Source organism: Fringilla coelebs (genome assembly GCF_963513975.1).
Source record: "Fringilla coelebs genome assembly, chromosome: 1".
NCBI lineage: Eukaryota > Metazoa > Chordata > Aves > Passeriformes > Fringillidae > Fringilla > Fringilla coelebs.
The window spans coordinates 38880926-38952272 of NC_140028.1; the positions used below are offsets into that span (position 1 = coordinate 38880926).

The 71347-nt window shown below is 39.5% G+C and overlaps 2 protein-coding genes across 4 annotated transcripts; one reads left to right on the forward strand and one right to left on the reverse strand.

Moving 5' to 3' along the window:
• Positions 1-2599: 2599 nt before the first annotated feature.
• Positions 2600-40749, forward strand: NSMAF (neutral sphingomyelinase activation associated factor). 3 transcript variants are annotated; one of them, XM_084213879.1, is made up of 31 exons: positions 2600-2761; positions 12420-12509; positions 12611-12689; positions 12781-12848; positions 12934-12970; positions 15662-15712; positions 18158-18229; positions 18593-18640; positions 18766-18818; positions 19330-19459; positions 21261-21332; positions 22157-22265; positions 24309-24485; positions 25452-25531; positions 26906-26996; positions 27089-27152; positions 27274-27325; positions 28270-28390; positions 28656-28787; positions 30579-30621; positions 31060-31223; positions 32529-32637; positions 33985-34043; positions 34504-34571; positions 36147-36214; positions 36447-36570; positions 37167-37250; positions 38245-38395; positions 38763-38865; positions 39769-39878; positions 40379-40749. In XM_084213879.1, exons 1-31 carry the CDS (start codon positions 2709-2711, stop codon positions 40471-40473), a joined length of 2757 nt encoding a protein of 918 aa, XP_084070005.1. In that variant the 5' UTR covers positions 2600-2708; the 3' UTR covers positions 40474-40749. The 3 variants fall into 3 exon arrangements, with proteins under 3 accessions (XP_084070005.1, XP_084070006.1, XP_084070007.1); XM_084213880.1 differs by lacking the exons at positions 2600-2761; positions 12420-12509; positions 12611-12689; positions 12781-12848; positions 12934-12970 and adding an exon at positions 16939-17027; XM_084213881.1 differs by lacking the exons at positions 2600-2761; positions 12420-12509; positions 12611-12689; ... (14 more) ...; positions 28270-28390; positions 30579-30621 and having other exon boundaries at positions 28666-28787.
• Positions 40750-44607: 3858 nt separating this feature from the next.
• SDCBP (syndecan binding protein) lies at positions 44608-59982 on the reverse strand. Its single transcript, XM_084220996.1, has 9 exons — positions 59845-59982; positions 55405-55486; positions 52463-52541; positions 49810-49919; positions 49337-49495; positions 48173-48348; positions 46799-46970; positions 46185-46276; positions 44608-45330 (listed from the first exon to the last, which is right to left on the reverse strand). Exons 2-9 carry the CDS (start codon positions 55453-55455, stop codon positions 45276-45278), a joined length of 894 nt encoding a protein of 297 aa, XP_084077122.1. The 5' UTR covers positions 55456-55486; positions 59845-59982; the 3' UTR covers positions 44608-45275.
• Positions 59983-71347: the final 11365 nt, after the last annotated feature.

Here is a 71347-nt window from a genome sequence, read left to right on the forward strand (position 1 = left end):
TGTCAAGGAATAATCTAGAATAAATTTGATGATTAAGAAGTTACCATAAGGTTGTCAGGAACAGTTGCTCTCACACTGCTCTAATGCCCTTTTTTATGATCAATTTCACTGATTTGGTAGAGAAAGAGAAACAATAAGAATCATAGGTCTCGAGTTTAGTATCATTTAGAGGCTGTCCCATGACAGTTTCCTTAAAACAAAAAGCAAAAGGAACATAAGTTTCATGAAAGCACCAAGCAATTGGCATGCTGCTTACAAAAATCAAACTTGGAGAGAACCTGCAATGAGAACCCAGAAGGATCTGTTGTAATTTCAGTTCTTTTCAGTATTTCCATTTGTGATTTGCAAGATGCAGCAGAATATAGATATATTGAAAAACCTTGTTCTCACCACTGTGAGAGCTAGAAGACAGCATCAAATTTCAAAACTATTTTCTTAACTAGGATAAATGTCTAAAGTTAGCAAGATTAAATCCTCACAGCAAAATATTATACCTGAGAAGAGCTTACATATATAGGAGAAAAAATGGAGAACTAGATGGCATTATGTTAGAATCAGTTCTGAGCAGAAATTTCTGTCGCAATAAGACAAGCAAGTTCTTACTGGGATGTATTTATGAATGTTCCTGTCATCTGTCATGTGTAACACATGGAGCATAATTACTGCACTCTAGTTGGTGTTGATACGTTACATCCTAAGATAAAGGCAAAAGTCATACTGGAATGTGACTTTTTGGCAGAATAAAGCTGGAAGAATAAATCATTTATGAGTGTGGTCTATAAGAAAAGGGAAAAAAGGTGTTTAGTCTATGAGAGGATGATATACATATCCTCACATATAAACAATTATATGAATAGGTATACATTTATACACAAATATTTATTAAAACATATGTGAGGCACAGAAATACCTTTCACCTTCAAGTACTGCATTCAGCTCTGGGGTCCTCAACACAGGAAGGATATCAACCTTCTGGAACTAGTCCAGAGGAGGCCACCAAGATTATTGTAGGAATGTAGCACCTCTGCTCTGAAGAAAGGCTGAGAGAATTGGGATTCTTCAGCCTGGAAAAGAGAATGCTTCAGGGCGACCTAATTGTGTCCTTCCAGTACCTGAAAGAAGCCTACAAGAAAGAGACTATTTACAAGAGCATGTAGTGACAAGGACAAGGGGTAATGGTGTCAAACTACTAAAAGAGAAAAAGTTTAGGTTATATATGAGGAAGAAATTATTTACTGTGAGGGTGGCGAGGCACTAGAACAGGTTTCTCAGAGAAGTGGTGGATACTACATCCCTGGAAGTGTTTGAGGCCAGACTGGATGGGGCCCTGAGCCATCTGGTCTAGTGGAAGGTGTCCAAGCCCATGGCAGCGGGGGTGGAACTAGATGATTTTTAAGGTCCCCTTCAACCCAAGCCCCTCCATGATTCTGGGATTCCATTATTTCCATTGGAAATCTGACAAGGAATGCAGCAAAGAAAAATCAGGTTGGCTATTGGACAAATATACATCCACAGGTGCTGTTGGAAGTTTGTACAGGTTACACACAAATGTCGCAGATTTTCTTCAAACAGGTGATTTTACAAATTGATTAGAGAAATAGTTCATGCAGATGACAGAGGTGGTTTTCAAACTGTGATCTGTTGCCTCCTTATGTTCTGTGAAGTACTCCTGAAGAGACCCCTGAAAGACAATTAGCCAAAGTAAATCTGCTTTCTGTAATTACAACAGTTCTCCTATCTATGTCCAGAAGTTGAAAATATTTGAGTAACACTGATCAACATTTACCTGAATCCATCTGAGTACAGAGAGTACATCAGACAATCTCTTGAGGTCTAGAAGCCTCAAATAATTCTTTCAGTTTCTATATCCTCTCCATGAATCCATTTTTCTAACTTATTCAAAAAGCAAGATTTTTCTGCTGCACAAGAGATTGCGTCTGTAAACGCATAATAAATTGTTCAGCTACAGTGGCAGTTTTATCAATCGAAGGGGTTTTACACGGACTAAGAGATTTTACTTAACTCCTCTTTCCAAAGAAGTCTTTCTAGGCAATGATAGGACTGGAATAAACGGCGTGAAGCTGAGTCAGGGGAGGTTTAGGTAGAGTATGAGGAAAAGGTTTTTCAGCCGGGGGTGGCTGGGCGCTGGAACAGGCTCCCCACGGCAGCGGGCACAGCCCCGATCCTGACAGGGCTCAGGAAGCGTTCGGACAATGCCCGGTGTGACTCGTGGGGATGTCCCGGGCAGGGCAGGCAGTTGGATCCCTTCCAGCTCCGCACATACTGCGATTCCAGGCTTTGAACACACCTCCTGCCCGCACAGCTTCTGTCGCACCATTACGGGCACAATGATCTCACTGCAGTGGCACTACATTTAAAACTTTTATTTTAGTCCACGTAACGAAGCTGTTTCACAATGTAATACAGCGTGAGCTTCCCTCCGTGTGCGCCGCGGAGGCCCCGAAGGGCCGCATAGGCACCGCAGCCCGGGCGAGAGCGCAGAACCCTCGGCGCCGACTGACTGCGTTTTCCCGGCCTTCTCCCTGTGCCGCCTTCCCCCGCCTCTCCGGCGGTACAAACGGGGCGGGCCGGGCTCGCCAGCCCGGCTGCGGCCGCGGCCGAGCCGCTCTCCCCGCCTCCCTGAGGCGCGGCCTGGCCCGGCCCGGCCTGCTGTGGCGGCGGCACCGGCGGCTCGGCCGGGCGGCTCCATGGCTTTCATCCGCAGGCGGCGGCTGGAGCGGGAGCTGTACTCCAAGGAGAGGTGAGCGGCACTGCCCCACCGGCCCCGGCCGCCCCCGCTCGGCCCCGGCCCCTCGGAGGGCCCGGCGGAGCTGCGGGCGGCGGGGCCTCCGGAGAGGCCGCGGCGCAGCGCCGGGACGAGAGCCCGGGCGCCGTGCTGCTCTCGTTGTTGTCACTGTTGAGATCAGGTGGCTGATGGTTCCCCTGAGTTAAGGCTGCCAAGGGTGTAGAAAGGACCTGGAAAAACAGAAATGCTGCTTGCCTTGCATAAATTGCATGAGAAATAGCGTGTTGTAAATTTTTGTTTATTAGTTTATTAGTTGTACTTGTGGCATGGAGCTATGCGTCACTGTAGTTTGTTGTATTTTTTCCTATTTTTTTCCCTGAACACTGTAGTCAGTGTATTGTCAGCTCTTGAATTACAGACTCTGTGTTGTCTCTTTAAAGCGTTAAGTTAAATTTGTGCGCTTCTCTTTGCTGACTGTAATCTTTGTTTTGTTTCTGATCGTACAACAAAGGCTTATCACATATGCTTGAGTGTATCCCGAATTTACTCTCTTATTTTTAGGTACTGTCCCACTTCCCTTTGCCTGGCTTTGCTGTATCTGTCTTGTCAAAAAGTTTCAAAATCTTTTGCAAGCCTAACATTTCCACATGAGGAATCTCTGTGAGAGCAGTAGGTCGGCATGGATCACACAGCAGAAGGACACCACCTTCTCTGGGGGGATCAGGGATCCCCAGGTGTCTCCTGCTGCAGCAACCAGGGAAACAGCAGGCTGGTCCCGTGTGAGCCCTGTGCAAATTCCTGCTGCAGATGTCTGCTGGTTACACAGCACTGTTTATTGTTGATGAGAAAACCACATGATGAAGAGCTGGACTCACTCTGTCCATATAACTTCTGATTCATAACTGTACAACCCATGAAGCTACCACATCATCTGAAGTGGGTTTTTCTTTTTTGCCTTTTTTTTTTCTAAGTACAGATGTGTTCCGGATCACGTTTTTTCTTCTTGTATATCTTGTTGCTTTGGGGAGGCTGCTGTGGTTTCAGATGTGTGTAAGGGAGTGCAGGCAGAAAGGACAAACTTCCGGTATTGAAGGAAAAGATAAATATTTTTAATTGTAACGAAAGCATCTTAATTGTAGGAAGATCAAGTAGAATGACTGTGTTAGCTGTATTATGGATTTAATGTAAGTAGCCTTTTTTCTTTTTTTTGGAAAGCTGAAAAAAAAGGCCAAAAATCAGACTTGTCCCAAAGAACCTAAATAGGGTCTAAACCTCTTCTGAAAAGCCCTGAGAACAAACTCAACATGTCAATGTCAGCATTACTGAGCTACAATTGTTGATGAGAACTTTTTTCTTTGCTTCTACTTGAAAGCATATCAGGATCTTATTATTTGAGCTTGTAATTTGAGCACTTTATGAAAGGTCAGTCTTATTCTCATTTCCACTGGCAGGGTTTTCTGTATCTGCAAACCCATTTCTCTGTTCTTCCCCTTACCTAACAATTGATATTAGTATAAAACCTAAGTAAATTTATATGTTTTGTACCCTATATCAGGTCCCTCCCTCTCCCTCTTTTCCTGTGATTTTCTCAATTAGGAAATCTTAAAAGCATTTAAGTGATTTGAAATATTTTGAGCTTAGAATGATCAGGTCAGAAACACTGTATTTTGTTGCATGTTGTCCTTATAGTTCTATCTTAAAACAGAAAAAAACAGCTTGCTGTGACTTAATTGAAGGGACAGGTTCTGAGATTTTTTTTTACCTAGCCGCTGGGTAGCTGTTAGAGACACCAACTTCTGCTTGAAAGCTTTGCTTGATCTTTGTGTCTTTGGGGAAGATATTTCCTAGGGAAATGAACAGGACTTCTTAAAGTTTTGTGGCAACTTCATTTGAAGTGTGTTTTGCTTTGGGGTTTTTTGGGGTTTTTTTGGTTTTTTGTTACTTGTACGTTCCTTTCTACATAACTTTAATCTGTAAAAGTTCCAGTTAAGAGTAATGTGAAACTTGGTAAGTAGGAAGTTAATCTTCTTATGCAGTTACTTTGGAGGGAAGGACGATCAAATTAGTTTTAAGTGATCTGAAAAAAAAATTTCTTCTTAACTAACTGGTCTACTTTATTATCTAGTTACATAAACCTTCTTTTCTGACTATATGCCATTTTCTAGAAGAAAACAAGAAAATGCTGAAATGTCCTGTGTCCAGGACAGTTTATTTAATCCCCAAAATATTCATCCTTCATGAAGAGCAATCCTTTTTTTCAAGCAATTTTAGTTACAAAACATCAAATTAGATGATGTGGTGTTTGGCCCAGGTCGTTGCTTTCTTTATAAATTAATTTCTCACTTCTGCTGGCAGTATGCCCAAATGCAGACAAGTGTAAACAGTTGATACAGGGTCTCTCTATGCAGTGCTGATGGTTTGTCTTGCACCCTGCTTGGCTTCCCCTGCTTGGCTTCCTATGTGAGGGGCTCATCTCTTTGCTGGAAACATCACTCACGTGAAGCAACCTACTGGCAGCGTGTAGGTGCTGCAGATGGATCTTTGGTGTGATGGTTGCTTGGGTATTGGATTTTTATTTTTTTTAATATCTATATATATACATATATTTTTATATATATGTTTGTTTTTTTTAGTCAGTAGCCTTATCTTACTCTCTTGAGACAAAGTATGCATAATGAAGGCTTTTATCCAAAGATCTGCAAATGAGTCCTGCAGCTGGCCTACAGATAATTTGTTCTTGTTGGGAGGAGGTTTAATTTTAGAGTTGGTTTTGCATAGCTGTGTGCTGCTGCTAGATTGGGCTGCCCTGCTTTTTGGTCCCTGACAATTTCCTTCTGTTATCAGGACTGTACTTCCAGTTTCAGGTCAAGTGATTGTGCAAGGTGTGTTGGATCAGCCACTTGAAACCCTTGTGTCCAAGTAGATTTTCTAGCATGTGCTTTTCTGATGAAAGGACAAAGATAGTAAGGCTTCAACCACAGATTATGAATTTAAAGCAGGATCAGTGGGTACCTTTCCTGTGTGTTATAAACAGGATTTTGCCAAGGCACTGGTCCCTACATGGTCATTCCTGTGTCCAGTTTGAATAAGTCCAGTGCTTCGGTTGGTAGATGAAATTGGTATATAAAATAAACTGTGGACTTGTTTTGTTTTCTTTTTTTATCCCCCCAGGTGTTGTTGAATGTCTGAGTCTTTTTCAGACTGAAGTATAGACGGACATGCACATCAGGCAGAGGAACAGTAAAATTCTCAAGTAGACCAAGCCTGATGCAGCACACTTTTGTTTGGAGGATATTTTGTAGCATCTTGGCAGGAGTTACAAACCCCAGGTTGTAGTTTGTAAGGGATGATTGGCTTCTTGGCTGCATACTCAGAACAATGCTAGGAATGTTTGGGTGCCTGTGGGTTCCCAAACCTTGTGTATTGGGAATGACATCATACAAGCTGAAGTTTTGCAAGTGTTTTCTTGCTACTTAGTGCCGAGTTTTCGCATGCGTCTTGGGTGTGTTCTTGACTCATATTCCTCAGACCTTTTCCGAGTGGCAATTATATGGCAGCTCTTTGAAAAAGGAAGTGAGTTCTGTTTTTCTTGGCAAGGTGGTTACCTTTTTCTTTTTTCTACCTGGAGCTGCTTCTCAAAGGAATACTAATTCCCTTCATAAGAAAATACCTTCCAACTGACTGGCATATGAATTTTTCAGTTATTCTTAATATAATCTTTCTGGGACTATACAAAGACAGGAATTTGAGATAGGTCTTCAAGCTAAATTATGTTGGCATGCTTTAATTTACCTCTCCCCTGAAGTGTAGGTGCTTGCCTTTTAAGTTCAAACAGCTCCTTATAGACTGTTAAAAGATTAACTCTTTACCAGATTCTGTGTACTTTTAACACTGTGTTGGGATGAAGGTGTTCCAGCACAAAAGCTCTTAAAGCCTCCATTAAAGTTATCTGGGGGGCTGTAGAGACGTGTGTGTCTACACTGTACTGGTCATCCCTTGCTGTAGCTCCCACCCCCCCAACATATACTCTTGGGTAGACGCACACAACTATGGCTGAGAATCTTTTCCCTTTTTGGATCTGGGAGAGTCCTTGTGTTAAGTTGGTGGTGTTGGTTTTTCCAGCTGTGTGAGTTGTTATAATAAAAGGATATTCCCTTATCTAGCATGTTCTTTCTTCCCTCTTCAAGATGCTGCTGCTGTTGATTTTTGGAAGCAGAACTTACACTGTTACACCTCAGGTTTAATGCAAGTGTCTTTCTACCCACTCTAAAGCTCAAGGCTTTGCCATAGTGGCAGTGGTGGCTACCGATTTATTTTACCCTGGAAAGTGAAACTGCCTCTTTCCTGGCATCTCTTGATAGCAGAGCAGCTGTGTGGGTTTGCTGCACTCGAAAGGGTAAAGTCTTCTTCCTGACCACCTTGTTCTTGTGCCTGACCCATTCTCATGGTACTGTTTCTGGTATCCCATGTACCCTTCCCTGTACAAAACTATCCTGGGAAAACTCCACAGCTCTGAATAGAAGCTTGCATTATGTCCTGTTTGCTAATGTGATAACTTTTTAAGTCAAAATTGGCTGGTTTCCACAACTGGAAGTAGTTTTTAAAGCATTACAAGTGTGTGGAACCAGCAAAGTTATTGAAGATGCTGTTTGGTTTTTTTTCCTTCAATTTCCATTTTTCAAATATTACACATAGTAAGAAAATACAGTCATCTTGGAAGTTCTCCTAGGGTCTGTTTGCTGTTGGTGAGACATTGGGGATAAAGGGTGGACTGTTAAGAGGCTATAGTATAAGGCATTGAACATCTTGCAGACTCTCAACCCTTACAGCTACTTCCGTGGGGTTTGAACTTTTTTGAAAATCTTGTCTAATTTGTCTCTATGTCATTTTCAGAATAATATGTTGGGTTTGGCTTTTTTTTTTTTTTTGGATAGCCTAGTATGTTGATTTCATTGTCAAAGAAAAAAAATGGTCAATGATCCCGGAAGACATGCCTGTGGCTTCCTGACTTAATCAGTGTGTTGCAAACCATTGAATAGCATAGTGGCCACAACATTTGTGGGCATAAACCCATCTTTATTAGGGTGTAAGCATAAAAACATCCTGTAATGAGCTTTAAGGTGTGAGTTTTATTGCTGGATTTCAAAGGATTTTGTGTCAACAGATATTTGAGCTGCTTTCCAAGCTATAGCATCACCTTTCTCTAAGTAGATTTCTAATTAATTAATGATTTATACTTTGGAAGTTTTGATTAACAATTGGACTATTAATTTTGAAATTGATCAAAACTACCACTTGCTGGTAATAAGAAAAATGTCTCAAACTTGATCATTTTCTGTTTGTGATATTTGTTTATTACTGTATTACAGGAATACAAAGTTTTAGAGCACCAGGCAAAGGAGTTTAATAGAAACTGAAGGGATCTCCTACAAATATGTAAGAACCAGAACTGGGCTTTTATTGTTTATTGGTTTATTTGGTTGGATTTTTTTAGATGCTGGTTCTTGCAGATCATTTAAAAGTGGAAAAAAAAAATCAAATCCCTTTTTCATTTTAGATACCAAAGCATTTTTGTGCCTTATCCATTTAAAACTTTTGATTTGCCTGACTAACTGCTTAGAATGAGGGGTTTTAGGTCTTGGAATCAGACTTGAAGGCAAGGGAGGGTAGACTGGGGACAGAGTTACTTATTGTTACTTGTGCTGGCATTGATTTTTTTGTTCCAGGTCGCTATTCCAGGTCAGTGTGATAAAGTCATAGGCTTACAGTGTGTGCTGTTAATTACACAGCACTGGGAACACTACAGCTGCTCAGTGGCTGAAAACCAAAATATAGTTTTCAACTCTTACAGGTTTAACCAGTTTCTTATACAGAGTATCTCATGCATTCTCTGCCTACTGTTACTTGTTGATTTTAATTTTTTTATGTCTTCCTGTCACGTGCAGAATTAAGTTACTATTTTAAATGTATGCTAAATTTAAATTGTACACATACAAATTCTTGTTGTAGGACCACATAGCAGTTGATAGTAAATAAATTTGGTGTGCCAGTTGTCTTGATATCTCAAGTGTCTTTGGAATACTTCCTTTAGCTCTTTGGAAAGCAGTCAACCCAAGCCCAACTGCTTAGTTGCATGTTGAAGATCCCCATTGCTGTAATTTTATAGCTATTATGATTTATGTCCTATTTTTTTCAGGCCTTCACAACACTGTCTATTTATGCAACATGCCAGAGACTGAGCTGTACCGTGCTATCTGTAGATACTTGTTAAACCTCCTGGCAAGCCTGAAGTATCATTATGTGCAGTGATGGTTCTCAAGAGGGACCCTGTTGATACAGTAACTATCAGTGGCTCTGTTTATTTATGTGAAAGATACTTCTGTGAAGATAAAAATCTCTGACCGTACCTTAGTAACATGTGATGAAACTTGACTTTTCTTTGACAGCTCTATGGATAATTTACACAGGAAAATTTAATTTAAATACTTGAGCAGTAAAGACTAAGATGAGTTGAGAAATTCTAGAAGGTTATTCCAGCGATCATGCATCATAATCTTCAGAGTTCATTATTAGCAGTAACTTGAACTGGGCTAGATTTGTTAGCCAGTAGTGAGATGCAAGTCTGAAAATTTACTTTCACTTATGGAATCGTATGAATTTTAAGAGGGGCCATTTTTGTGACATTTGTGGAGTTTTGATATCTGGGCTCTGTCTGCCTGCAGAAGTGACTTGTTGCAGCCTGAAAATATAGGAATATGCAGTTACAGTAAGTGGGTTTGCGAATAGCAGTAAGCATAGAGATGCTAGGAAGAGGCTTCAGAACTACATGGAAGGCTCTGCGGATAGTGGGAGGGGAAGATAAATATGCAAAATGCGCTTAGCCTATATGATGGACAGTGTGTGAGGAAAAATGCCTTAACAGGTTCCAGCACAGCCTTACAACCCATTTTCCAGACAGCAAAGCTGAGGTCAGTGAGCAGGAGATCATTGCATAGGAGATTGCTGGTCTCCAGCTAGAAGCACTACAGCAGTGCTGTCTCTGTAAGACTGGAGAATGAGTACTGATGTGGAAGAGACGCAGAGAGAATAGCAGAAGGATAAACTGGATGCTGCTAGCAAACATGGTATTTAAAAAGGAGTAAACCTACAGTTTTCCCACAGTACCTATTTTGCCTATATAAAGAGTTTATCTTGAGTTTTTGTGCATATCTTTACTTTACTTTTCCACCCCCCCTTCCCCCCACGACACCATCTGGTTCAGCAGCTGTAAGTGTTGTGCTGGGGAAAGAATACCTTAAATTCTTGCCTGCAGCTTCTGGTTTTGGGAAGGTGAATTGATATATATAGTGAAAAGTATACAAAGACACAATAGTTTCATAGAGGTAGTTATAATGAAAAATAACTCTCTTGTTTTATGTATTTTGGCTGATGTTGAGCATATTATAGTTACTGTGAATAACAGCCATTGTTTTGATATAAAAACATGGCTTGTCTTGAATACATGAGGGATGCCTGCATTTACCAAAAACTTAAAAATCTAGTAAATACCAGTGCTGTCAACAGGTGAATTTGGAAAGAATATAAAAATGTGAGGAGTTTGTTAAAAGAATAGGTGGAGACAAAGGAGAGAGCCCAAGTGTGAAGAATTTCAGAAATTAATTGTGTTGAACATGGATTATAGTTTTCTTGGAAAAATTGTGGGGCCATAAATGCCATTTCTCTGAAGCTCATGTTCTCTATGTCAATAGTGGCTGTTTCCTGATGAAAGAGAATAGATTTTTTTTCAAAAAAACCTGTGTGCTACCTTTGTTCTTGACTTTTATATTTTTATTACTTTTGTATTAATAATAATTATTATTATTATATGTATAGTATCCATAGTACGCTTATACATACTAGAAAGACAAGCATTTTAGTGGTGAATTGCTCTTTATACATCCTAACATAGCTTTATCAAAAAGCTTTAAAAATGTGATAGAACTTGCAAGTTCTGAGTTTGCAAAATCGGAAATTCTGAGTTTATCCTGGTTGATTTCAACTGGATGATATGTTGAAAAATGGAGTATAATAGGATAGGAAACATAGTAGCTTCCCCACAGTTACTGAGTATAATTCCATATGGCACAGAATAACCCTTAGTCCGTTGGGGTCAGCTGTCCTGGCTGTGTCCCCTCCCAACTCCTTGTGCACCTCCAGCCTCCTCACTCGCAGGGTGGGGTGAAGCAGAAAAGGCCTTGACTCTGTTTAAGCACACTCAGTGCTTAAATCTTTAAATTATCAACATTTTTAAGCACAAATCTGAAGCAAAGCCCCATAGTACATACTGCAAAGAAAAAACCAAGCCAAAACCAGCACAATGGGATCATAAAAAAACTGTTTTCAAGAGAGGAAAGTAAAGATAAGGCCATTTAAAAAAGCAGCAGAGCAGTAAGACAAGGTATCTTGGAAACACAAACAGTTTTGAGTATATAGAGCCACTGTTACTTGTAGTTGCAGTAAAACCTGTATTGTTATGTTCTGTTTAAGATAACAACCACGACACAATCTTTAAGTGCACAAGATATATTTTCAATAATGTTATTTTTTCCATTGTGAAATATGCTTTTTTAACGAACAGGCTGTTTGAATCACTCAGTTTGTGAACTCCTGACATATTTACTGCTGTTTGAATACTGCTCTGGGGACACTTGGTGTTTATTGGTGTTTTCACAGGCATTTCTAGTGAAGCACATCATGAGCGAAGTACAAAAAGCTCAAAATGTGGGTGTAAATAAATGCTAAGTACTTGTGCAGATCAGATCAGTGCTGCACACAAACAAGTTGTACTTCCAACTGAAGTTGTTTTTGCTTCTCCTGCTGTGCCAGTATCCACTGGCATTCTCTACAGCTGAAGCACTCAGTGACTGAGTGTTCACCCTGTTAGAAAGTTGTTGAGTTTTGATCACTTGTAGCAGTTTTACTTAAGTTGGTAGAGAAAGCATTTTCATGTCCCCCCTAATCTGGCCTATTTGCATTTACTTGCAGGACTGGCATTACTATGATCCTGCAATTAAATACTTTTGAAGACTTCAGTTTCCTATTTTTGTTTTGTTGTTGTTGTTGAAGTTTGTTGTTAATCACATTAGTTCATCAACAGGCTTCCTGGGGGCTGAACAGAGATGTGGAGGAAGTACAAAATATGGTTGGTGAGGAAGGTAATGCTTCCTCAGAGGGCATCCATTGAGTGACTCACTCATGTTGTAAAATCTGGGCCAGTGTTTTCACTTAACATTTTAGACCAGTTTAATTTGGCTTCACTTCAAAACGATCTAATTCCTTCCATTCTAAGTGATTAGTTCCTGCCCTTCCATTTTGTGTTATTGCATATTTTGCCTGGCATATATTGAACAGGGCTAAAGCAGAAAGCCTGGTTATATTAGAATAGTTTCTATCTGAGACATCAGAATCAAATATCTAACCTTATATGTGTTGGAAGAGCATCAGTTGATCATCTTCACATGTACACAAGTTTTCCATATAGGTTGTTATTTTAAAAAGTTAATTCATTATTGGGGTGTGGGGTGCAACAAAGAGATCAGTGAAAACTTTCCAAACACCTGAAATGTTTTATTAAGAGTACTAACTGTTATGGTATTTTCTCTTAGAATAAAAGATTTTTATTTTTAATTTTTAGGTTTTCACTGCTTCTTCTGAACCTGGAAGAATATTACTTTGAACAGCACACAGCTAATCATATTATAAATAAAGATTGCAAAGATGAAAGGTAGAAAACTCTTACATACCTTCATTTCCTGGAGTAATTCTAGGTTCATGTATCTTGAACGCATGCACAACTTTTTTTTTTGTTGTTGTTGTTCCTTTTAGAAAATTTAGAGGCTCCCTAAAAATCTGTTCTAAGTCAATTATTTTTGAACCAGATGACAATATCCAGCCTATTATCAAGGTAAGCAGTGCAAACTTTAATTTCTTGGTAACTAAAGATTGTGTTTAAAAAGGTTTTAAGAAAGACCATGTATTTTTATAACTTGCTGCAGATATCATTGCGGGATTGCAGTAGTATAAAAGCCCCAGAAGATAATGAAGCAAATAACCCTTTCACAAGGTAGGTAAATCTAGGATACTGTATGTATTTAACTGCCTTTAAAGCCCAAACTCCCATAATTTCAAATATCTTATTTACATTTTAGGAATACATCTGGAGGGATTTCTGTTGTATGTAGCCAGGTAAGACATGCATATAATAGATTTTTGATGTATAAATGGGTTAGGTTACATAAATGAGCAAGCTTACATTCCTTAATGGCTTTTTTCCTCAAAGCTGTAATCCAAGAGTGGGAAGTTAACTGAAAACAAAACTAATTAGTGTCAAAAACTTAGCATTAATGTGAAACTGTTGATGCTGGAAATTGCAAACTGTTAATGACTTCATTAAGTCATTAATTCAATAAACTGAACGTTTTTGCCCTATGCATTTTATAATGGAGCTTAGGGAAACCTTAGAATTGAATGAAAAAGGAGAATAGACTGTAATAAAACTTGTTATTGATCATCTTTAGTTTGTTTTTGTTGCTCTGGTTTCATCTATTTTCTGCAGCATATTGGGGTAATGGCAAAGCCATCTCAGTCCCTGCGCTTCAGCTTAGTAAAAACTCTGGACTGTGCTGTGTGTCCACCAAGTAGTTTTCAGAAGGTGTCCTGCAATATTGTCTTAAAGTTTCAGTCAAGAGTTGTGGTTGTGGATGTATTCATTCTTAGAGTTAACCAAGGGGATGCACTTTAAATTTTGGTAAATTGCAGTTGATAGGTGTTCCAAAGCTGTTAAAAAAAAAAAAAAAAGTTCATGTGTTCCTTTCAGGATAGAACAGAGTTGAGGCTGGAAATACAATTTTCAATATTCTTGTTTATTTCTAAAATCTGTCTTTACCAACACCCAAAATGGTTAGCCTTGCTAAGTTATGTGCTGTTGCAGTCAAAAACAAACTCAAGCATTTAATACTGTCTATGCCAGAGAAGTTTGTGGTTTATGTTGTAACCAGTATATTTAATTTCATTTTGAAACTGCTTCTGTGAAAAATAATGTGTAATCTATTTTTTGAGTCGGCAGGTTTTCTATGTACTGAGTGATTTTTAAAAACATATTTCTAACTCCTCCAGGCAATGCTTCCACTATACATCATTACTCTGTGTTTTGAAGAACAAGGGATTATAGGAAACATCTTGTAGGAAAGAGGAATTAAGTTTTAAGATGGCAAGTGTGGCTAGCACCCCCCAATCCTCCATTTGTAGCTTGCCAGTCATCTTCCTATCTCTGAGGAAACGTTCTGAAATACTTGGATGGCAACATAAATGCTGGTATTTTGTATAAAAGGCATATGGACTTCCAAGTGTCAAGTAGTCACTAGTTGTAATTATGACAGGAAACCACAACTAAGGAATATTTGGAACATCTTAAACATCTTTGCCTTTTAGAATCAAAAAAGTTGTTAGTGCATAGCTGGATAAGCAGCTTTTCCTTATGTAACAGACAACTTAGAACTAATGGCTTTAAAATATAGTAAATGGGAATAATAACTTGATATTATTTCAGGATTTTTTCTTGAGATAAGAAATCTCAAGGGGGAAATCCTCCAAAGATAGGAAATTAATACAGTATGCTTAGGTTTTTGCTCAGCTTACAAGTAAAGAAAACTAAACCATTATGTCTACTTCTTATGTAATGTAGAGTACTCAGTATAGTTATCCTGCAGAAGAGCAATGCATGTGAAGCAGATTTCTCATTCTGATTTTCCTGTGGCCTGATTCAGGTCTGTACATGATGATGTCAGATGAAAGACACTAATTACCATTGTTTTTTAATGTAGCACTTAGAGAGGCATGCTGAGCTTATGGGCTTCCAAGCCTGCCACTTGCTTTGTTCTAGCTGGATATTTCTTGGAGCAGTCATGGGCTGAAGGTTGGTTCTGTTGTCAGCTGGTGGGAATGGGGAAGGCTGTATGTAGCATCCAGAAGGATTCAGTAGTGTAGAACTGCAGGTGTGCTACTTTTTGTTTATCCTTTCCTGATGAAGGAAACTGAGGCACTGGGAAAGGACCTATGATCATCCAAGTTTCTTGGGCCAGGAGTAGAACACAGTAGGTTATGCAGTTGTCACCCCAGGACAGCAGTCCATTGTATTTTGTTTAGTTCAGAACCAGTCCTGAGCTTGGGCCTGAGATTTAGCAAATTTGAGCCTTCTCTGCAGACAGCAAAACCATAACTTATTTCTGGCTTGTTGCCTTTTAGATGGTGCATAGTAAGGCGCAGTGTACTAATTAGTGTGCTACCAGTCAGGTCTTTTTATAGGAGTCGTGAGAATGTTCTGAAGAAGGAGAGTAGTTTTATGTGGGTTTTGGAGAGGAAAGACATTCTCAGAGATAAGGCTAACACCAGAGAAATAAAACTGTTGGAAAGCAGTTTTGGATGAGGGAGGAAATCTGGTGTTCATTGTGGTTGGAGCTGGAGGCAAAACGTTTAGGAGCAGAAGAAAGGCATTCATTTGAGAAAGTTTGCACAGTGTGTGTTGCGTGTTGCCAGTCTGGAGTAATTCCTGTTTGGGCAGAACCTTGAGCCACTAAAAGAGGGAAAGGATCTGCCCCTCTGAATGTAGCTCCTTCATGATCATATGATTAGGATAAAAGCCGCTAATCAACTGTATAAGTAAGCCTCTGAACAAAATTGGACTCTTGCCCTCCTTGCAGTTAGCTGGTGTAAAAGCTCATTGTTTTTCTGCAGTTTATCTGGGGTAGTTAAAGCAGGATATTACAACTCAGTGTTTTGCTTGCTTAAACCGTGTTCTTAGCTTTGTATTTACCAGTAGTTCTGATTAATTATATTATTTTTTAAGGTGTGAATCTGTAATGTCTATTATTCTTTCAGGTTTTTCTCATTAAAGAAAGAAATGTTATTGCACCCTATAAAACAGTAAGAGTAAGTATATATTTTTTCACTGCTCTTAGCAAACTGGAGTTTTGTAAGGATTTATGTTCTTATTTCTGAAAGAGTAAGATAATTATCATTTGAGAAATATGACAGTGAAGCTTTTAAAAAAAGTATTTTTAAAAAAATATTGAAAAAGCATGTCTGAATTCTTCTGTGATGGCTTTCTGATGCTTCTTGAAGGACATGCTGCAGACTTGACACTTGCTATGTATCTTGATGTACAGCTCTATGGGCTCAAAAGTCAGAGCTGTCAGCTGACTGCTCGTGTACAGTGGACACTGCATCCTGGCTAAGTGGCTTCTCCTCAGTTCTGCTCAGACTGAGATTGCTGAGATTCTGCTCAGATGAGAGATTACTAATTGATATTTCCCAGCTGAGTGTTCTCATTTGAAAGTAGTGGTGGATAAGGCTGCTCACAGCAGAAATTGGAGCTTGCTCCTGGCTTTATGCTGATGGGGTCAGTCTGCTCCAATTCTGAGCCTGGAGGCTTCAAAGCATACAAGTAAGAGTTCTTTGCTTAAATTGTGAGATTAGTTAAGACACAAATGAAAAACTTTTATTTTTCAGAGTTAATTCACTTTTTGCCCAAGAGTTGAAAAAGATAGAATTATATGTCTCAATATTGTTTTTGTTTAAGTAGGAAACCTCAAGAATGATGGATTCTATAAATCTGTATTACTATAGTGAATAGTAAAGAGACAAGAGAGGATCTCTGTTCTCTCAACAAGTGCTTTCGGTTGGTTTTGTGATTAGATCTGCCTCTGAACTAGGACTTAAAAGGTTTTTTTCTTTGTTTTTTTTATTCTGATAATTCTTCATGTGTTGAACCTATTTTGTCTTCTAGTCCTTCTATGATCTGTTTTGCAGACATGTGCAGGATTTATTAAGTATCAGACAAATACCTTATCTCATTTCCAACACAGTGGAAAAGGAAAGAATCAGAAGGGTTGTTTGGAAAGCTCTTCACTTCATTTTCTTCTAAGTTATGATTCATCCACAGCTAAAACATTTCTGACAGTTAACCATCACAATTTACTTAGCTGAAGTGCAGCGTTTTCTCTGCATTTTAAAACAAGAAATCTAGTTCACCTTCAATCTTTTCTGATTTTTTTCTGTTGCTGCTGAATATCTTCTGTTGAATTGTTGCCAGTTCCATATGTCACTGAAATTGAGTCATACTTTTTATCTTCCATGTCTTTCTTTGATTGTTTCAGATCAATTACAAAATATTGAGCTCTTGTCTTTGAATATGGCTGAAGAGTTACAGAGACAACTGCTCACAAAAACTGTCACATTGTTGGCTGTAAGCAATACTTGTAGACCATTCACTAGGATTTCTGAGAGCTGTGTTTTTTTCCTGTTGAAGGAAAACGATGCTCTGGGTGAAACGTTACAAGGCTTTTATCTAAATTGCTACTGAATTTAATGTCTCCCTATAATCCAGTTCCATTTGCTTTTCAAAGCATGCTTTCCTCTTGCATTTTTGTCAGTTCAGCTCAGATCACTTACATTACAGTGAAGATCATCTAGATTTTCATGTCTTCCTTCCTTCAGTTTAAGATTAATCCAGTTGCATCTACTGACCAATGTCTTGCTTTAGTCTTACTGATCACTTTGTTGCTTTTTTGTTTGAAGTCTAGCATGAGAAGTCAAAAAACACTACAGAAACATGTCGATATAGTTTTATACTACATTCAGGGGTCATGAAAGTATTCAACAACCTTTGCTAAATATGAGTTGTGAGTAAAGCTATTGCCAGTTGATCCATACACATACTTTTAATATACTTAAGTAAAACCAGAAATGTCTACTATAAGATGACGCTTAAGAAAGCTGTGAAAACTTCGTAGGAGAAAAATGAGTGTGCCACATAAGCTGGTTGATGTGTTAGTGAGGCTTTTGTGAATGACTAGTCAAAATAGACTGTGATTGGATTTGGGATCTTTTCAGCTCAAAACTACTTATGTAGATGAGAGTGACTAACTTTTTTAGCCTAGTCTTTAAAGATTTGATGGACTGGTGTCTTTCATCTATAAGAAATACAGTAGCTGTTTAAAATGTAACATGTCATTTGCTAGTTCTATATTTACATGTGTTTAAAATAGATATTAAAATAGGTAGAACAGGTACTACTTTTTCATTTATTGATGTTTGCACTGCATTAACTTATTCACTTCAGAGCTATTGTGCTGTATTGTATTAAACAACACTGCACAGAGAGCTTTCCCCAGGGAAGATATATTTGTAAAGAAAAAAGATCAACATCTGCTTTTGCAATCTTTGACATATAACAAAACCTTTAATAGCATAGTTTTACTGGGTTTTAGAGTCTTATTATTTAGGGGTCTTTAGTTTTGCTTACCTTAATTTTATTTTTTTTTCCACTGATTTCTATTTGAAATTAATTCATAGTAAATGTACATTCTATTTTAGGGTAGAACAGAACACTTATTCCAACTGGATGTTGCTTGGAAAGTAGGAGATGTTGTGCAAACTCTACATCAGGTATGTGGCTATTTGATATCTCTGCATAGTTCATCACAGCATCTTTTGATTTTAAGTGTAGAGCTTTATTTGTATTCAAGGTGAAAACCTTGGAGTATCTATTTTTAAAATGTGGGCTTGAACAGAGCATCTAGTTCTGACAACTGTTGTAAGTGACCCATATTACCTTTCAGGATGCAGTTACAACTAAGCGAAGTAGTAACATGGCAGTAGAAGTGAATAAATATTTCCTACTTTAAAAAGAAATTGTAATAGTTCTTTTAGTATGCCATCACCAAGATTGCTAAAGCCCCTCCTGTTTCTGTTGACTTCTGAGCTGTGTGGGACATCTCTGTGCTGTTTCACTTAAAGCTCATTGTTTAGCTTTACAGGGCTTCTTGTCTAGATAAGATGGGAGATCAAGCTGCCATGGTGAGTGTCTGATTATTTCTAATATCCCTGCTTAATAATGAAATTGTGATATCACTGTTTAATAACTAAGTTCTCATTGCATTTGAATCAGATACCATATTAATTTTTCTTTCCTTCCACATTAGATAACTGCTATATTACAATCACGCTTGGCTAGGACTTCATTTGATAAATACAGGTACTTTTCTAATCATTTTCTTCTGGGAAATCATTTTCATCTTGTTGGTTGTTTAGTCTACTGCACTAATAGTTAGATGGCTGGTTGAGTTGGTGTAAGTTCTCTAATTCAGAGAGTTAGCTTCTTAGTATTCTGAAGCATCTGGAATGTAGAGTGGGCAATTCTGTGTTGAGAAGATGAATGTGTTACTTTGTCTCCAAAATGTTTCATTTCCCTGAGAATTTGTTGCAATTCCGTGTCAGTATATGCCAAATAAAACTATAGTTCTAGAAAAGTCAGCTGACTTAACTGCCCTGAGACTGGAGCAGAATTTAGCAGTGTTCCTTTCTGGAATGCCTTTTAAAGTGGTAGTCCCAAAAAAGAACTTTATTCCTGTGTAAAATAGGCTTAGTGAAGTCCCCATTCTGATGTCCCAAGGCTATAAGCTAACTAAAACCTTTCTAAGTAATTTAAGGTTGCCTCTACCAAAGTAAGAACTGGAGGTAAACTTACTCCTTTTCTTCACTTGTAGATTTCAAAGCATTTCTGAAACGCTGCATATGGAATGTAAAGCAGAAATGGTGACGCCACTGGTGACTAATCCAGGGCATGTGTGCGTTAGTGATGCTAACTTGTACTTCCAGCCTCTTAATGGATATCCTGTAAGTGCCTCATAGATGGTCTTGCTTACAATGTGAGCACGCTGCCCTGCTAGTGGACAGTTTTAATTCTCTGCACTTTTTTTCTGAAATGCACATAGAGCACATTTCCAAGGCGACTATTTTCAGTTATATTTAGAAGGTCATTAGATTTCCTTTGATCTCTGCTGCATTGAGTGTATCTCTCTCTGTGAGGCTTCATTCTGTGCTAACTTGCTTAAAGTTTACCTCCTACTGACAAAGCACAAAATATCCTTTGCTCATTCTCTATTAATATTTCAAGATCACTATTTGTTTCATTTCATTTAAGATAAATTTCTCAATCTTAGTCTGATACTGTTCCAACTTAGTGAGAGCTTTATATACATGTAGTTTACTTTGGGAGCTCTTAGCTAGGTTTTCTATTAAACTGACCATTTCTTTCTCTGGAGGAAAACTGAGTGTGTGTTGCTGATGGACTATTGCTTTGGAACTTTCTCATAGAAACAGTAGTGATCATCTCAGCAGGCCACTGACTTAGCTATGATTCTGTGAAATACCTTTAGTATGGACATGGCAGTAGCAAAACCACTAGAAAACTTTAATTCTCAGATTAATTTTTTTTTTCCAATATGCTTGTCAGCATGTGAGATTACATCAGCAGCCCTGGTGCTGTTCCAGCTGGGTATGACTGGTCCTGCAGGCTGGTGGAGCATAGTCTGGCCAGGGATGAAGTACCAAGCTAGACCCATCCTCTAATCCCACTGCTGAACTGCCAGTTCCCTCCCCAGGGCTGAGGACTGGAGCATTCCTCTAGTGCTCTCATCTGCTGGTACCCTGTGAGGCAAGAAAGGAATCTGCCTGATTTGAGTGCCCTAAGGACAAGGAAAAGACAAGCAGAAGATTCAGTGGTGTCTGGGGACTCAGACACAGGGGAAATAAAGGGAAAGTTCTGAGTGCTCTGAAAAGAACATTGAATTAGAGAGATCATGCCTGTGACGAGGAAGGAATATTTGGAGCTAGTGCAGAGAATGAAAAAGGGGATTGGAGAAAGCATATTTGACAAAGGAGGAGGAATTTGGGGGGCAGACTTTATAGCGAGGCTTTTTGCTATAGGCCAAGGGTAATAGTTTTAAACTAGAACAAGTTGGATTCAAACTAAATAGAGGGAAAAAAGGTCTTTACAATGGGGGTGGTAAATCACTGACACAGGTTGTCCAGAGAGGGGGTGGATGCCCCATCCCTGGAAATATTCAAGGTTAGGTGGGACCACACTCATAGTAACCTGGTCTAGTTAAAGATGTCCCTGCTCACTGCAGAGGGGTTGGACTAGATAACCTTCAAAGGTCCCTTCCTACCTGAATTACTCTATGATTCGGAGGTGCTGGAAGTAAGTCCAAGCAAGGAAAGGGAGTTTCAGGGGGATAACAGTGCCATTCTGGTTCCACCCACCAGGTGGCACCCTTGGCACAGTTCGCCTAGCAGCCCGAGGGTTCCTTTTGATCGAGTTCGTCGTGTTCTGCTTCTCTGGTGCATGAGCGCTGCTACTGGTGACAGACCCGGGGATAATGCACTACTGCTTACTTATTCCTAAACTGCTCTGCTGCTCAGGCAAAAACCAACAGCAAAGACAAGCTTCTTCTTTCTAACATAACTGCTTAGCATCACTATTCCACTACTAAAATAACATGGATGGATATTATTTTCATATTGTTAATATCTGTACTCAAGGAAAACTTCAGATTTTCTGAGGAGGGTAAGGTAGAAGAACATAAACCTACTAGAATGTTTCCATCTTTTCTTCCCCCTCCCTCATCCCCCACAGAAACCAGTAGTACAAATAACACTGCAAAATGTGCGTCGCATCTATAAAAGAAGACATGGGTTGATGCCACTGGTAAGCTCAAGATTTTTTTTTTTTTTTTTTTTATTTGTCATGCTGTATATATGGTTTCTTAAAGAGATCACCTGAAACAGTCTGTATCATTAGGTAAAAACCATGCGTTCCTAAATTCTCTATTAAATAGTGAACAGTACTCAATGATCCTTTCTGGTTTTTTAAGTGTTTCCTTTTCCTGTGCTGTCAAAAAGATGAAAACAGAGTGAATTCTGACAAGGATGAAAAACTTGTTTCATAAGCAGTCAGCATAGGAGAAGAGAGTCCCGTTAGGGAGCAATTAATTCAATTTATCTCAAGCACCTATCACAGGACAATGAATTTTTCTCTCTTGGTGTATTTTCTCTGGATTGATTAATGGATGAAGTTTTGTCACTGCTTCATATTGAGACTAATGTGGAGTGATGATTCCTGCTGTACATGACTGAGGAATATCAAGAGCTCTGCAGTGAAACCTCAGTTGTGTTCTTTCAGTGTTAGCGCCGAAATGTCAATCTTGTGGATTTTTTTTGTCTCAAAACACATTTAAACCAAATATACTTTTTTTTTTTTGCCTAAGTGAATGGAGTTAATGCAAAGAATTAAGTGTCTATTACCTAGGCCTAATCAATCCAGACAGAGACAACCTATTGGTTCACTCTGAACTGAATGCTCCTGTGACTAGAAATAGAAAATTCAGTATGTTAGATTTTGTGGGCAAAGCTGCTACCGAGTTTAGAGTCATAAGACTTTTTAGTAAGTGGAACATTCTGTTAAAAACCACGAGTACTACAGGTTGTTAATGATTGCTCTCATTTGTTTCCCCCCCACCTTTAATATTTCAGGGACTTGAAGTATTTTGCACAGAAAACGATCTATGTTCTGACATCTACTTGAAATTCTACAACTGTCAGGATCGAGATGAGGTCTATCGCCTTATTGCAAAATATATAGGTTTGGAGTATTTATTTATTAATGTAGTGTGTAGTACCTTGGGAAGGGAAATTTGCCTGGATTTTGCTCTGTTGATGTGTGGGAAGAATGAGAAAAAATAAACAGATATATAGGCTGTAATAATTTTTAATAGAAAGGAGCAAAGATCAGAATGAATGTTGTGAAATGGCACCAGTTTGGTTGTGTTTGAAGAGCTGAGTGTGAAAGCTGAGGAGGCATTGTTGAGGCAAAACAATTTTTTTTAATTTGCAATTTGATACATACTGTCATTTAACAGCCCCCTTTCCCCCCTTAAAAAAACCCAAAAAAACCCCAAAAATCAAACAAATGAAGCAAACAAAGCCACATAACACTATCTTCAAAGTAAGGGATAAATAACTAAATTGTGTTTTGCTGAAAAAATATAGACTAGCTTGTGTGTGGATCCCCCAAGTCCTCAGTTAAGACCCTATTGAAAAACTTCCTGTAATAGGTGGATTTCCAATGCACACATAAGTACCTGAACTTTCCTCAGTCTTAGGAGTGGTTGATGAAAATTGCCATTCTGAAACAGTTGAATTCTCATTTCTATTAAATCTTGTATGCATTACTTCCTAGAAAGGGATGGTTATCTTTTTGCAGATTGTAAACAGAAACTTCCTAAAATGTGTGGGTCCTGGAAAAAAAAAAAAGGGAGGAAAAGGCTGAGTTTTTCTGTAATTTGAAACATTGCAATTCATACTTACTGCCAATATTGAAAATGCTTATGTAAATTTTGTGCTATTTTATTATTGTGCCAGGACTCTGGTTCTGTTTCAATGAATTCACCTAAATATTAGTTGACATTTCCCTCCTGCTTCACAAAATAAAAAGGAAGGGCCACAAAGGAATGATAACTTTCTTATAGTATTTTATATTTTTCTTTGGAAAGGAAATAGATTCTGACATCATTTTCTCTGTTGTTAAAATACTGCATGCTGTTACCCTGCTTCAGACTTTTTCTGGATAATTTTCTAAGGTGAAATTTCAAGGTGTAGATGAGAATGCTGATGATGTTGGAACTTAGAAATAAAAAATGTTGGGCCCTTTCCCTAAAAGTGTTTGTAGCACCTCGGTATCTCTCTGGCAGCAGAAGAGCCTCTCTTTGAACGTGCTAATGCTTTTTACTTGTAGAATTTCAAGTCCAAAAGTGAAGGAAAGATTGAACTATGTCTTTCCAGTGAAGGAAAGATGGGAAAATGTCTTTCTATCCTATGCTGAAATAGAGGCTAAAATAGAGGCTTGTCATAATCTAATCCAAGTTTTTTTCTTTCCATCATGCCATGGTTGCAGTCCTTCAATTCTGCAATTTCAGGTACTTGCCCAGGTGCTGTATACAGAATCAATGGAAGAAAGTTTAAAAATAAATAAATAACCTATTTTTTCAGCAGCATACCTTGACATTACAGCTAATAAGCAGGGTAGTGCAGTTTGAATGTACTGAGCTCCTGCCTATATTTCAAAGAGAACTCCAGGTGCATAATTCCTAGTTTTTTGAGCATGGGCCAATTTTCTTTCCCTCTACTTTGTTTTAGTGGATGTGAAATTAAATCCTGTTCATGTACATACATGACTTCTTTCCACAAATTACTGATAGTGGGCGTCCTTGGTTACAGTAGGAAAATAGATTTGATTTTTTTCTTGACTCAAGCAGAACTGCTTCTAGAAATTGAAATCGTAAAGGTTAACAGATTGCTGAGAGATGTTCATGGTCTGCAAGTATTTTTCCATTCCTATGTAAATATTCATCCATTCTTACTGTGTTTGGTTTCAGCACTCCTTCTTTATGGGTTTTTTTTTTTGACCAATGCAATTGAGACCCATGTGCAGAGATATTAAAAAATGTGTGAAGTATGGTAGCTATGGCGACATGAAGTTGCCAGTTAATTCTGACTTGTTCTATTAAGAAACTGTGCCTTTAATTGTTTTACAGTATCTTGCATAATGTTAATCGCAGTATAACTTAGGGGCTAAACTCCAAACCTCCCAACTCTTAATGTTTTGTTTTATTTTATTTTATTTCAGAAAATCATATTGCAGAGCACACAGCTGAAAGTTACGTGTTGCAGTGGCAGCGAGGACATATATCAAATTACCAGTATCTTCTCCATCTCAACAACCTGGCTGATAGAAGCTGCAACGATCTCTCCCAGTATCCTGTATTTCCTTGGATCATAGCAGACTACTCTAGTTCAGTGTTAGGTATGTGTATATGAAAAAGCGTGTTAGTGTATCATGACCAACCTGAAATGTGTGGGGAGGTTTTTACACTACATAAACTTCATGTTTTATCAAAATGAACCTAGCATTAGTGGTCTTGGGTGTTTTCTTGTGGTCTTACCCCGCCCCTTTAGCTTAGAGAACAAAATACATCACCTTTTTCTTTTAAGTATTGCACTCCTCAGATAGAGAATATGTACCAAACATCTGCTTGGTTGCTTTGCAGATCAGCAGTACTGAGCATTCAAAGATGTTGTGATTCTTATAAATGGAAAAAAAGCAGTAAAATTACTTTTTTTTTTTTTTTTAAACTAGTTAGATGCACTGAAATGTGTAGAATCCAGGTGTTCTTTTATGATTCTTAGCATTGCAAATTGAATGCAAGAGGCTGACAAGGCTTGTGCCTGAATAGGCTCCTTGATTAAGGGTCGTAGTGCAGTTTGTGTTGGGATTTTGTCCTTTTGAGGATTGTGTCCCCCTGCAAGAAGCAGAGTAGGGGAATCTTGTGGTATTCATCAACACCTGCTCAAACACTTCAATCTGATTATATGGTGGGACTTAACTGTAGCCTGACAGAGTGGTTAATGAGTAGGGAGAAGATGATACCAGCTGCTTTTGCGCCTTTGGTAGCAATACCTTGATTAGATGATACTACTTGTAGTAACTGCCCCATAGATTAACTATTAGTTCTTAAGAAAAAGCTATGAGATTATACATACTTGGAAGGAAGATGAGTAGCTATTCACAGTAAGTCTTTATGGGATTGCAGTTAGTAGGGAGGGAGAAAATTACTGGAGGGGTTCTATGTTGGCTTTTGTTTGCTTTGTTGCTGCTTGGATAGGTAAGGGGGTTTTTGGGTTTGGTTTTTAAATATTGATTAGAGTACATTAAAGTCTAGTAGAATCCTTGGAGTCTTTAAGTAGGCATTTGGTTTGTTTTTTTTTTAAGATCTGACAAAGCCTGAAACATTTCGTGACCTTAGTAAACCAGTTGGTGCCCTGAATAAGGAAAGGCTGGATAGACTTGTGGTATGTATATCTTGGTATTTATATGCTGAACATTTTGTGCCTTGTACATACTGGTAATAAAAGGAGTTTTGTCCAGCAAGCTTTGGGAATTATGTCTTGGGAATTATTCTATCAAAAGTTAGCTATAAACTTTATCAGAAGCAAACACACCTATGACCATTCCATATTTATTTTCTGGCTTAATTTCATCAGAACTGGTTTTGTAAGTGCTAATTTAAAATTATTTGAATCCATTTCCTCTGTCTTACTAACTTTTCATACCTGTATACTTTTGAAAGTTTTGCCTTACTTTTAAAATAATATCCCAAAATCCAATTAATGTATATATGGTGGCATTGAGATGCTATAAACATACATGAATTTATGAAACTTCAAAATCCGTGGATTTAAGTGTGTAATGTAAAATACATGTTTGAAAGAAATAAGAATAAGTAGTAGAAATCTTAAGTATTTCCATTTAAGAAAAATACTGAATTTGAGGGAGAGTACTTTAAAGGGAGGAAATTTGGATCCATGGAGGTCAGAGCACTAACTTGAAAATTCTATATACTTATAATAATGCACCAAGTTTTTCTATTTCTCAAGGTAGGCTGGCTTTTGTTTCATAAGCTGTCAAACACATACTTAGAGACTTAGAAGGTCCTCAGTTACTTGGTTTTTAATTATGTGTTTAAAATTATTGTCTTCTATGGAAAGTTAATTATTTCAAAATAATATACAGAACATTAGAAAAAATACTGCCAGAATTAACTCCATTATATTAATAAAAAAAATTAAAATATTTCAAAATCATACAGCTTCCTAAGATTGTGGAAGACAAGAGAATATGAACAATATTGTGTTTACATTAACAGTAAATAAAGTCTTGCTTCTAAGATCTGACTTCCCTCAAACTGTTATTGGCTTCATGCTTACTGCAGTACAAGTAATTCTGTTTGTATTATGATACATTTTAGGGTAATGCATAGAAGCTTCAGACAGGAAGGAATGTCTCAGTTTGATGGAAGTCACTATGTTCTTCCATACTGTTATGAATCCTCATGTGAAAGACAAAAAAGAAGCATTTGTTCGAACTTCTTTGAATTTGAGTCACTGCAGTTATGTGCTAAAGTGAGAGAGGAAAAAAACCACTGAAAACCTGATAGTTCTGGATGATCAGTTATGACAGTCATTTTGCCATATTGATTTACTTCTCTGATTAAAGCTGCATGGATATTAGAACTTAAGAGTTTATTTTATCATTAGAAGAAAAATTGAGGGAGGATGGTCCTAATCTGTGTCTTTAAAAAGAAACAGTGTGTATGTGTTCAGTATTGAGGCAAAGCAGCAGTGCTGATTTGAAACAGACGTTTCTTTCTTCTTCCTATGCTGCAGACACGTTACCGGGAAATGCCAGAGCCCAAGTTCATGTATGGAAGCCATTATTCTTCTCCGGGTTATGTTTTGTTTTATCTCGTTAGAGTTGGTAAGACACCTTTTATAAGCTCTCTGAGCAGACGCTTACCTCCAAAGCAGACAAGGTTTGGAGCAAGCTGATGCTGTTTTTCCTCTCCTTAGCTCCAGAATACATGCTCTGTCTGCAGAATGGAAAGTTTGATCACGCTGACAGAATGTTCAACAGGTTTGTTTACATTTTGTCTATAATTAGGCTGGTTTTGTTTTCAAATATGCATCGATGGGGAGTGCAAAGCCTCAATTTTTTTTTTTTTTTAACAAATGTGTGATTGATCTGTCTTATCTAGCATTGCAGAAACCTGGAAAAACTGTTTGGATGGTGCAACAGATTTCAAAGAGGTAAATAAATGGCTGGAATATTATTCAAATCTTCTCATCTGTGCTTAGCTTTCTCATCTACTGTTGATTTGAGAGTGTTTGGTTGGAGTGTGTTAGGTTGGTTTTTGTTCCTGTTTCTGCTTTTCAGTTGTGTGTGATAGGTTTTTGGGTTTTTTGGTTTTTTTGTGAGACTGGTGGCTGCATTTTATGAATCCTTTATTAACTGTATATTAATCCCATATCAACTCCATGTTTACTCATCTGTGCCTGCTTTCTGGCTTTTAGTTTAACAGAAGTATCATTGTGAATGTTAGTAGAAATACATGGGAATTAACCAGAGTGTGGAATAAGGCTGAAAAGACAATTTTATATATTGTTTGCTGGAGTCTTGTAAGGATTGGCTTTATTGCAATGCTTCATCCGGAGAGTTAAACTGTAGAAGTAGTATCTTGGGTTTTTGAGCCCTGAAAAACCCTGACTTCTAGAATGTGTTGAGAAGAACAAACTGTCACATAGTAAGTACTCCTTTATCAAAGAAACATTATTTAATACAGTGATGCCTTTAAAAATAGTCTAGAGTTAATGGTTAGATATGGTGGTATTTAAATAATTGATTTTACCTCTGAAATTTGTCATAGTTTTATTCTAGATTTTAGTCTTGACTCTTACTTGATGTCTTAAAAATGAGAATGTAGCTATGCAGTGAGAGTTCTGAAGATACTCGTAGGTGCTATGGATTCATGTGTCACACATTACGTGTTAAAACATGTGCCACTCTGAATTTAGCAGTTTAGCTCAGAGAACTGTCTTGTAGGGAAAACCTGGAAAGCCTGCCCAACTTTAGGGCTTGACATATGAACTTTAATAACTTTCTTTCCACTGATTGATATGTTTAAGTGATGAAAGCAAAGCTAATATCAAAACTCGTTTTTTTTTTTTTGTTTGTTTGTTTTTTAAAATTCCAGTTGATTCCAGAATTTTATGAAAATGATTCTAGTTTTCTAGTAAATAGTTTGAAGTTGGACTTGGGAAAAAGGCAAGGTGGAAAGATGGTTGAAGATGTAGAGCTTCCACCTTGGGCATCAGGTAATAATAGTCAAACTTCTTGTATTATTAATTAATTCAAGATTGCTGGAATCAAAATTCCACAAAAATGTCTATTCCGGTTTCTTCTAAATGAGCTCTTTCTTTAAAGCACTGACATAATTAATAGGTGCTTTTAATTTTTATACGAAAATTAGCATTTAGTGTGGAGTGTTTTGTTGGCTTTTTAAGAATGAGGAGGAAGAAAGATGCATACCAATACTGAAAGGGATATATTTTCTCCTTTCATTAACCTTTATCTTGTCAGGTCCTGATGACTTTCTTCAGAAGTGCCAAGAGGCTTTAGAAAGTCCATATGTATCAGAACATCTTCATGAGTGGATTGACATCATATTTGGCTACAAGCAGAAAGGAAGTGAAGCAGTTGCAGCTCACAATGGTAAATACCCATTTATAGAACTAGCAAAAATAGGGGATGCCTCAATTAGGCAGGAATGGTAAATCACAACGTATCTGTAATGCTTATTTTGTTTTGTGTTCATAATTGTGCTTTGAATGCTTGATCCTTATTGGAAATAGTGATTATCTGGCAGTATTGCCTTTGTGGTGATTTGTATCTTTGAAGATGTGCTTCAGAGGGAGGACAAGATGATTCTGTAGCATTGCTGGGAATTGCTTGCACATCATGGTGTGGCAATATAGTATGGAATTACTGTTTCCCAATTAAAAATGGAAGCCTGCAGGGTCTCCAGATAAACAGGTATTTAGCCTTCCTCCACGGTTATTTAGCCTTCCTCCACTGTAATTTCAGTGAGAGAATTTCAATACAATTTCCCCCTCCTCCTGAGAGAATTGGCAAGGGGAAGAATGGGCTATTTGGCTCCAGGTCTTTAGAGGAAGAATGAATGAAAAGGTGTGTGTTGATTCGTCCTTGCATACATACATAACTGCATGTGAGACATTTCACTGTTTGCAACCTTACTCTGAACATGTATCTAGCCACTATGGGCCCTTACAAAGGGGAATGTTATGTTCCTGCTGTGTAGATGTGTTTTACACCTAATAGTATTACCAATCATTAACTTATTAATCAGTCTGATATTTTAGCTGTGTATGTTACTACCCAATAAGGAAGCGACCTCTTTAAAAAAAGAGTAGCAGATCAGATATTTAGGGTGTTTATTCCAAAACCCCTGATCCTTTTGAAGGACTTCTAGTAACAGAAAATGTTGAGATAGTTTCCACTTAAAGATGTAATAAGTTTAGAAATAAAAACTTCCTACTACAGCAGTTGGGGGGGGGGGGGGGGGGTAGGGATAAGCAACATTTTGGTACTCAGTACTTTCTAATTCCAGGGAAAGATAGTTGAGATGGGATTGAAAGATAGTTGAAAAGGATTGTTTTGCTGGGGTTTGTTTGGTTTTGGGGTTTTTTTTACTGTTTGGTTGGGGGCAGGTTGTCTTGTTTTCCTGCTGATCATTTCTTTCCAGTGTACTTTCTCTACGCGTCCTTAACATATGATTGGCTATATTTTAGAACTGTAGGGTTTAGCATCCTGTGAGGATAAGTGTCAATTACAATGTACCACAGACTTTAAATACAGTAAATCAGCATATAAATTATGGCATCTATATTTTTACCTCTCAAAAGAGACCATTAATGAGAGAACTTTTTATGCATAATGTGCTGCTTCTGATGCAGTATGAATTTTTATTAGCATAAAGAATTGCAGACATTTAAGTAGATAAGAGAGTCAGAAGGGATCTGTGTATGAATGAACTTTGGTCAAAGCAAATAATCTTAAGCAGAGACCTCAAAGTCATTTGCGTCATGGCAATTCACCTGGAAAGGTGAATACACAGATCTTTCTGATCATTCTTTATTACTTTCTGTTCTCTGTCTGAAAATTAACCAAAGATCCAGTTATGCAACTGTGCTTGCTTTCTTATTTTTCTGTTTATATATTTATTTACTGGGAGTAGGTATTTAATGAAGCTTAAGTAAGCAATCCTTCCAAGAGATTTTCAGAAAGTTTCAGAAGGAATCAGTACTTTCATAGAGGAAGTCCTAAGTCTTTTCAGGTAAAAAACCAGGATTAAAATGTAAGACCTCAAACTCTAATGCCTGCTGAAATAGCTTATTTGTGAGCAAAAATGCAGCTCTGTTTATAGGAAGACAAACAAAATGAGCCTTGTATATCTACATTGTACAAATAAACTTTTTTTTCCAGTGTTTCACCCATTAACTTATGAAGGAGGAGTGGATTTAAACAGGTAATTAACAAGAATCTGAATGTTTTTGTTAAAGCAGTTAGCTAAGTTTCTCAGTATCTCTCCAGGTTCTCTGCCAGCTGTAAAAGGGCTCTGTACATGAATGGTATTACTCTTCCATTTTATTCTCCCAAATATGCAGAGAACCAGCATCATATTCTCAGTTTTAGCTTGCATTAAAAGACTGTTTCTTAAGCATTTCTTCAGTCTAGCTTTTCTGGAAGTGCTTCATTTTTTCAGTCATTGAGAATATTGTTATTTTACATAAACAAAGTTATGAAGCTGTTATATGATTGTAAATCTTCAGTAAATCGGTTCTATAAGAATATGTGATGGCCTGTAATGCTGTAGTAACTGCACACACAGTTCCATGCTTTTGGGGAAGGGGAGGGAAAAAAATACTTGCCTCCATGGCTTAATTATATATCTTGCTTTGTAAAGTATTATGGATCCCAATGAAAAAGTAGCTCTGCTGACACAAATCCTGGAGTTTGGACAGACGCCAAAACAGTTGTTTACAACCCCTCATCCTCAAAGGAAAATTCAGAAATTGAAAAGCTTGTCTCGAACATCTAGTCACAGCACTTCCATAGCTGAGTCTCCAGGTAAATGTTTAATAGATAAACTAACAATGTGAAGGATTTGTAATTTTGAGTAGTTTCTTTCTCCCACAGGATCTCATTATACAACTCTCTTGGCTACTTTCCCTGTAAGCCAACTCATGATAAATCCATGAACTAAATCTTAAAGAAAAACAAAACCAAACCAGTTTCAAATTTCAGTATATGGGTGTTGCCCTGTATTTTATCTTCTGTTCCAGTGGTCTCCTCTGGGACTATTCAACCTCTGCTTCTGAAGCTGTGGGAGGGTGTGATCATCCCTGGCCTTTCCTGACACTTTAAATTCAAGCTGATGTGACAGCAGTTTCAATGACCATATCTGCAGGCATTCTAAATGATGCAAAGATTTGTTTGGGTTTTTAACAGGAATGACTTAGGGGGGTAATTAATTAATTAGCTTGATCAAAGTAAACCTTAAGAACTTAAATTAAGCATCTGAATTTTTTCTCCTTTTCCATGACTTGAATGAAAATCGGAAACGAATTTTTTTTTTTCCCCTATACCACTACATACTGTAGAGACAGATTTGATTGAATAACTTTCTTCTAGAAGAGGATTTTAATGCCCTCACAGGCTTCTGTTCAGGGCAGAACTTAAACCACTTCTCCGAAACTAAGATGCTATTGTCTTCATAATGTATATAGTGATTTAACTGTAAATTGGCCTGAAGATTCACTTTCTTTCACTTGGAAAGATTTCTCTCATTTGATTGTCTTCAATTCACTTACCATTTGATGGCCTTCACTTTGAAGCAGAGGAGTGCTACTTAGCATAGCAGCAATCTGTAGCATCCAATGGCAAGTGGGGCTTTGAGAGTTGTATGTGGTGATAGTGATGGTTGTATATTAAATAGATTTACTGCCTAAGTCATTAATTCACTCATCAACAGTTTCTCTAGGGTTTGACCTTTTTATAATCGACATCTAATTATCTCTATTTTGTTGCATTTTTAGTTCCTTAACTTTTGCAACAGTGAAATGAAGATGTTTTTAGATTTTTTTTTTGTTTGTTTGGTTTCCATTTTGGAATTACATTCCATAAAGTCTGCTGTTTAAAAGCACTAATTTGTTGAGAAAAGTCCTGGTTTTGACTGTGGAAGCCTATGCAAATTCAGCAAGAGATTTGGGGATAAAAGTTAGGGATCTTGTCACACTTTGCCGTAGTCTAAGGATCTTATTCCTGAAGCTCTGTGTGATTTCTATAATTTCATATTTATGTCAGCTAGGTATTTGAAATATGTCTTTTTCTTTTCTATTTGTGATGGATCTTTATTATGGCATTTTATTGCAGTTTCTCCAAATGAAGAATCATTTGAAGATTTGACAGAAGAAAGTATAACACTTGCCTGGAACAATATTGCCAAACTAAAATTAGATACACAGTGTAAAATTCACAAAGAGTAGGTACTATTCTTTCCAGTCAAAATTCTTCCACTGAATTGGGGGGTGGGGGGGATCTGTGTGTCAATCTGAATAATGGGTTAGGTAAATACTTTTTTTTGGGAGTTGACTCAGTGATTTGATTATGCAAGCTGAACTTGAGTATATGATGGGTTATGAATCCAGAGAAGGTATTTGTCAGCTTGATTTTTGCTATTGTTTTTCCTTAGCTCTAGATCTGTATAAGTTCATTATCATTTTAGTACCTGAGGCAGATATTGATTACTCTTCTCTAAAACTGATTACAGCAGCCAGATAAAAACTTCAATTTATTTTTTTTTATAACGTCAGGACGACACAACTTCATACCACCAGATTTGAAAGGTTAAACATTTAAGTTGTTCCACTGTACAAGCTGCTGCTGCATGAGCAGTTTGCCCACTGCAGTTTGTCTCCAGCTATAGGTTTCTAATTAATCCGGGTACCAAACTACTGTTCTGGTGGATTCCTAGGGATTTGAGAGTCAGTAGGGGCACTTTTCAGGTGAACTTTGAAAATATCTAATAATGAACAACATCAGCTATATTTTAAAGAAGAGGTTTTCCTTTGCCCCAATCTCCTGTCCTAGTGACTGGGCTGGTTAGGAGGATTTCTTGCTATCTTGAGTCCAGTTGCTTTCTTGGTGACTGTAATCGAATCTAGGAAAACATTATCATGTCCCCGAAACAAGGTCATATTTTTAGTGAGAAATCTGTTACCAGATTGTTAGCATTAAAGAAATCTGATCCTGAAAAGAGACTCAAATATCAGCTTCTGATTATTTTTATTACTTTTTTTTCCTGAAGACTGCTGAGAAATAATGAGACACAGAGCTGTGTAACAGAACTTTGGCTGTGCAGGATGCTCTGTGCTTCCTAATTCCCTGACATAAGCTTTGTCTAAATTTCTTCCTATAGTGACTTTGCCAGTGTCAAATTAAAAGAGAAAAAATGTGCAAGTTCCAATTCCTGACACTTGAGGTTTTCAGTATCTGCTTGTAGGCAGCTTCCTGATTATTTGTAGCTAATCCAGAACTGGAAAAACTAAATGTGAAACCATTTATCCATTATCTTCTCACATGGGCAAGTCCATTCTGATGGAGTTCTTACAGAACACTATAGGGATCCTGTCCTGGGGTTTCACATATTATGTCAAGGTATATTTTTGTCTCCAGGCAGATAACACACCACCGTAGAGTTTTTAATCTCCTTGAATTTCTTAGCTCTTACAGAGCTCAAATAGCAGATTTCAGCTGTAGTCTATTTACAGTATGGTGGTTCAGTTTCAAAATCTATGAAGTCACCCACAAGCTTACTTGTATTAAACAGGGCAATTACTGGAATAGCAGTCACTTGCAATGGGTCTTCTGTTTTCACTACATCCCAGGGTAAGTATTGCACAGGTATTTACCACAATCTGCAGTATAAATGCAGGTTATTGTTGTTTTTTTAACAAAATGGCATGAAACTGAAATATACATCTGACGTAATTAAATAGCTTAACTATATGAATTTGCTCTGTTTTAGAGGATTTTGACTCAAGCATTTCAGTATTATCTAGGCTTGGAAGATAATTTCAGTGATAATAATAATGGATAATTATGGAAGTTTGTCCATTTAGATACCAGAGTTCTCTTAAGAGTTTGATGAGCATGGGGTAGTCCATCTGCAACTGGCACAAAACAAGGTAGCTCCAGGCCCAAGTCACAAGCCTTATAAAGAGTTTCTCAGAGACTGTGAGAAACCTGTGTCAGCTTTTCATACTAAGATATTCAAGCAGGAGCGAAATTACTAGCTTCTAGAATATAAAATAGTCCTTTTATTTTTTATTTTGTCCCTTATCTCCAGATTCAACTTTGAAGATGTTTTCCAAAGACTCGAAAACCATCCAGAGAAGTGTGTCCTTCTCAAACATGGTAGGCTGCTGTCAAAATAAGTGTGAGATGATTGGGAATCTTCTGAAAGCTGCTCAGTGAGATGGCTCTTAACATCCATCAATGCCTCTTTTCTTTCCCCTGCTGACTCAGTTGTATTGTGTGTGAATAATTTAGCAGAGTGAATTGAGACTCTCTCAGGCCACCAGAGAGACAGAGCACATTCTGCAAATATGGGGAAGAAGCATTAAATGGTTACACTGGCTCTGTTCTGTTGCCCTGCTATCCAGGGAAGAGCTTGTGGTAGACAGTCTGGCATGAGCATGCTCAGTCTTCCTGAGCAACCTTGAACTGCCATTGGGACCAGAATTTTAAAGCCTAAATTCCACCACATGCTCACATCCAGCATTGCCTTACTGCACCCAAGTGTTTGAAGCCTGTGAGTCAGCCAGCAGAGGAAAACCAAGCACAGGGAGTGGAATCTGTGCTGGGTGAAAATGAGCCATCCTTCTTCCACGAGCAATGATCTCAGCAACTTGTGAACACTTTCCCCTCCTCCTAAAAGAGCTTGATTTTCTGTGGTGGAGCACTGTGGCCAGACCTGGGTTATAAAGAGACGCTCCCAGTTGCCATATTCAGTCTTTTATTGGCGCAAGACACCAAGATATATCAGTTTTCTCTCTACCACCATCTCTAGGGGGACCAAGAATGGAAAATGTGTTGCCCAGACAGAAGCCATAGCATGTTCTGACTGGTCCCCAAGTAAGTTGAAGGATCTAGACCCTATGGTCTGCCATGAGACACATTAGCAGGTGAATCTAGATACATCAATTCCTAATCTTCAGCAAACTTGGGAACAGTGCTTCTTGGCACTGTGAAAAGGGAGCTCTTTGACTCCTAAGCCTAAAGTCTGTTTTTCATGAGGAGGCTTTGTATACTCTTAATTCTTCTCCCCTAGTTTTAGTGCTGATCTAAACACTTCAAGCAATGCTAAAAGGAGTAGTGTTTACAGTCCAGCAGCTTACTATTTTTCAAACAGACCTAAAACATGACCAGTAATGATAGCAGGTAAAAGCACTGGCTGATTGTTGGCTTTTTCCTTGCCATTTATAGTGACAGTAAAGTAACTGAGTAGCTATCTGTAAATAATGTTTCTTGTGGAAAGTAGTAAAAATTAGACAGTTATATTTCTTCTTTGAAAGACCTGAGCTAATAAGTACCTGTGATGGAGAACAAACATCAAAAGAATCTGCAATTTTAGTTTCTGTTAGCTACTTGTGTCTAGAATTTAGAGCAGCTTACAAGATGAAGAGCTGACCCACTTACTTCTGAGTGAGGAATTACATACCATGTGCTTGAAATACCAGTTTCTTTGGAAAGATTCTTCAGTTCTGCATGTATTTCTGAAAGTTTCTGCTACCTTTATTTAATTGAGATTAAGTATTCTTAATGTTCAGTGTCCAGCCTCTAAGGTTTTTCTTGATCAGTGTTCATATAACATCTGCATGTTTTTTTTTTAATAGAATATTAAAATGCTTCTTGTTGTCCAAAAGCATGTTAATGTACTTGAATTGGATTTGGGGTAGGAAATTGAGTTTTGTTTTTTTTTTCTTGCAGGCTTTGTCATCTTGTCTAATCTTACCAGGAGATACCACTGTCATAAGTTCTTCATGGGACAATCATATGTGTGTACTTACTTCTTGTTGACTTTATTGAATTTCATGGAGTGCCTTGGTTGCTGTTTATGCTTTTAGATAATGATACAGAAAATCATCACATTTTTAAAACACAGTATCTGTATTTCTAGTTTTTCCCACTAGATTTCTGTTAGACACTACAGAAACAAAGTTACTTTATTTAAAAGAAAAACCCTTAAGTTTTACAAAATGTAATGCTTTTATAACCTTTCTCTGTTAGATATTTTTATTCAATTGCATTTGGAAGACAGCAAGATGTCCTATTGGGCCATGACGATGCAGTCAGCAAGATCTGTTGGCGTGATGGGCGCTTATTTTCTGCATCTTGGGACTCCACTGTGAAGGTTTGTAGATGGGACTGTTACAGTTGCATGACTATTTATAGCCAGCACTTTGTAATATTCTGCCAGCCAAATGCTTTGGGGTGGATGTACTTGTTGTACTAGAGTAAACCTGGCTAGTATCACAGTAAGTTTATTTCCAGAGTTTATTCTTCATTTAGCTTTAGATCAACTGATTCAAAGCTAAAGTGTTTTTTCAGGAAATTTCATTCATTATAACTTACTGTAAAAAATGAGGATTCTGAAGACAAACTGTATTTGTTGGAGAAACTGGAATGTTTTGTGACTTTGGGGATTATGTTTCTTGGGTGGAATAGATTTCTAAAATGTTTCATAATCTTGGAGTTTACATTCTTCAGCTAATGGGAGCAGAAACTTGCTAATCTAAAGAGCATGCCTACAGTTAGGTGGAAAGATAATTTAGAAGCTAGAGACAGGAAAAACTTTCCCAAAGCCTGCTGTGTATGATTTTTTTTGTAAGTACACATTTATTGCAGTGATATACCCATTCTTAGGTAGGTTCTGTAGGGTATCTGGAGTCAGCAGAGTTGTGTTCACCACGTGGTTCTGCTGAACAAACATAACTATCTGTCTTGTAGGTGTGGCACTGTGTTCCTGGAGAGACCTTGAGCAATAAAAAACACCACTTTGAACTGCTTGCACAGTTAGAACATGATGTTAGTGTAAGTATGTTGATGCAGTATCTGAGAACAAGAAATCATGATCTAGTGGTAAAGCACAAAGATTGGGTTAGGGGCTTAGGGGTGTGTTTTGGGAAATATGTGTAGGGGCTTTTTGTTTTTATTTTGGGGTTTTCACTGTCTGATGCTTCTGCACCAGTGTTCCGGGTTGAAAGGTCCATGTCTTGGGACTGAAGCACCAATGTAAACAGAGGTTTCTTAATTTGTCTTGCTCAGCTTGTATGCACAGAATTCCTATGGGAGGCAGGAAGAATTGGGTGGTTTCGTTTGCTGCTTTGGTTTTGAAAACAGAATAATCTTTTTTTCAAGTGTTTTGATCGTTAGAGCTTCTTCTTAATGTAAGGCAAGCAAATGAAAAAGAAATCCTGAGCTGTTTACCATGCTATCATGGTAAATATCTTAGTGAATTTCACTGTAAATATACAAATACACAAATATAGAAAAAATTGTGTGCAATGCATCATAAATGTGTAACTGCATACTTTTGTTTATGGCCTCTAACATCAGTCTGTGAAGATATTTAGAATGACTGTGTTCTAAACCTTCCTAAGAGTTAGTTTTTTAATAGGTCACAACGTTGGCAAATGCTGAAGCCATTCTCATAACATTTAAGTACCCAAGAGAACTGGAAACAGCTGATGGGTAGGAAGTTTAATAAAAGTTAAACATTTTACCCTTAAGGGTAGAGTCTAGTTAGATGGAGAGTAATGGTACTAAAAGCAGTCTGAAATGTCACTTAGCATTTCTGATTCTGCAAAGCAAAAGCTTTTTAAAAGGTCTTCAAAGTGACCTATTTTTTCTTCTTATAGTTTGGATTTTTCACACTTGTACCTAATTAAGGATGTTGAGAATTAAATTCAAAGCTTTTCATAATTATCCTCTTAGGGATAATGGGCTTGTTTTGTGTGTTTAAAACCTGTTTCAAGATGGTTCACATGAAAGAAGAGAAGAGCTCATGGGATGTTTAACTTCCTAGGTAAATACAATGGACCTTAATGCGGCAAATACCATCCTGGCATCTGGAACCAAAGAGGGTACCATTACTATTTGGGATGTTACTACAGCAACAGTGTTGCACCAGTTGCCACATCATTCTGGGACTGTATTTCATGCTGCTTTTAGTCCTGGTATGTTGGATTTCAGTTTTTAATATGCACTGTTGGGAGTTTCAAAGGGAATTTTATTCTTAATGCCGTGCAATATATCTTATTGGAATTACTGCTTCAAGGGGGATGGTGAGATGTTTTGGATTTTCACACATCTTCTCTGTAAAGAATTTAATTGTAGACAAGGCCATGCTAGGCTGTAGACCAGTGATCTAGACTCTAAACCAATCTTGTTTATCTTTGCTTGCTTAGAGACTTGATTTCCAGTAAATTATTTATAGATAAGTAGGTCGGGTAATGTCACATCCAACATGCTGATCACAGAGTGCTTTGGCAACTAGAACTGAATGTCTGTTGTTCCTTTTGTTTGCTTCCTTCTTTTGTACAGACAGCAGACATCTACTGAGCACAGGGGAGGACTGTTGTTTTAAAGTAATAGATGTACAAACTGGAATGCTCGTATCCTCTGTGACCACTGAAGAGCCACAGAGGTAATGCTGAGAACATGCAGGTTTTGGAGATGGTTGGTGACAGCAGAGTGGGAAGGGCCATAATACTGGGAACTTTGTTTATCACTTTTTAGAGTGAAAAGACTGACATTCTAGCATGTTGTGTGCATTATGATCAAGCTTTCCAAACTGGGGCAAAATCAAACAGCTCTCTAAGTAAACAACTTTTCAACAACAACTTTCATGTCGCTTAGAGATGATGACAGCTGTAGCTAACCAGTTCTTCCAGCAGCTGAGCTACTGACATGTCTAACAAGTTGAGTTTTCTTATTTTTGGGTTTGTTGTGGAGGTTTTGTTTTACTGTTTTCTTTTTATTTTGATAGTCTTAAAAAAATATTGGCTTTTAAAATCAAAGACTGATCACATTTTTTCACCACCTGAAAAGTGTAGAGTTATTTATGGTTTATCAGATAAACAGATGGAATGCTTACTCTTACTGGAGTAAAAATATAGCAGCTCTACATGGAATACAATTCATTTTTTTTGTGGGTATACATAATAACATATGCATGTTCACATATATATTTACCTGAAAGTCATCTTTGCTTTTTAAGTGATGGTTTCAGGAATATGAAGTGGCAGAAGTGAAAGTGGTGGCTCATGAGAGCACAGGGATATCACATGCATAGCTGACTGGGCCCTCTTCTGTTATGGGATTACGTTTCATACTCTGCCAGGGGAAAGCCTGGCTGGGTCTAGGGCAGTCACAGAACCAAGTTTGGATCATGCATCTTTAAAATAATTTGGGAATAATCACAGAAAGACTGTGTTAAAAGGTAGTTTCTTTGGGTTTCATATCTCTATTCCCAGTTCTTTTTTGTCCTAGTTTGGAAATGTTTGGCTGTCATAATGCAAAAGCTTGACATGAACTAATTTACTTGCAGGTGCTTTAAATGGGATGGAAATACCATCTTATCAGGATCTCAGTCTGGTGAATTACTGATTTGGGACCTTCTTGGAGGAAAAGTTACTGAAAAAATCAAAGCACATACAGGTATGCCTGAACTATTCCCATTCTCAAACTGAACGTGAGATTCCTATTTCCCAACTCTTTTAGTACTGAAGAGTTTGAGAGTCATCTGCTCAACCAGCTGGCTGTTCCTGATGTCAGCTTTACCTGAAACACCAGAATTAAAAGTAGTTCTGAGGCATATGCTACAAGATGTGAACACACTTTTAACGTGAAAATCCCAAATGTCAGTGAAAAAGTTCATTCTCCATGAATGCTTTCCATAGTTGCCATCTGCATTCTACATAGCAATGATGTTGTCTCTCTAGTACCAAAAGTCAGCCGGGGCAACGGAGCATGAGATCCTTACTGTGAATAAGAGCAGCGACCTAGGACCCTACTAAAATTTCTCGTAGCATATATGGTGTCAGTGTAATCCAATGCTCAGACTATGCTGAACTCTCTCAAAGAAAGATCTGTTCTGTCATCTCAAGTACCACACTTACTTGCATTTGGATTTACTTGTTTGTGATTTTGTTTCCCAGGTGCTGTTATGTCCATGTGGATGAATGAACAGTGCAACAGTGTTATTACAGGAGGGGAAGACAAACAAATCATGTTCTGGAAACTGCAATACTAAGTGCCTTTCCCTCCAGTCATTTAAATGAACTCTAATTTTAAACCAAACCTTTTAAAGGAACTTAACTCTGTGCAATGATGGCTGCTGAAGTTCAACCAGATAGGAAGCTTTGTTCTACCACAACTTTCTATGTTATGTTGACTTCATTGAGAGCTCTTTACTTCCATAAAGTATGCATTTGTTTTTCATGGACTATCATACTGAAATTGCCTGTGTAAAATGATATCTGATATGAAATTAAAGACTATTTTTCTGTAATTAAAGTGCTCGTAACTTGCCCTCATTGTTTGATTTACATGGAATGTATCATAACTTGCTGTTTGAAATGCTTTGAAAGAGGAAGCATTTGCATTCTTAATTTAAGCCTTTTAGGGTGTGTGGAGCTTAATGCTGTCTGTCATGTGCAGTCAACATTTCTTCCTAGTGGAGATGCATGTGATTGTAAATACTGCTTTGAACACCGCAGCAGCTGCTGCTCTGAGCAGTCCCCCATCTGGGCTCCTGGACAGTCCTTAGCTGTGGCTATTTGCAAAGGCATACAGCACAATAAGAACAAATTCTCTCTTGCTTTTTCTTACTCAAAACCAGCCCTAATGTATTGGTCTGAAAAGAAAACAAGCATAAAATTGATCTCCTAACAGACCAGATACACATACATGTGTTAGGATAAATATTCCCCTAATCCTGTGCCTGAAATTGGAGTATAAAAGACTATCACTCCTTCTTTTCCTCATTTTTATTACTATCCTTTTCTCTTAGTAATCTTCAGCATTTTCATGTTTTGTTTAGTTCTTTAACTCAAATCACCTTTGGGATGGAATTTCAGTATGGCATTTAAACAGAGCTACAGTTCCTGGGTTTATCCAATCCCTCAGCTGTCTTAACCCAGGAACAAAGCAGTGTTGCACAAGGATTACTTTCTCTGTAGGACTTCAAAGGACTACTTTCTCTGTAGGACTTCAGGGTATCTTTTCCTGGGAGGAGCTGTTCTGAAGTGAAAGACTTGAAATATTTAAATTGTTTAAATGAAGTATTTAATGGTTTATTTATAGCAATACTCATTTGCATTTGTAATGCTGCCTGAGTATGACTGAAGATCTATTTATTTCTCTGCTGGTCTTCCCTACTGCTGGTGTTGAGGTGCCCTGGCACTGTGTCCAGGGCAAATGTTCTACTGAACTGTTTTCAGTCAGATACCCTGCCTTGGGTTTGACACCCAATGCCTATTCCAAGACACAGCTGTTTGTTTTACAATACCAAGAATCAGCTTGTGGTTAGGTGCTGTTCTCTCATTCCCCCAGTCTTCTATTCTATTATGCTGGAGTGTGAGCTTATTTTTCAGTAAGGTAAGGCTATTAAACCAAAGTGGTATTTATTTCAGCTGCACTACTCTCTTGGCTTAGCAGATAACTAGATTTTTATGTAATCAATGAGTGTGTGTGGTGAAGCCACACATGGTGAAAGTCTAAGCCATACCATGCACGCCTGCTGTGCCAGTCTTAATCCTGCAGAAGAATGTTTGGTGTCTGCCATGTTTCTTCACCTTTAAATTTATTTATTTCCCAAACATATCTGTGTGTATGCAAACATGGTAGAATGTGATTTTTGTACACTTACCTGGAAATGGCTTGGGTGAATTCCGGATTGTCCTTTGTCACTAGGGGGCCTACTGCTAAGCTAAACCTGATGAAAATAACTCAGAACTGGAGAAGCAGAAGCTTCAGGGTCAAACTCCCTGAGAGAATATACCCTTTTGGTTAAATATGGATGCATGGTATGCACAGCTCTTGACTGCAGCTGAGGTTACCTTGTGCTGTAAAGCATGCTCATAAAACAGAGCCCTCACCCTGCTCCATTGCCTAAAGCAACCAGAGCTTTTTAAAGGGGAAAAATGAAGTTAACCCTGTTGACTGGATACTTCCTTCCAGTTTCTGTGAATTTATGTATATGCATTTAATCATAAGTTATCTTCAGAGCCAGTTAATTTCTGCCTTAAAACAGGAGCTTTTTGATTATTCTTTTATTTCTTGTTGCTATCTGCAATAGCTGGAAGTTCTTGTATTGACATTCTACCACTGTTTTTTCCAATGGAGTGCCCCGTAGTTCCAGCAATCTGTCTGATAACAAAAAAAAATAAGTATTGTCATCTAACATTCCCTCAACATATTGTTGTCTTGCTTTACTCTTTTTTTCAGTTTTAGCATGATTTGTTTAGTAGGGAGTCACAAGATTTAAGTAACCAAATGCCACTTGTTAAGCTGTAAACAGTGTTTTAAAGCCCAATTAGATCTATAATCAGCCCTTGCTGACTCATCTGCTCCTAAGTAAAAACTGGTTAGAAGCAGTGATCAGTGTCTGGGCTCCAGGGATTTCACAGCTAAGCAAACGAGGTTGGCAAAGCCCTTAAAGATAACTGCAGGCAGAGGGCTAAGTCCATGAGGCTGAATTATACCAATGCTACATGAAGCCACCAATTACTGCCAGTGGAGGCTTGCCACAGTGGTTCCAGAGACACATCATTTAGTAACCAAACAGTCCCATTAAATTGGCTTGCAGGATAAATCTGATCACCTCTCCAGCCTGAAGTGCTGTAATGGTTTTCTCTGGGTTACCATAACAGAGAAATTCATTTGAGAAACAGCAAGCTACATACCAAGACACTTCTTCACTGCTGAACTTCAGTCCTTCCTGGAAGAGCAGGTCTCCCAACCCAGGAAAAGCAACAATTAGCGACACATGCTAATGAGGAAGACTTTGTTTATTGCAGACTGCCAAGCTCTGAAGTGTTTGCTTTTCTTTTTAATGTGATCTCTTAGAATCTTTTGCATAAATCCCTTAAATGGACAAGCAAAAAAATAAAGATGCCACCACAACCCCCAGACCAATTCTTGATCCAGGTAAGTTCTGAAGGAATAGCTAAACTGATTCCCCAAATATATCTTTATAAAATGAGACCTCTACTGAACTCAAGTTCTTTGCTTTGACTTCATGCTGCTGCCAACTATGAGGAAAACTGAAGTTCATTAATCCTAGATTTCACGGCTGAAACCTGAAACAGAGCAGAGGGGGAAAAAATAGTAAAAAGGCAATCACTAAACTTCAAGTCTCAGTTGAACATGCCCCTGACCTGTTGTGGTGGGCTGATCCCAATGATCAGCTTCTCACTCACCCTGCACCATAGCAAGAGGGGCAAAAAGTGCAAAAGCTACAAGAATTTATGGATTGCTGTGGATGGGAGAACTAAGCAAAGGGAAAATAGAAAGTGAGGAAGAAAAAAAAAAGTGATGCAAAGGTAATCATACCCCTATTCCCACAGCAGACTGATGCCCAGACCAACAACTGCCTTGGAAAGATTCCCCCCTAATTATTGCTGAGCATAATGTCGAATGGTGTTGAATATTCCTTTGGCCAGTTTGGATCAGTGGCCCCAGCTGTGCTCCCTCTCAGCCTCCTGCTCTCTGGGAACAGGGGACAGAATGAGGGGCAGGAGAAGCCTTGACACTGTGCACATACAACTCAGCAAACACCCTGCTGTGTTATCAGCCCTGCTTTGGTCACTAACGCAGCCCCACACCTGCTCCTACAAGAAAATTAAATTCAACTCCTACTTCACTACCTTCATTAACCCAGCCTGACCCAGCACACCCAGAAAGCTGTAGGCCATTTCACAGTGAAACTGCAACTCTACAATTAGTACATCTTGTAGAACAGCTAGCTGCTATTCCATAATATTAAGCTTAAGGTGGAAAGAAATTTAGAATCATAAGAGGGCTTGGGTAGGAAGGGATTTAAAGACCACCTAGTTCCCAGCCCCCAGCCATGGGCAGGGACACCTTCCACTTGAGCTGGTTGCTGGGGTCCCATCCAGACTGGCCTTAAACACTTTGAGGGATGGGGCATCCACAGCTTCTCTGGGCAGCCTTTTCCACTGCCTCACCACCCTCACAGTGAAGAATATTTTCCATTCAACACATCTTACTTAAAGCAGCCCAGAGCTACCCCTTCTAAAATATTTCAAAGTTATAAAGAGTAAGCTTTTAAAAATATCATTTCCTATCTTAGTTGTTGGCTGAAACTGACCTTGATAAAACAAACCTGTTTTACCTCATCTTAAGTAGGTACACACACAGGATGTAAAGTTTTGGTCATTTATTTGGTTATGTCTAAATCCTTAAAAGAACATGGTTAAGGCGAGAGAGAAGCATATTAGTTACAATTCATATAACAAGTAATAAAAAGATTTGAGTATCTGTACACTACTTTAATTAATGCTTACTTACTGACTGATGCCTTGAGCTATATTCAGCTAGGTGGCATTTTTGTGTAAACAGTATTTACTAGAACAAAAAATTAACTAGTACTAGCCTTACTTCTAATATGCTATTTCAAATCTACTCTTGCAAACAAAAAGCAGTAAAAATACTCATTTGTCTTAGACATACAAAGCACAGCATTGTCCTGGGTAACAACATGTAGCTTTGCAAGTGATACCTGGTTCCTTTAGTTGCAATGGCTTATAGTAGTAGTAAGCTAAATAAAAGACCTACAAAAAGAAGTCATAACACAATTGGAATTTCACATTGTCAAGCATGTAAGGCTGCAAGTTTTACAGTGTGTGAATACACAAGATATGTTGAACGGTGACATTCCCAGCCATTATAGATGCAAATGCTTGATGCAGCATATCTTCTCTCAGCCTCCAGAAAGGCTCATGTGCAGAAGAAAGAGATCACTGAGTATAATAGCCCAAGTTTAGTGGAATCATCATTATATATATGTACACACACATCCATGGTGCAAGTTTAGACTTCAGGAACAGAGTGATCCATCAGGCTCTTCATGATGCTAGTTGCCATCCTAAGGAAAAGGAAAAGGCATTCAGGTTTGTAAGAAAACTATGGAAGACCACTCAAGCTTCTGCTCACAGTAGCTTTGTCATGGCAAGTCCTTCAATACAAACCAGAAGCTGGACTTTAGCTCCACTATTCTGGACAAGTTGCTACAGAAAGCTGCATGAAACTGCACCATGAGATTAAAGAGAAGCCCACAATACTCAGCATTTCTATAAGCACCTGAGCTGTGTTGTTGGTATCTTTCAGGGTATGGACATGTGTGCAAGCAGAGTAGAAGCACAAGGGAAGGAGAGCAGAGGGAAAGGTGGCTGTTAGACTGAAAACTGCTTTGTAGAAAGAGGATACCAAGCCAAGGGGGTATCCTTTACCTGAAAAAAAGAGTCAATTACACCTGAAGCATTATCAATGTCTAGCAACTTCAAAAATATTTTTGCAGGACAGATTTAGTTGTAGAAAGCAATTGTTTCCAAAGGATTAGGAAGAAACCCAAAACTACCCTGCCCAGAATCACTTTTATGCCATAGGAATTACATGCAGTACAAACAATATTTTAGTTAAAAGGTAACAAATACTTGTACTATTCCATTCTTAGAAATTCAGGCTTAGTCAAAAGAAGTTTAGAAAAGGTTTTTTCCAGAGAGGAAAAGACAAAGGATCATCACAAACACAGAATAGGTTAAAAACAGTACCAACACACACCAATGTTACCAAAACATCAGAATAAACAAATTTTCAGGCATCCCCACCCCTCCTCCAGTCTTCAAGTAAAGTTTGTAATTAGGTCTTAATCATGAGTACACTTTCTAGTCACTGTCCGCTGGATTATAAATAACACCACGGCTGCTTTGTATTACCTACCTCTTTATTATATAGTCATAAATACTGGAAGGCATGACAGTGATGGTCACTACATTTCCAGCTGTTGCCAAGATGTCTGCAACCTGCGAGTCCTGTCAGGAAACAAAAAGTCGTATGAGCAACACAACTCAAGCTGACTAAGAAAGCAACGGTTCAAGAGCTTTTTCTAGACCCATTTCACGTGGCTTTGAGACCCCCCCAACTCCTTGTTTGGAGCACTCAACCTTCAGGACAAATCACTGAAACTGCAATGCCACTTCACAGATGCTTGAACTGACTAGAGAAGGGACACAGATGTCATACACATTTCCTGCTAAACTTTGATGCAGGTTGGAAGGAGGAAGCTTCCCTTCATTTTGCCTGCAAGGCTGGACTACAGATAAAACAGAGGGCCAGCCTTGCCAGGTAGAATGAGAATGAGCTGTGACAACCAACACAAAACTGCACAAAGGCCTATAACATCTGTGTCTCTCCCAACAAGTTAAGTCATGACTGAAGTTTTTATTTTATGAACACTAAACAATATATTACAACTTTTTCTCTCTCTCCAAAAACACTACACAAACATAAAAAGCTCACAGCTATCCACACCCCACACACAGTAGTTATTTTACCTTCAACCCTATTACATTCTGGCCATTAATTTCACAGATGTTGTGCTCTGTCAGAAGTCCATTTCTTGCAGCAGAACTGTCTTTCACTATTGAGGTTATTTTTCCATTCTTGAATATGAAACCAACATGTCCTGTGCTGTCCTTATGCATGGTAATGATTCGTTCAAATGGTCTAAAATATTTAAAATAAAAATCTTCAGTCTACTAAACCACAGAAAAAACTCACTTTTATTTTAGCATCTTTGGCTTATAAAAAGTAATTGTGCTCTAAGGGACTCATATTTTCTATAATGAAAAGTTGTTGGGTTTGACTTCATTGTTGTATTAAAATATAATTGTTTATAAACCTTACATCTTTTCCCTGTTCTACAGATATTTCACCATCTGGATCAATAACAATACAAAAATCACATACAACATCCACCCACCCACCACGTCAATCAAACAAATATCCACTAAAAATAAAGTTCTCTACAAACATTACAAGGTCAATAACTCAGTGCAGGCAGTTTTAACAACTGTGGGTAGACTACAGGATTCTGAGAGCACAAGGCTTCCTCAACAACATTTCTGCTACTCCCAACTGCTTTGGGGACAATAAACCTTTAAATTGTGTCTTAAAAAGGCAGTAGGTATAGGAAGAGGGTGCCATGCTGGGCACAGAAGTGGTAGGCAGAGGAGGGAATCTACTGCCACAGTATTTTAATTCAGTGCTTGAAGTAACTGCCCCAGTCAAAGCAGCTGCCCTCCACTGAGTCAAGCTTGGTTCTTAAGCAGGAAAGAACATGGAAAAAGCTTTGAGGCATAAACTTAGTCACATGAAGTATCATCTGTCTTCTTGCAGCCTACAAGCCTTATGTTCAATCTGACCTGTTCTTACTACATACAGTTAGCTACAAGATCATTATTTAAAAAACATATTAGGTCATCAAGCATGCTTTTAGTAAAACTGGCATTAATTCCTATGTAAGCAACAGAGTTCACAAGAAAAGCTATCATGCTACATAAAATGCAAATGTATTAATTAATACAGCAAACATTTTGTTACTTTTATTGTTGACTTTCACTTATACTAAATGAAAAAAATTGCATCTGAAAAAAAGCAGAGAACTCCTCAGAGTTTAAATTTAACTTGTGCCATCTCTCACTCACCAGTTTATCTTGGAAAAATGTTACGCCTCATCATGCCCAGGAAGTTTACAAGTTAGGAACCATTTTGATTGCTCCCCACAAAAGGGAACATTTCTGATCTTTATTACTGAAGCACATGGACAAGCAGATTTTGTTAAACCTCCTCAACCAAGGGGAGACCCAAACCCCTCAGAATTACTCAGTGATGGATTATGGCAAATCCATATCTGCAGCTGGCTTTACCTGTCCCGAATGATCATTGAAATCCTTTCTGCAGAAGCCTGTTTCAGAACTTTATGTGCTTTATCAGAACTCCATCCTGCACAGTTTTCACCGTTGATCTGCAGAACTTGGTCCCCAAACCGCAGACCAGCAAGGGATGCTGGAGAGTTTGCCTGAACTAACTGGACAAATATACCCTACAAAAGAGGGGGGAAAAAGGGAGGGGAGGAGAAGGGAAAGTTCTTGCTTAAAGATGAAGACCAGTCACAGAACACACAGCCCCTAAAGTTTCCCATTCTACACAGTATCACCAAACAGACAAGACAAAAGGACTTACTAATTATCTCTTCTTAAGGGGCACTTTTGAAATTTCAGACTGTTTCTAAATGTATTTAAAACTCTGACAGATACTTAATGCAAGAACAAAGTTCAAAAACAAGCAAATCAATCTAGATCTCTAAATATTAAAAATAAAAAAATATGAGCATAACATTGAAGTCTTAAGCAAAGGGGTAAATACTTGTCTGTTTTAACAGGTGTTACAAAACTATTTCCAGTGAAACTACTCCTAAAAACAATGTAAAGAATATCAAAGCAAATTATAAATAATACCTTGGGAAAGAGGGGTGTTAAAAAAAAAAACACCACCCCATGCTACTCTAAGAAAACCCTATTTTCTGCATTAGAAGAATTACAGAAAAGTATTTTAACCCTACAGGCTACTTGCAGTACAATTTTTTTAAAACATTTAGATTAAATGGCTTAAATGGTTTAAGCGCCTTTTACAAAAAAGGAGATACTTCTAAACTGTGGGCAGTTATTGCATACTGCTGAACATTAAGTACTGCCCAGTTTTTCCACAAAGGTAAAGACAAGTAGTCTGGAACTGATAAAAAGTATCACAGCAACTACGCAAGGACAAGTTCACACTCTAAAGTGAAACAAAAAATATTCCATGTATTTTTCAGATCTTATAAAACACGAGGCAGTAAACTGCAGCTGTAAATTCAGCTTCTTACCCAGAGAGCTGGAAATCTAATTACAAGTCTAATGAAGGACTTTAAAATTCTGGTAACAGATAAGAAACCGTTATACAGAAGACTATTTTGTGACCACATCCTAACTTCACAACTAATATAGTCCAGCAGTAAAATCTCTAGAGGCAAAAGCAACTTCTACACTTACATTATCAACAGACTTAAGGCGAAGTCCAATTCTGCCATCTTGATCTTTACACAGAATTGCTTCACGGATGCCTTGCTTAATTTCTGCTCTGCGAATTCCAATATCGTTTCCAGTCACTGGAGCTACCATGTAATTAGTAGAAGGTCGTGTTACCAGTTGCTGATTAAAAAAAAACATCCAGACAATTTAGTTTCAACTTTTAATAATAGCTATATGTCAGTTTATATGAAGTGATATTTTAAAAAAACAATACACAAAATAACCCACAACACCAAGTCTCCCCTACCCCCTCCCAATACTGGAAGTGGACTGCTCAGTTTCAGAACAGACTAAAATAGGCACTGCAACTTAAATAATTCACCTCTCAGTCAAGTATGGTACTTGAGGCAAATAATAATCTGCTCTCTAGAATGCCAGATACACATTTAGTCTTTACACTTTTGTTTTCTAGAATATGTTTGACTGGTACCTACACCTTGTGGCTGAGCAGCTGCTGCCACTGCTAAGTTTCTCTGCACCTCTTCCTCATTGAGGCTCAGGCCCATATACTGAGAAAGTTCTGGATACAATCTGGGGTACAAGCCTACAGGAGAAAAACAAAACAAAAAGCAATACAACAGTTGGTTTAAAAGAAGGAGCAGTTAACCGCTTGCACATGCACAATTACATCAACAAATCTTGTGCTTTTGTAATTATTAATTGGAAAATTATGACAAAGACCCACTTGAATCAGAATTGTTATTCTGGCCAGGTTCAGAAGAGTAACCAGGCAAGCAGCACTGCTGAGATAAAGAACTTACAGGAGAACTTTCAGTTTCAGTTACTCTATTCACCCTTCACAACACAAACAACAATAGACACATGGTGACATGTTCCAAAACCAACATCGTGCTGCATTGCATAAGAACACGCCCTTAAACTCTAGAACTCCGGGGCAATTAGTGGAGAACTGCTCTCTTCCCCAAACCAGGTGTGCTGAAGAACACACACAGAGACATTCCACCAAGTTCAAAACAGCAAGAGGCATTCATGCCAAGGATATTCCAGATCTGAGGCATGGGAAGGTTTGTGCAGAAGCCACCTGGTTCTAAGGTTCACACTACAGTCTGCTTTGAGTCTTCATGAGAAAGCAGCTGTCATTTTGTCACAGCTTCAAACTGAAGGGGCTTTATACTTGCCTCACAGCAAGACAAAAAACAGACACTCCTTAAAACATCCCTCTATACCCAAGCATAGGGAGGCACAAGGAGTGGGAGGAAAAGAAGCTGAACTGACAGACTTGTCAGACCTTGAAACTGAACAACTCTGGAAATAAACTTGATATTGCTCTTGACTTCCACAGATCATTAACTGGTGCCATCTGACAAGGGCCAGTTATGAGAACTCTTGAGAGTCCCCCTGACATTCTCACTAAATGAGTGGGGACAGAAAAAGCTGCTTGGAGAGAGAGGCAGTGGAAAGAAGGGCTTCAGAAGCAACCAGACTCCCCAGTACACAAGGCTTAGATTTCTAGTGCTCATTTATGGGTATAAATGTATAAAACCAGCTATTTTAAGAATCCATGTCTGACCAGCAACAGAAAGTAACTTTTCTGGGAAGGAGCAAAGGTCAATGCAAGGTGAATGCCAGTATAAACAAGAGATTTTTTTGCTCTTTAATATGCTGCTTTTCATGAGAGCAGTCTGATCATATTTCTGGGCTAATCCAGAAGCTTACAGCTTCATCAATATTGATTAAAAAGCTTTTGATGAATAAATTTTCTATTTTTGCTTGCTTTTTTCAAGCAAACCCCTAGGATTATACACAACACAGCACAAGATTTCTGCAGCTACACAATTCTTCTGCTTTGTTCTTTACTACACCAGATGCATCTTTGCTGGCTGAATTAAATTCCCATTTAAAACAGAGAGTGCTCAAGATAATGAAACACATAGCAGAACACAAAACTCTTGATGTTGTGTAGTCTCCTGTTTCTGGCAGAACAGAAGCATTTCCAGTGGGTCTGGCACATCCTATAAGTGATAGGCATATATTGACTGATTAATCTGTTTTCACTTGGGATATATTGAATGATTAATCATTCTTCGGTCACAGAATTCCAGAGCAATTCACACACAAACTGATGTCAAAATTATGTTTTGGTTCCTGCTTTCCAAATACATGCAGGAGAATTCAAACTATAGACAGCAATAAAAATGTTACCAAGACTGCTGAAGCAAACTCAAATCTGGTCTGGTGAGGTTAGGCCAGGTAAATACCTAATGCAGATAGGATCTCCCAGAAACAACTCTGGTGAGCTATGCAAACATCTGCCTTAAAGTCATAGACATAGAAGCACCCAGAGGAGAACTGGAGACAAAGTTCCATCCACCAAGCTTTAATATCAAGCAGCATTCCTGACCACCATTCCAGCACTGCTGCTGGTCTTGCTGGTTACAAGGCTTTAGGCCTTTTAGACCAGGAATAATTTACTAAAGCAGAGCTCTAACCTCAAACATACCTATGCACTTTTGTGGATGTACACATGCATGGGAGAAAAGAAGGAGAAAGTACGAGTACAAATCATTCAGCTTCAGATCTGATGGATTTCCCACCCCACATCAGATTCCAAAATCTGCTGCAAGATTTACATTGGTTGTACAACAAGATTAAGTGGCAGCTTCCTGGGCACTTGTTGACAGATATTTGTCTCTGTCTCAAAGCAAACTCAGTGTAGAGAAAAGACTCTGACTCATGCTGTCCTCTAAAGCTTACAAATACATATGTGATAAATAAGGACGACTAAGTGTCTGAGGTAAGAGCTAACAGAGCCCAAAGGCACCAACATCAAATCTTGTTATGGTAGGTTCACTTGGAAAAGGTTGCAAAAAGAGAAGGGCGACTGCTTGCCACAACTTCCTTTTATAAGCAAACACTGGTTTTTTACTCCTATAGCTCCTTACCAAAGTGGGTGTTAGCATTTACAAAATGGAAATGTAAACAGGATAACATTTATTTCCCTTTGTAAATAGGGTAACATATTTATAGCTATTTTTGACTGTACTGTTACTGAATAACTGTAGGATTTCGTAACTGCTTTCCATAACATTATCCATAGGATAGATACTATGCAGTACATGAGCTTACCTCCATCACAAGGAATTGGAGCAGAAGCTTCAGACAAGATTGCTGGATTAGCTGGATTTGAAGAAAAGGCAGTCTGAGCCTAAAAGCAAAGAAACTCTCATATGTTATCTTGTATAAGAAAAATAAATCTAAAGTATGCAGGCAGGAGACTCAGTATTTTATTTTTTCTTGTACATGCTAATTACTATTCATCTTGAAGTAATGAAGTCAAACTTTTTATGTGAAATAAATAGCTTCAATACAACATGCTGTAATAGTATCAGAACTACTTTGGCAGATCAACTCCTATCTTCCTCAGAGACAAAGCTACAGTGATAATGCAGAAAGGCTTTCCTGTCAAGCTGTTCTATTTACATCATCAAGCAAGTTAAAAAGCCTTAAAGGAAACATTACCTTTGTTGAAAAAAGCTTACAAATAAGTTTTAAGGTGTGACCTTTAGCAGTGTTTCATAATTACTTTTTTCAGCTAAATAGCAGCAGTTTTACTTCTTCACACCATTTACAGACATTGTTAGTGAGATCCATAGCTCTTTTCAGGTGTCAAGTTCCACGCAATCCAGTGCTACTAGTATGTCTTCTGAAAGAAGCAGACCTTCCAAGATGATTTTTCTACAGCCACTGCAGTGAACACATTGAACTTTATTTCTGTATTGCTGACTGGCTTACTTTATTAAGTCCTCTTATATTTGTGAGTCAGTTTCCTTCCTTCTCAATACCTCAACTCTATTTTTTGGCCTTGTGTGTTCATGACCAGTGAAAAATACAGCCTTAGAGAGGCCTCCTAAGCATGATGGAAATAGCTATTCCAGTAACTTTCCTGAGGTTGAATGTCAAAGCGGGGGGAGCAGGGGGAGGAAGTACTCAATGCACAGTGAAACATTATCCTGAACAGGACAGAAATTTTCTAACACAACATGACAGTCAAATTACTTCATGATGTTAAGGAAACGCTTAAAAATAGAAAACTTCTCAGTCCTTTACACTCCAGGAAGTTGTCTTTAAAGAAAGATTTCACAGCAAGAATGAGTCATTATTTAGCAATATCACGTGTATTTAGAAGCACAGGCTCCAACTCAAATGATGGAGAAAAAGAGCAGGTTAGAATAATATTTAGTGTAACAAGTCTGTTTGTTTTAGCCAGCAGTCATTTGAATCTTAGTCACTCATTGCAGATACAGACGTCTTTCAGCACTCTGCCCCCTCTTCTCCTAAGAAGGCTCTCAGACTTATTTAAAGAGACAGCATTTTTATAATTCATTCTTTGGGAGAAGGAAGTAATTTAGCCTTTTATACCAGCAGGTCGAGGGAGGTGATTCTGCCTCTACTCACCCCTTGTAGAGACCCCACCTGGAGTGCTGTGTCCAGCTCTGGGATCCCCAGCATGGGAAAGACATGAATCTATTGGAGCAGGCCCCAAAGAAATTATGACAGAAGCAATCAGAAGATGGAACACCTCTCCTATGAGAAAAGGCTGTTGGGCGTGGAGAAGAGAAGCCAACAGCAGCCTTCCAATACTAAAGGGGACTTATAAGAAAGATGGTGACAGACCTTTTAGGAGGGCCTGTTGCAATAGGACAAGGGATATAAGTTTTAAACTAACAGAGGGTTAAATTTAGACCCAATATGAAAAACAAGTTTTTCAAAATGAGGGTGGTGAAGCACTGGAAGAGGTTGTCCAGAGAGGTGCTAGATGCCCCATCCTTGAAGACATTTAAAGTCAGGTTGGGACATTAAAGGTTCTAAGCAAAGTGATGGAATTGAATATGTCCCTGCTTGTTGCAGAGGACTTTTTTCCAAACTATTCAGTGATCCTATGAAAAGTATCAGTGAAAATGGAATGGCTTACTGATTACATTTATGACAATTTTCAACTGTAATATATAAACTCTAGCAGTTGGTCAATAAAAGGCCAGGGGAGCAGGTTCTTGGCTCCAGGCTACTCAATTTTTTGTTCAGCATTGCCAGACTGTAGATAAAGGACTGTGGTTACATAAGAAGAATGGAGTGGGAGGACACAATCAGGAGCAATCCCAACACAGCACCCACAACTTCAAAAGCCCCATCCCACACATACAAACACAGATGAGACAGGGCACTGCATTTTGGGATAGCACAGGAGTTAAGAAGCTGTTCCTGTAGTTTGCTTGATGGCTTCCCAATGAAAACAGCAATGACAGAAGTACCAGGCACCTCAAAACACACTATAATTTTTTGCTGTTGTTTAAACCAGGAAGGAATGCAGGTTAAGTTCAGGAAAAGGTAAAATGTCGAAGAAAGTAAGAAAACTCCTTGTGAAATATATTCACATCAAACTTCTCACAGACTTTTTAATCCATTCAAGTGTTTTTCATTATTTTGTTTCACAGATATTTTTTTAGTCCTCATCATGTCTAATAATAAAACTACCAATATTCTTACGCATAAAGGTTTTGCACAAAGGTGATATCTTGGATGTACTGTGAGAACTGATCAGTACCATGAAATAGCTAGAGGACAAGTCTGATTCCAGATGGCATTAAGATGGCCAGTGGTTTGTTTTTTTTTTTTTTTTTTGTGCTCAAACGACCACAAAAACTTTCTGCCACAGATATGGACACAGGGAATGAGATGCAGCAGATTTATTATTTAGTCATCAAGTCAGAGCTGAAGTATATGAAGAGACTGACTATATTTGTCTATTTAAGATCATGTATCTATACTTCAAAAAACACAAACATATTAAGGACAAAAGAACACAAATGAATAGATAAAGCAAAATAAATATATCCAGGTGGTAAATAAGCATTATTCATATTAGATCAAGCTACAAAGTAAACAGGTTGTCTTTTCCCTTTCAGAGTGAGACAGTAAAACAAGTTCTCAACTACAGTAAGTGTCCCCTTTCCTGGATTAAATATCAGATAAGTTGTCATCAAAACTCATAGTTTTTGAAGTCCACATACCTGAATAACTTTGTCCACCTTCAGATCTTCTAGGGAAGGATAGAGAGACATTTTGATGAAGTCCTACTGGGCAAAGGGCAGACTAGAAAAAAAAATCAAATGGGAAAGCAAACAAACAACAGGATTAGCTTTCAGATATTTACTGAGTTTAACTCCTTTTTTTTTGTCCTTTTAAAGAAATTAACCAGACTAAGTTCTAAACAAGTGTTCTGTGACCTGCCAGTCAGCAGTAAAGATATCTGGCACTACAGATGAATTCCATTAAGACTACCCATTTAATCTGTTATCAACAGCAGCCTTTGGCTAATAGGCTTTATCTAATATACTTAGCACTGTCAAAGTTTAGGTCTCAATGAAGAGAAAACCTACACAGAGCAAAACATTTCACAGGAAGCAGAGAAAGACTTAAGGAGGCCAAGATGCAATTACAATGAGGGTCAGGAGGGAAAACCTAATGGCTCTTGTCCCAACACGGACAGTATTTTACATTCAACTGTGGAAGCCTCCACTCTGTTGTCTAAAACATTTCAACACTTCTAATATTGCACTGACCTGCTTTTGGCTGGGATAGAGCTAATGTTCTTCCTAGTGCTGTGTTTTGGATTTAGGATGAGAATATTAATAACATACTAGTTGTTTTAGCTGTTGCTAAAAAGTGTTTATACTAAGTCAAGGGCTTTTCAGTTTCTCATGCCCTGCCAGTGAGAAGGCTGGAGAGGCACAAAGAGCTGGGAGGGGACATAGCCAGGACAGCTGACCTAAACTAGCCAAAGGGATACCATGCTCCATATGCTTATGTGGCATCATGCTTAGTACATAAACTGGGAGAAAACCTGGCCAAAGGCACAGGCATTGGTCAGCAAGTGGTGAGCAGTGGCAATGTGCATCACTCATTTTATATATTCCAACTACTTAATTTTTTTTTTCCTTTTCTGTAACATTAAATATCTAATTACATCAACCCATGACTTCTCACTTTACTCTTCTGATTCTCTCCCTCCATCCTGCTGGGGCAGGGGGAATCAGCAAGCAATTTTGTGGTCCTCAGTTTTAGGCTGGAGCTAAATCATGAGATCCAGCAAGAGGCCACTAGACCGACCTTGGCTTCCCATCTCCATTTGCAACACATTAATTGCAGCAAGAGACCTGTAAAAACTAGGAAGATTCAGTCAGTGGTAAGTTTCAAAACACAGAAATTCCAGGCTGGCTGTCATGTGATGTTCAGAGAGCCCCTGTGACAACTTATCAGGAAGTTAAAAAAAAAAAAAAAGGGGGAAAAAAACCCCAAACCCTAAGCAAAACCAAAAAAAAAAAAAAAACCACCCAAAAAAATAAAACCAACAACAAAAAAACTGCTTCACATGATATTCTAAGGCACCATGCTGACATCCAGCTCTCCCAGAACCAGTCACCTGAGGCTTCAGGAAATCCCATTTTTCCAGAGCTCCTTAACTCACACTCTCACTGAGATCAGCTGAACTTCTGAAACCCACAATAAAATATTCCACATCAGTATATGGGAGCATTTTAGTGAGAGGGATGGAGAAGGACATAACCAGAAGACAACAAAATGTGATACAGTTTTGCAAGTCACTGAAGAGAATGAAAACATAGTTAACACAGAAGTTTTGTTAAAGGTTTTTAGTCTGGGGATTCATTTTCTCATTCAAAGAAAAGAGGTTCTTATTAAAGTAGCAATTTAGCAAAAATTTCAGTCCAAAAGTGACCATTGCATAAATCCTTGAGCTACTGCTTCTTTAAGTGCAGACACCAAGTCCATTTCTAAATGAACACCACACACACAGATGCCTAATGTGATACTGCAGTAACACAATAGACATCTCTTCATATTACACTAAATTCATCAACAGCTTTTATGTTTGTTCAGCAGTGCCCAACAGCTCTAGTATCATGTCAAACTGCAATTAAAACGTCAAAAAAGCATGCTCTAAATGTGATAGAGATCTAAACTGTAAACACGTGGTCTGTTATATTACAAAAATTAATTGCCACTGACTTTTTGGATTAATTGTTGCAACTCTACCAAACATAGTTAAAGCCTGGAAACTATAACACATGCACTTAAGGTCAGTTTGAAGTTCTGTTTTAATCCAGTATCAAACCTGAAACAATGAAATGCTTTTGCTCATCCAAAATGGGTAATAGCAAATGTAAGCCAAAGCCCTTGGTCATGTAAGTGGTTCCTGGATGCTCCATTCTGCTGCTCACACCAATCAAGGCACACACAGCATGGGATTCGGCATTTCCTTCTGTGCTTCAGCAGCCCTGGTAGATTCAGGTGCTGGTCCTAGCACTATCACATGTTCAGAGTCAGCGAGAGGGCAGGCCAAGGACAGTGTGTTCCCAAAGGAGTCACCCCATGGCAGGGCGAGGAGAGGCGCAACAGCAGTACTTTGCAGGTGATGATCTTGGCATCCACAGAGCTGCAGAGCACAGCACAGGGAGCGCCAGGTCCCCTGCCCCAGTGACCAACTTCCACAGAACAACCCGGCCACCTCCTCCACAGACCAGTCTCTGCACAGTTACTTGGTTACCAGGCAACCTCAACCTTCCGCTAGTTTATAAAGAGGAGCACAGTGCTTTCTGTAGAAAAGCATTGGCAAAGCTAAACAAATACTAGTGTTCAGATTGTGTAAGACAACACTCCAGAAGTTTATCCTGCCCCTTGACAACCCCCTCAGCCTCCCCTTCCCAGCCAAGGGTTAACAAACCCAAGTGTTTGTCACAAAGGCTGGCTGGCTAGGCTGGCTCCCTCACAAAAAATCACCAGTTCCTCGTTTTGGTTTTCCAACTAAAGAGCCAGAGGAACAGTCACCACTGTAACTGCATTCAGTGAGCTCATAACTTTGCACATGGTAACAAAATACCCCACATTAGATAATGTGAGAGCCACAAGAATATTGCGTTTAGTTTAAAAAAGGATTGTTAAGTAACAATTGACACCATCAGGGGCTACCAGTAATTGCATGAAGAACTTGTACACGACTTCTGTACAATGTTATTCACAGTATAAACATGAATTTCAGTTGGTGCTGTAACGGCTTTAGGCACTAGGGAGTGGATACCACAAAACATGAGTCACTACAACCTCTTCTCTCTTAAAAATCTACACCAACATCAGAATCACTTTCCCCAATAATTTCCATACTGTGAGGAGACCAAGTGTTTAGGACGTAGAAATGACAACAAAAGGAAAGGCATGGGGCAGGAGCTGTAACTCAGCTGGCGACCCGCAAAACCTGGCAGTAAAGACCTCTCCCCCCTCTTCAGTACACTCGGCTGGAAAGTCTGACTGCCCCTGCCAGCACGTCCCACTAAGCAGATCCTGTTTGCCAAAGGGAAGTACCGGGCCACCGACAGGAGAGGTATGAAAGGCGTCACTCGTGACACGCTGAGCTGCCAGCAGGAAGTCTCCAAGGTGGGAGTGATCCCGAACTGCTTTCGGTGGTGTGGCTGGGAGGAGACGGGCTTCTCGACGCATTCTTCAGGTCGGAAAGCACGAACAAAACACAGCAGGACGGTCCTGCTAAACCCCAGTCTGGCCAGCCTGTAGTGATTGCAGTCTTTGACAGCACCAGCAGCCAAAACTGGGGGGAGGACACAAAACTAAAAACGCCCCCCCATATGTCTTCCTCCTGTAACCCGTGGGAAAAGTACAGCAGGCCACAGTGTTGGCACCTATAGTGGAACACTGGCTCCCAATTCCAGAAATTAGAAGCTTATGAGCCCTGAAATTCATCTTTAAAGCAGATCGAGGACAACACTTCCCGAAGGTCAGGCTGAGACATCACGAACCGAGGAACGGTTTCGTAAGACGAGTTCTCCACTAATAACTCAGTATTTCCCTTCTGATACATATCTAATTAGCCTGGGAGCAATTGCCCTCATTATGCGCTCAGCTCCGAAACCTGCTGCCTCCATTTCAGACCTGAAGCAGGGCTCGCCTGCCTGAAAAGGCCCGTCCTATCACTCCACTGCTGCAGCACCTTTCAGCCCGTCACCAGAGAACTTAATATTTAAGTGCCCGAGCCTCCGCCGTGCAGTGGCCGCGGAGCCCCAAGGAGGGGCCAGGAGGCGCTCCCAAACCCGAGGGCCGGGCACAGATAGTCACACAGGGCCTTAGCCAGGCGCCGCTTCTCCTGTCCGCGGGCGGAGGAGCCCCCCGGGCCGGCAGCGCCCCGAGCCCGGCTGAAGCCTCCCCCCGGCCGGCTGCGGGGAGCGGCGGCCCCGCAGGAGCAGGACACGGCTCCGCGGCTGGAGCGGGCACCTACACCGCCCTCGCAAGCGGCACAGCGGGGCCACCTCGGCGCCGGCCGCCCCCTCCCCGCTCCGCCATGCCCGGCCCGCAGCCCCCCGCCCGCCCCGAGGAGAGCACAAAGGGCCGGGGGACGGGACCCCGCCCGCCGGCCCCTCGCTTACCTCCGGCCCAGGGGGTTGTTGGCTGCCGTCCGTCGGGGCCCGCAGTACGGAGAGGGGCGGTGGGAGCGGCTCCCCTGGATCCCGGCAGTGCCGCTAGGAACGGAGCGGGGGCGGCGGCGGAACTGGCCCGGCCCCGCGCATGCTCCGGCGGCGGCGGGGAAGGGGCCGGGGCCGGGGCCGGGGCCGGGGCCGCGGCTGGGTTGGCTGCCGGCGGCTGCGGGACGGTGGGGGGCAAGTGGAGTGGTGGCAGCCTCGGTCCCCTCTGGCCGCTTGTTTCGCGTAGAATCTTGGAATCATCAAGGTTGGAAGAGATCCTTACCATCATCCAGTCCATCCGTCTACCTGGCACTACCGCTGCAACCACTGAACCACATCACCCAGCGCCAGATCCAGACGCCTCTAACCTCCAGGGATGGTGACTCCACCACCTCCCTGGACAACCTATTCCAGTGCATGACCACTCTTACAGTGAAAAAATTTTTATAATATCTGATCTGAGTCTTCCCTGTTTCAGTTTAAGGCCATTTGCTTTGGTCCCCTCACTGGAGGCGTGGCACAAGAGACCAGCTCCCACCTCAGCATAATCTCCAGTCAGGGAACTGTAGAGACTCAGGCCTTAGACTCATTTCTGTGCCTTTATTTGTTGATAGCTGTCATCTTCATGGAAAAAAAAGTATAATTTTCTGCTCATTTTCCTATTTTTAAATTTTTTTCTGCTGTAATAAAGCACACTCTACTAACAGCCTGGTGTGTGCCTTGTTTTGCGCGTTTGCCGTGGATGGGCAAACTGTGACACATCAGAGCCAGAGTGACCACATCACCTGTCCCACGGTCCAGCACCTGCCTGAGCCTTCTCCCAGGCAGGCATCAGAAGCAGAGCTTTTATCCTGGAGAGACTCCCCTGAAGAAACCACGATGTAAAGTGTACCAGCGACAGAGAAACCCCAGAACGAGCTTGTAAAGAGACTTTCATAAGTCAATTACCATAATTACCTGTCTTTGCCTTATTTAGAGTATGGGCTTCTCTAGCATCAATTTTCGGTCTTCCCTTCTTCATTACAATTCTTTGCCTGTTGTCAAATATTGTTCATCATACAGATAATTAAATGTGCTGAGTGCCCTGGAGCTTCTCTTCACCTAAGGAGAGTGTTCAGTAGAGGAGTTGAGCCGTCTTCCAGCACCCAGGAAGGAGGTCTGCTCCCACCTACAGTCTCTTTCTCCTGCCCTCAGCCAGTCCCAGCAGTTGCTGAGCTCTTCTGAGAGAAAGCTTAACTCAGGAGAAATCAAATTCACCAAAAAACATGGATGCTTTTCTGCTAATTAGTGAAGCATACTAGCAATAAAAGGCTCTCTCAAGCACAAGCATGAGCCAGAGCAAGGGAGTGTGTGGCTGGAAATAGGAGAGAGGAAGCAGGAGAAATGGGAGTGAGAGAGAAGGTTGTTTCACTTCACTCTGGCACTTACAGGCTGTTTCATCATTTGAACTGTCTGTACAACCATAACCTTAGTTAAGCTAAACAGAAATTCTGTTGCAGTATATATTTTTCTGTTGTTGTTGCAGTGTATTTTCCAGTTTTTGATTCTCTCCAGTTGCCAGCATCTTTGGTGAGCACCACAGGGACTGGGGGTAGCAGCCACAGCAGTGCTGAATGCAGAAGAAACAGCAACTCTCTGGCTGCTCAGGAGGCTCCTGCTTCTATGTCCAGTAATCAGCCAGACCTGGAACCTTCCTGCATGCCACTACTGAACCACTGGCTGCTGAGTCATGCAACTATGGGTCATTAAATATATATGAAGTGCAATCTTGGACTTAGGGTATCACAGGCTTCATAAAAATCCTGTATTACGTGTCTTCTGTGCCAGGAGGAAGGGAGGGAATCTAGCTCTGGTTTAATAATGACTGATGATTACTGCTTTAGAAGTGCTAAATTTTCTATGTAGCCAAAGGAGATTTTAACATAAGTGCAGTGAAAGTTTTAAAACTGTGCTCGAAGTGTGCCACTCTTCATCCTGAAATGAGCTCAGTGCAGTGAAGCCCTGGACCTACCCTGTAGAATGAAGAGCACTGTAGTGTTCATGGAGCATGGAAATTGCAGGTGTGTGATTGACACCTTTCAAGTGCAATTCTGCTGGGTGCCAGTCCTGACAGCTGAAGGATGGTGTTTTCTTTTGGTTTGGTATTGAATGTTCCTCTCATTGCAAAGACCTTTCTTCTCTCCAGAAAGCTGGGCTGCTATTTGCTGTTTTCAGCATTACTCTATCTCTTTGTGGTCTTTCAAGACAGCCTGCTGTTATCCAGGGAGCAGCCTTTTCCATCCAACTTGCATATCCGACTTGCACTGTCAATGCACCTTCCCTGACTTTACCCATGAGACTGTAATGGATGTTCATTTTCTTTATCCTAGCCCAAAAACTTGGTTCCATGTGGTTATGTGGTTTATTTCTTGTTGAGCATACCATGTGTGCACTATTGCAGATATGTAATCTAAGAGCAAGCAAAGTCCGGGTTATGGGCAGTAGCTCTGGCACCACGTCCACCTGTGGGACATCCATCTTGGTATCAAAAGTGAATCTTATCATCCTCATCTCCCAGTGTGTTGTGAAACATTATTTCAGTAAAGATTTTGAAAATCTGCATAAGGCTGTTTCTTCTTGCTTAAGAACAGCTGTTGGAGAGAAAAAGTACACTTCTGTACTGAAAAGCTTTCTCAAAATTGTTCATTTAAATATAGGAACAAAACATAATAAACCAGAAAGATAATTGCTGAAAAATGGGTATGTCTAATCTGTACAACCATTGCAGTTTGGCATGTCTCAGGGTCCTTATCCTTTAAACACACAGACCAAAGACAATTCCTGCTACTGGTCTAGTCTCGTTTCTTTCCCAAGGAAACCAAATTTTGGAAGGGGGTGGCATGTGTCTTAGTCATTCTATGTCATAAACTGAGCACCTGGGACAAGGGAGATACTTCTGTGTCCTGGAGTTTGGAGGGAGGCAGAAAGAGGCCATATCTTTCTAAGAACTCCACTGGGACTGGGGAGCTCCAAGGAGCCAGAGGTGAATTGCCCAAATAAATGGCTCTAGATTAGTTCCTAAGGTATGTGCATCTATTGTTTGAAAGAAGTGGAACAAATAGCCAAGCTATTAGACTTTGCTTGTTTAAGTTAGAATACCCATGGGCAAATGTGATAATTTTCCATCATCAGTGTACTGTTTGTGGGTTTTTTGCTGGTCTAGTGCCAACTTTCAAAGAATAATAGAAACCACCCACTGATCGGTATCAGTCTCAGCTGTTGAAAAAATCTTAACAAAATAATACATAATTATTACTGAAAAATTCACATTTCTCCTTTGAAGCTGAAAACAGGTTGTGCTTTTGTTTGTAAGGAAGCTCTCCACCCACTCCACAATTAGTGGTTGCTCAAAACATGTATCAATTGTGCAAGATAGCACCTTGTCAGCACTGGAAACAGAATAATTGTATTGAGGTGGTTCCATACCTGGGGTTGTTATGAGGGAGTTAACGGGTCCTGCTCTAAGCCAGGTGAAAGGAGTGTCCAAACATGTTGTTTGTATTTCTAGAACAAACTTACCACAAAGCAGCTTAATTAACTGTGGGGCTGCATTGCACTGAGCTGTACCTCTAGACTTCATGTACCAGAATTTTTGTACTTTCCATGTGGAAACAATATTTTTTAGCGTAAACCCCTGTTATGCAGAAGAGATTATATTACAGGAGCTTTGCCCCAGTAATGTACTTAGCATTAGATACTGCTAGGTCACTTTTTTCCTCATTCCCTATTCATATTTTTTTAATCTTGCCTTTTAAGAGCATTATAACATATTGCATTCATATTATTGCATATTACTTTTAAGGGCATAACACCCATGGGGTGGATGGCACTCTGAGTGATTTTCCACTGTTCAGTTGGAAGTTTCATGCCTGATTTCCTGTCTACTACTCAAACTCCGCTATAAAGATGAAAATACTAATGTTGTCCCCATCCTTACTAAGTAATGCTCTAAGTGCTGTGCAAACAGTTGCTCATTTATTTTCCATCATAATTCCTGGGGTACAGAAAAGGAATTCAGGCACTCAAGTTGAATATGCTCATAATGCATTATCCTGAGCTCTCAGTTCTACAAACTCATGTCTCATGTTTGTGGTAATAAAGGAGATATTTCGTTATATCCCTGTATTACAGCCTTCCTGACTTCACTCACGATTGCGTGTGCCCAACACTTCTGCAGATTAGACTTAGAGCTTCTGTGGGGCAGACAGAAAATAAGCAAAACACAGGAACTGCTTTGTGGAGAGTCTGGAGAGAGGAATGATTTGTCACTGCAGGACAGCAGAATCCAACTCCACAGCCTGACAGTCTAGGGTGTGAGCAATAAGATGTTCCTCTGTCCTCCTCATTCATTACACGCCTTGTAGCCTTTGCCACAGATGAAGAAGAGGTCTTGCAGACAACAAGCTCCTTCATGCATGATCCTGAGCCAGTCCTAGGAGACAGGAGAGAGGAGACAGGAAAGAGAGCCAAGGAAGGGGTGGATTTGAACTCTATGCAGGCAAGCAGGAGGAGTGACTGTGCTCTTCCTGTGTCTAATCCACAAGTGGGATTTTGCTGGAAAGGACTTAAATAACCTGAACAGTTCTTCCCTACCTCTGACATACACAATTCAGGGTTTAAAAATCTATATTATTTGTTTTCATATTGTAAAGACTAGGTAGACATAGCAGAAATGAGGTGTGTATTTCACAGTAGCTGTAATATTTTGTGTTTAACTGTTTTTCCAGGGATTCAATGTCTTTTCCTTTCTCCTGGGATCTCTGAATTAACATTTTATACCTTCATGTTAGATACAGTCTAGTTCAGGCCAAGGCTGTGGTCTAATATAAGTGGTGTTCCATAGTCTAGATGAAGCATTAAGCAAGAAAAAAGACAGATCACTCTGCCCTCATAGAATCAGAGAATCCCAGAAGAGTTTGGGTAGGAAGAGACCTTAAAGATCATACAATTCCAAACTCCTGCAATAGGTAGGAATACCTTCCACTAGACCAGGTTTCTGGTCCAACCATCCAACCTACCCTGGGCACAAGTGCTTGTGGCAAGTACAGCATGAGGAATCATGAGGTCTGGTGCCTCAGTGGGAGCCTGGCTCTTTGTCTTAAAATGCCACCAAGGATAAATTTGAGCAGACCTCTGCCTCTGGGATGGGGTGGTGGGAGAGAGGTGGACAGTCCTTTTGCTCTGCTCTGGCTTTTGGGGCTGCAACCTCTGGAAAAAGAGGCAAAGGAGAGTGGAGGCCAAGGGCAGCTGCTCCAGCAAGGCTCACTAGTGGCACCTGTTGGAGAATTTTTATGGTACCTTCGAGGTGAATTAAACACACCCTTATGCTTAATTGTAAAAGAAGTTAATGAACAATGCCTTGGGTGGAGTCCCATCACAATATATGCTTCTACTAGAATCTGCAAAGATGCATCACAAACAGGTGCCTTATGTACACAACACCAAATCCAAGATTATTTGCAAGGGGCACCTCAGCCTGTTGATCCACCCTTCACCCAGCTCTGCTGCTCAGAGTTTGCCCCTGAGGTTGGCTTCCTGAGCACTCTCATTCCAGCATGGCTAAAAGACAAAGCTGAGACTGTTTCTAATCTCATCACTGAGGGAAACTTCACTCCATTGGAAGGAGTCTGTTCTAGCTCTGGCATTCCTGCTTCCAGCCAGTTTAACCCCTCCTTCCCCTCCATGCCAGATCATTCCTCAGTCACAAAGTGCCACTGCTGAAAAGTTATAATTAGAATTTTGCTTTTATGTCTGTCACCACTGGAAGTCTTTGGACCAAGCCAAAAATTTTGGGGGAGACTGTCATGGGAACTTGAATTGCTGTGAGCAATCAGGAGGTGGCTCATCCAAAGGCATGTGTTGGTATTGGCACAGTGCCCATACTTTTCTGGGGAGCTGTCTCCATGCTGACTCAGCAAGTCAAATGCTTCCCTTGGCTCAGGAGTGGTTTTTGGCAGTCTGCCACTGCATTTCTGACCACAACAAACCTGTTTAACTTATGAGACCAGTCTTGAGCTATATAACTATTGGAGCACCAATGTTTGTCTGTTTGTTAAAAAAGCAATAATTGTCTCCATTTGTAAACTAACCACCTGTTTAAATGCCTCTATCTTTTACCTTGTGTTTTGTCTTTATTTTCCTGTTCTCTGCAACATCTACCTGTCACCCCTCTTCCATCAGCTTCTTTCTTCATGTTACCCTGTTATTTTTGTGTTTTTCTGTTTTAATTTGTCTTTCTACCTGTAGTTTTTCTTTTCAACTGCACAGCAAAGCTGTAAGAGATAGATCTCTGATCTTTGCCTATTTAAGTCAAAAATAATATAGAAACATATAGAAATGAATTGGTAAAATACAATATTATAGCGACTCTAGTAGTGAAAATTAATATTACTTTTCCAAATTAGTAATCTGTATTCAGTTGCAATTCATTTTTCCTAGGCCAGAAGGCTGATTCACATGTAAAACCAGTGGGCTGTGCTTTGGACAGTTTATTTAGTCCCATATTCATATCTTTTTAATCTAATCTGGACAGTTGAGCAGCCTTACACTCTGAAGTTGGTTTCATATTATGTCTGTGACACCACCATGCCTTATTTTTCCTTTCTCTTGCACAATGAAGACATTGTTCACTGTCACAGTTTGCTTTCTCAAAAAAAAAAAAAAAAAAAAAAAAAAAAAAAAAAAAAACCGAAGGAAATGAAAAAACTTTGGCTCATAGAAGTATGATCATGAAGAGGAATATATCACAGAAAATAATTGAAGTGATGACTGGCAGATTTCTTCTGTAATATAGAAAGGTACTCACTCTTCAATCTTGGCTTGTGTCTTCCAATAAATATTGTATTATAAAAAGGAGAATATAGCTATAGGAAAAAGAAATCTTTAAGTAAATCTAGTAGTAGAAGAATGAGTATTTTCCCTTGGAAGAGTAAAATGTGGCCCAGTGGCATAACTGTGCCCCACACTTCCACTTCTCTGCATTTTGCACAATCCATTGAAGCTCAGATCTCCATTAAAAACCATATTTATATCCAACCATTCTTGGCAAAATTTTCCATACCTAGGCAACAGGCTTGCATAAATACACCAGGGATGCTCTCAGAGGAGATTCCTGTGCTCATGTGTAGATGCAGAAAAAAAGTAAAAATATTCTGAAACCAAAGAAAAACTGTTCAAGGAAAGCTGTGCTGATGACACCCACCATTCTCAGACTGTGGATCCTTTCCAGCTGCACTGTTAATCCAGCTTCTCCATTTCCCCCAAACTTCTGGAGACTTCTACAATCCCAAAGTGGCCTAATTGCTCCTGAAATCACCATCAAGGGGAAGCTGCTGGTGGTTTCCAACAGCTATCAGCCTCTGTCTCCCCTTAGACCTGTAGTGGCCATAGCTGAAATAAAAAGTCCCCACTGTGACTGCAGGTGCCAAGCTGGCTCCCAGCCAGAATACCATCTTGCCAGTAAGGTGGTGGGCCTTCTGATTTCCTTTGACACTGGAGCAATGGATGTTGTCCTTGCACAGGTGGTCACTTCAGGAAGAAAAGGAGCACAAAGCCAACCCCACAGCAACCTCATGCGATGTTTGCCAAAGTGACCAAAATCCAGACTGTAGGAGCAGAGCAATACCAGCACTTGCATAGAGAAGATGGAAACAAAAGAGAGGTTCTTAAGACACCACCCTTCTGACAGAATAGGTGCAGGTGTCACTGAATCTCCTTGGCTTCTAAATGCAGATGTAGAGTGAATTGTGAGTGTGATGAAGGAGGGGACGTGAAATAAGTGCTACACTTAATGGATGCCAAACTCAGGCAGTGAATCATATAATCATAGAATGGTTTGGATTGAAAGTGAACCTTAAAGAACATCTAGTTCCAACCCTGCTGCCATGGGTAGGAACACTTTCCACTGGGTTGCTCAGAGTCCCATCCACCCTGGTCTTGAATACTTCCAGGGATGAAAAGTCCACAACATCTCTGGGCAACCTGGCAACCTGTTCCAGTGCCTCACCATCCTCACAGTAAAGATTTTCTTCCTCATTTATAATCTAAATCTACCTTCTTTTGTTTTAAAACCTGTACCACTTGTCTGATCACTACACGTTTGTGCAAAAAGTCCCTTTCCATACTTTTTGTAAGCCCCCTTTACATACTGGAGCAACTAGGAAGCTGCGGGGCAGTGCACCTCTTTAAAAGGTGGGGAGAGAGGAAGAGAGGAAGGAAAAGAGCATCAACAGAAGAAAAGCAAAGGGAAGCAAAGTGAGGCAGAAGGTTCCGTTGCATTCCCTGCTCCATCTGCTGGAGGAGCCCAGAACAGCTCGCAGTGTTCACCCAGACAATTGGATTGCTCCAATCTTCTCCTGGCTTGTTACCTTTCTTCAAATAATTATTTGGTAGCAGTGAGCTGCATCATTTTTGTAATCACATCTGAGATTTGATTTCTCCCTGTTAAGTGTTTTGAGCACCTGCAATTGCACATTTAGATGTAACAGGATAATGTAGAAGCTTCTGTTTTGTTATAAAATGATACAATACAACTCAACTGAAGAGTTTAAAAAAAGAAAAAATTGCTTTAAGAAAATGCAGTTTGCTGCACTGTTTGAGTGGTAATAACTCCTCATGGTTTATTTTACAGTCATTTCCTTTTCCTGCTTGGGTTCCCGTATGAGTTCTCTTTTGTCTCCACTTTCATAATTGCTCTCTTTACAGCTTCTCCTCAGCAATACTAAGAAAAAGGTAACTTTCATAAATATTAATATTCTCAATTGTTACTTTAATCATATGTTTAATAGCTCCCTTTCCTTTTTTTTCTATTAAAATTCAAGTAAAGGATGGTGTTTCTGATTGAGATTTAGTTTCTAATGCTTGATATTAAAGGGAAGATAGTGGCATTGTAAATCCCAGGTCTGATAGGATGGTTACCGAACTTTCAACTGACAATCCTAAAAAACAAAGAAAATCCCAGAGAGAAAATGAACTGATATTGTGCAAGTAAGTCAAGTTCATTATCTGATGTATAAGCACATTCAGAGGATATTCAGAGATAAATATGGAAATATTAACTTGGTAATTAGAGGAAATATCTGTCCTTACTATTATTTAAATGCTCAGGGCAATTGTCCTGAAACAGGATGCAAAAAACCCAGTTCCGAAGCCTGTCTAATTTTATAGCACATCAATGTTGGTTATCCTAATGTAAATACAAGGCATTATCTGTGCAGAGTGCTTCATCATGAAAAAAATAACAGGGTCAAATATATCACAATGACACCAGATCACAAAAGACTACATACTATCTACAGGGAAAAAAAAAGATGATGGTGATGATGATTTCTTTTAAATTTTATTTTTAATTTTCTTTAAGGAAACAGGAGCATGCTATTTTGCTGGAATCAGATGACACACAAATTCTGTGGGAGGCAGAGTATAATGTAGGCAAAGTCTACCCTGTTAACAACCATTGTTACCCTCTTAACCAACTATTGTTAAAATAGAGCTGTGGAGTGATACTGTAGTAGCATGAATTTATTTTAGGTTGTGTAGATCATGAAATAATTAAACTATGGTATTTTTCTTTACAGTGTCTTTAATATAATTTGACTCATATTCTTTTAGATAGTCTATTATAATTTAGGTATACAAGACTTCCACCTATTCCATTGACCCAGGAAAACTAGGGAAAAGGTGAATCCAGCTAGGGATCTCTTGGAATTATATCTGGAGTTACAGTCTCTCTGGGGAAGATACTACATTTCTGACATGATCACTTGGTAACAACAGCTGGTTTATGAGGGCAGGCTGTGCAATGTTGTGCCATGGTGTGCCATGGTGTGTCAGGTCTGTTGTTGTGAGGGGACACGGCAGCCAGTGTTCTCTTCCCTGTGCCCAGAGCATTGCTGATGCCTTTCAGTTTGCAGACATATGATGGCTGAGCCAAGTCAACACTGATGCTGCACAAGGACCTTCAATTTCTGCACTGTCCCCACAGTGCTGGTGAGGAGCAAAGCCTTATTTCTTGTTCTGTTTAACGTTTTCATGTGATCCCAAAAAAGCCAGGTTTTCAGCTTGGCCCTCAGAAACCTCAGTGATCTTACCCAGCATATCTCCATACCTTCATTAAAGAGACACTTGATGTGAATGCAAAGAAAAATACAAAGGCACATGGAAGAAGTACCATTTTTGGTGTATAGAAACAAGAAACAAATATTGGCTTGCAAAATTCAGTGGCTGCTGTAAAACACAAGTGCCTCACAAAGAGGTTTACCAGTAGGTGGTGATATATAGTTGTTTATTAGCTATTTTCTGGCTGCAAAGGTTCTGAGCTACAAGCAGCTTCACTGCACAACTTCTTGTTTAAGCTTTCCTTTCGTATTGCTCCACCTTTCTGAGATTCATTTTACAACTTTCACAGCTGCAGAAGTGTTTCATAGCTGCAGTTGCACCTTCTGGCTGTAGCATATCAGCCTGTTCCTGGTCTGTAAACTGCAGGGCTGCCTTCCCACTGCTGAGCAAAATGCTTGTTTTGTGTGGTTTCAGGGTTTTTCATCTGTTGATGAAAGAAAATAAACCAGTTGTCACAACAAGTGCATGAGAAAAAAAGCCTATCCTTTCTTTGTAGTGTGTACCTCTTATTTACTTCCCATGAATAAAGAAGTTATAGAGTTGGCTGTGTGGAAATCTGCTATTTACTGCCAAATGTAATCAGCAGCCTCTCCTAAGTCCAGCACACCCTTCTGCGCATCAGTGCTCCCAGGTTATGAAGCCAGCAGCAACCCTGGAAAAACATTATTCCCCTCAGCTTGGCCCATCTATTATTTTCTATTAATTTAAATACCACATGTGGGTTGTAACTAATGAAAGCCATGTAGCTACAGCATATGAGATGAAGTTCAGGTTTAGATAGTGAGCAGTTTTGGAGCAGCAGAAGCCTAAAGGCTTCTCTTAGGCTTCAGGAATCACCACAGAAGTGAGCTGTTTTATGGGAAGGGTATTGGCTCCATGGAGGCCGCTGCTCAAGTTCGCTGGCTGGAGCAGCGGTGATAGATAAGAGCGCTCCCGGCAGCCTCTGCCCACAGCCAGTGGGTGTATCTGGGTGAAAAGTGTCTCGGTGCCCTCTGGGGGAGAGTGGTGCAATCTAACCATGCATCAGTCTCACCACAGCTCCTGGCCCTGAAGACACGAGCAGACCTTGTGCAGACATGGATGCCCTCGCAGCCTGTGTGGGCAGCCAGGCTGGGTGGAAGCGGCTGCTAAATGCGCTCTACTGGGTGAAATGTCAGCATGCTCTCTTGCCTGCAGCCACGTGCTCTTGAGCTGCTCTTTCTGAACTGGTTCTAGCTATTCATTGGGGCTTGACCAGAAGGTCCTATTACAGTTCTTAAAAGGTTTTGCATTTTCTAACTAATATTTGATACATTGCTACTCAGCAATGATG

Coding starts and splice junctions, on each gene's coding strand:
- NSMAF (XM_084213879.1), top strand. CDS start 2,709: ATGGCTTTCATCCGCAGGCGGCGGCTGGAGCGGGAGCTGTACTCCAAG. Junction 12,510..12,610: donor AAAGATTGCAAAGATGAAAG/GTAGAAAACTCT, acceptor TGTTCCTTTTAG/AAAATTTAGAGGCTCCCTAA. Junction 28,391..28,655: donor GCTTCCACCTTGGGCATCAG/GTAATAATAGTC, acceptor TTATCTTGTCAG/GTCCTGATGACTTTCTTCAG.
- SDCBP (XM_084220996.1), bottom strand. CDS start 55,455: ATGTCTCTCTATCCTTCCCTAGAAGATCTGAAGGTGGACAAAGTTATT. Junction 49,920..52,462: donor TCCAATTCCTTGTGATGGAG/GTAAGCTCATGT, acceptor TTTCTCCTGTAG/GCTTGTACCCCAGATTGTAT. Junction 46,277..46,798: donor AGAATGTAATAGGGTTGAAG/GTAAAATAACTA, acceptor GTTTCCTGACAG/GACTCGCAGGTTGCAGACAT.